At 40.5% G+C, this 72,089-nt stretch overlaps 1 non-coding gene across 1 annotated transcript; it reads left to right on the forward strand.

The window, feature by feature from the left end:
• Positions 1-30,174: 30,174 nt before the first annotated feature.
• LOC136314820 (U6 spliceosomal RNA) lies at positions 30,175-30,276 on the forward strand. Its single transcript, XR_010727400.1, has one exon. It is a non-coding gene; the product is annotated as a U6 spliceosomal RNA (small nuclear RNA).
• The last annotated feature ends 41,813 nt before the right edge of the window (positions 30,277-72,089 follow it).

Below are 72,089 nucleotides of genomic sequence, written 5' to 3' on the forward strand. Positions count from 1 at the left end.
TTGACCCCTGGAGCTCCAGAACAAATTGCATTTTATCTGGATCATACAGCCCTTTCTCAGGTGACAATCTCAGATCATAGTGGTTCTTCTGTTGACATTTCTGGCAATATTTCTTGAAAGGTGGTCCAAAAACATCACTGTCATCTGAGGAACACATTAATCATGCAAATTCCAGGAACCTCCTCATTCAGACCTACTGGCCAGATTCAGCCAGTGCCCAGGTCATTCTTAAGCACACCACAGAATTTTCACTAAGCCCATCACTAATTTTTGGGTGGGCTCCATTGGCCAATTGCTCAGGACATTTTCCAACAGTCCAGCTGCGGTCTAGGTATTGTCTTACAAACACTCTGTAGACAGTTCATATGACTGTATGAAATGAATGAAACTAAACTCTGCAGGAAGTCTATACAGTTAGGCTTGTAATGAACTCAGATGGCATTCATCCAGTGGACCAGGCAGTGTGGTGTCAGGGTGCCCCTGTGTCTCTGTGTCATGCACTGAGCTGGATAACTAACTTTATGAGCACTGTCTACTCCGGCTTCATGACCTGCAAGATCCCTGTTATGCGTGCATTACATAGATGAATAGAATAAAGTCTGAGAGGCCGGGTACTTTATTTGTTCAGGATCAGAGAGCTGGGAAATCAGCACCCTTTGACCCAAAAGTCTATACTTGCTCCCCCATTGACCCTCCATTCCCAACCTAATAGTACCAAAAGAAAGAAACATTTATGACTTGTGCAATATTATTGTTGACATGGTCCCTTAAAGAACCTTCTTAATGTTTGAGCAGAGGGCATTTAGGGAAGATAATATTATTTTACACTTTTGTTTTTGGCTCATTCACAGATTCCTGAGTGACATATTTAAGATGCAACTGACACCTCTACAGTGTGATGGGCAATTTATTTGCCATTCCCTGGCTCAGGACTCTTAACCATCCAGGTGAATGGACTGTGAGATTTAACTGGAGCTTGAGGAGTTCAGTGCCAGGTCCAAAAACACAGCCCACAATGGTGCACAAGACTGGAAACTTTCCTACCTAACTCCAGTCTATCTACAAGATTATATTTAATGCCTTTACATGGCAGCAGGAAAAAAAAAACACTTAATGATTAACTTTGCATAGCAGTAGACAAGAGATTAAACTTCTGTGTCATAGGAGAGAGTATAAGCCCTGGAAACAAGACTTTAATTAATTCATCTCCTGATAGCCCAGGCCAGTATTTTGAGCAAGCTGATAAGGCAAAGTTACCACCTACATAGGCTTTTCCATTCAGCTTCACACACTATGATGAAAAACTCTAAGCAAGCAAAGACCCACAGAAACAGCTCATATCTTTATTTAGAAACTTCTATTCCACTGTTGGGAAAATGTTCCTAATCAAGACAGCCAAAGGCTCAGTGAAGATGAAGCTGTCAAAGAAAAAGAGGAATCACACAAGGAAGAGAGATGCAGGTCCCAGTTCCACAGGCTCTCATTCCTTCCTGTAGAGGCATGAGGGCTCTCCCCCAGGAGAACCTGCCTCATCAAATCTACAAAGCAGAGCAATCTCAGCTGAGCCCGGGGTCATGAATGCCACATAAAGGTGCTGGGGGACTGGAGAACCTATCAGTATTTCCTGATGATGTTAAGCATGTGAACTTTGTTCCATCTAAAAAGAACTTTGTTCTTTTCCTGTTCTCCTGGAAATAGAAAGGTTGCCAGATGAATGCCAGGAGGTGTGATCACTACACAAAAAGCAGAAAACAAATAATACCTAGTGTTTCATTTATCTGAAGTAATAGCCATGTTACATTATAGTAAATGGGCTTCGCTAGTCTCCATTCTGGCAGGGCCAAATTGGAACTAAGAAGGAGTTGCAATGAAGAATTTGTACAGCTATTTCTGGAGACAAAAGTGAGCCAATAGCAGCAAAGATCATGTTGAGACAAATGGTCCACTCTGGAATGGCGTACCATAATGTCACTACAATTATATGGGTTAGAGGTTACAGCTCACCGTAGATGGCCATAAGATATTCACTAATAATCACACATTTTGTTCTACCAACAGATAACAGCAGCCCACAAATGAGATGAGCTCCCTCTGTGTACACATTACACGAAATCAATATTTCATTACAACAGGCCCTGCGTGTGCCATTGGTGGTTGGTTCTGATGAGGAGGCAGGGACAAAGTTGCTGTGCTAGATGGTGAGATGAGTTCAAAGACGTAGCACACAATGGCAAGGTAGTACCCATTCTAATGACCATGTCTGAGCAGAGATTTACATGAACCACCGTTTGGACACCAGACTTGAGTTGGAGAACAGAACAGAGACATGAAAACTTATGTCATGAGGGGAAAAGCAGCTTCTGCCTGGGATGGCAGTTGCTAGAATGCTACTACACATCACATTTCTTTGTGGACACACAAACCCCATTATACAGTCCCAGGAAGAAGTGGACACACCCAAGGAGTGCCCCAGGGAGAAGCTGTGTGGCCAAAGGGAAAGAACAGAGAATGGAGAATCAGGGGACCTGGGATGCATCCTAGCTCTCCTACACCTAGCAATCTGCAAAATACCTTGCAGTTCAAGCTACTTGTCTTAAAAAGGGAATGACATTGTTCTGTCTAAGCCAGAGGGCTACTACTGTGAAGACTGAGAAAAATCAGACAGGCAGAAAGTACTTTGTAAACACTGAACCTTCAGATGATTGTAAGAGATTATTATTTTTTAGAAAGTGAAAGGCCTAGGTATGCAGTGTGATGAATAATCAAGAAGTAATGGCTTCGTTTATTAAATGCCCAGTGTAAAGTTAGGTGGGGTCACACTGCAACTTACACACTACAAAAGAATAGAGATAAAGGAACGTGGAGGAGACATTCCCACTAGAACCAGAGATACAAGCAAGGGACTCTAGAAAATTGTTCCATAATTCATCTATGCCATGCTCACAGAACTCCACACTAGAGAGCATTCTATTTGAAAGTATGCTCATCCAAGAATTTTCCTACTGCCCTTCCTTTTTTAAATTTTAGTTCATTTATGTAACTACCTCTTTAAAGAAAATGTGTTATTTTTCTATTCAAAAGTCTACAGGTTTATTTGTTTATAACCATTCCTTGAGAAAAATTAATGTCGTGGGTATAGCACTGGGAACTGTTTTTAGAAATTTGCATTAAAAGATATGGTCAGGGAAAAAATTAGAGAAAACAGAAGGAGGGTTTTCAGGGGCTCCTTTACAAAGTAGCTTCAAGTCTTGCCTTCTAAGGAGGAAGTGGACTGTTTGTAGATAAGACCCAAGTGCTGCAGTAGGCCCAGCCTCGCCACCTCACAGCCAGTGTCTTCCGGACTGCGTGGATGCCTGGGAGTATACTTGCCTCATCTGGTAAGTGGCAAGTGTGCACACGAGGAACTCAAAGGTGTGTTGCTGGTGGCCTAATTTCTTATAAGTGGTGTAGTGTTTTTACTACCAGCCCTTTGGTGATGCCTACATTAGTACAAAGCCTTCCTGGAAATTAGCCATAGAAACATCTCTTGATGAGACCAAGGTTTAACTGCTTAACATATCACTCACCCTGCAACAAAAGCAGAGAAAATCATTTCAAAACTGAAAAAAATGGCTGGACACTAGAAGGGAAAAAACCTCTTTATTCAATTCACAAAAGTTGTCCCATGTGAAAGCAAGACACTGAGCCAGACAGGAGTGTCCAGCTGGACTAAGACCAGGATGTCTAGAGGTGAGTCAAAAGAGACGCGTCCTTGCTTTCCTGGGCTCCTCCTATATTTGCTAAATAGGATACATGTGACAATGGGTGTGTGACTGGTTTAAATCAAAGGCTGTGTCGGGGCATTCCAGAAGGTGTAAACATTGGAGCCTATATCAAGTTACAGAGCCACCACATTGCATGCAGATTTGATTGATGTGAACTTAATACAACACTGTGTCATAAAATATGTGCAAAATTTAAAGTAATGCAACTCCAACCCCCAAAATTAAAAGTTTATCAACAGTCACATACTTTGACCTCAGAGCTGAAGGAAGCATGTCAATGTAGCTGAGTTTATTCCAGGGCTGCATGGAGACACCCCCTCCCTTCATCTACTGTTGAAATTAGTCTCAAAGAGTTGAATTTTGAATGATGCAAGGACTCCAGGAATGTGTTGCTCAAATAAAGTATGACCTCTGTGTACTGTGTATGTTTTTCATTTATCATTTAAGAACTCAAAATCCAGACAGATATTTAAAGCTGAAGGAATGCTGGGAACCAGCAACATAGAACAGATTGTTCTAGAATGAAGAAAATGAAGACTTTGATTTAAAAAGTATGGCCTAAGCCCAGTAGAAAGTAAACTTAATCTCAAATTAAATTTCATGACAGTCATTTTATCTATAGAATATCTCAAGGACACACATTCCTAAAGTGACACTGGTCTTAGTACAGCAGTCCCCTCTTACCCACAGAGGCTCCATTCTACAACCCCAGTGGTGCCTGGAACCTTGGATAGTACTGAACTGTATATATATCATATTATTTCCTATACATACATACCTGCCTGTTATCAAGTTAAGTTACAAATTAGGCACAGTGAGAGATAATAACAATAACTAGTAATAAAATAGGAGAATTATAACTATATATATATGTACTGTAATACAATTTGTGTGAAAGTGGTTTTTCTTTCTCAATATCTTATTGACCTGTACTCATCTTTTCACTTATGGGAAGCACTTTACACCTACTCTATGGCATGTCTGAATTGCCAGCATCACTACACATGCACTTGGGACATTATTAAGTAAAATAAGAGTTCCTTGAGCAGAAGCACTGCAATACTGTGTCAGTTGATCTGATAACCATCTGACAGGCGGGTAGCATATACCCTGTGGATAGCCTGGACAAAGGGATAGCTCAGGTCTCAGGCAGTGGGTAGTATGTACCCTGTGGATAGCCTGGACAAAGGGATAGCTCAGGTCTCAGGCAGCGGGTAGTATATACCCTGTGGATAGCCTGGACAAAGGGATAGCTCAGGTCTCAGGCAGCGGGTAGTATGTACCCTGTGGATAGCCTGGACAAAGGGATAGCTCAGGTCTCAGGCAGCGGGTAGTATATACCCTGTGGATAGCCTGGACAAAGGGATAGCTCAGGTCTCAGGCAGCGGGTAGTATATACCCTGTGGATAGCCTGGACAAAGGGATAGCTCAGGTCTCAGGCAGCAGGTAGTATATACCCTGTGGATAGCCTGGACAAAGGGATAGCTCAGGTCTCAGGCAGGATGGGGAGAGAGAGTGCAAGATTACGTCATGCTATTCACAACAGTGCACAATTCAAAACTTATGAATATTTTTTTTATTTCTGGAAGTTTTTGATTTAATATTCTCAGACTGTGATTTACCTCAGGTAACTGAAACCCCTGAAGGCAAACTCAAATAAGAGGGGACTGTGTTAACTGGGACATATGCAGGATCTTGGCTTCCTGCAATTACCAACAGAGGGTTCTCAAACTCAAAGAAACATTCAGAAAATTCTTTCCAGTTTTAGAAAGAGCTTTTACATACACTAATGTATGCTGTTCTTGTTGTCTTAGCTTTGTGAGCTAGTCAACATAAGAGGAAAAGGTCACATAGAGGATAAGAAAGTTGCAAAAAGTCAGAAAACGAAGCAATATGAAATTCAGGTCTTCATACGCCCACACCAGGAGCTCATTCTATCACACCAAGCTGTGCTCCTATCTGGAGACTAAGAAGAAATAGTCACGCAGGGTCAGATGTCCCACTAGACTCTATGCAGTGGTCCAGGGATAGGTTTGGGGAAGCCAAACACAGTGAGCAAACAGTCCAGGCTGTGAGGGTTTATTTCTAGTACTCATTATCTTGTACAATTATTGAAAATAATATGCTAATTTTTGTATGAACTAAATGAGGATTTAAGATTGTTGTTATGAAATGAACAAGAAGTTTAGCTTAATCTGATGTCTATTTACTATGCGACACATTGGTTTATTGTTGTTAGAGTTTTTTCCTACCAAAAAATCAAAGTAATTACATTTATGTGGTAATTGGACTGTTAAGTTTCTTTTTTTGAGATGGCACATTGTTCCAAATGACCACAGACTTGATAACACACCAGGAGTGCCCTTTCGATACGTACTGAGCAGCAGCAACAACAATAATAAAAAATAGATGAAAATATTTCCTCTGGCTTTGCAAAAGTTAAGCAGTTACCTAGAAGTTGGGAATCAAAAAAACCCACAAGATTTCTGTCAAACTTAAATTGACTTCATCACCTTTGCCCACTCTCTTGATGGTGTGCTTTCTCCCGTGATTCCAGTAATTCCGAAGCAATTATATTTCCAAGAAAAGAAAAGCAATAAGCAAAGTAAATTCATAAAGCAGGGCTTGAATGCATTTCTGTCATCTTTGGTTTAATGTCTGATCCTGGAAGATGTACCCCAAGAAGCAGGGAGATCATTTGTAATCTTTGTTATGATGACAGCGACAAATGCTGTAGAATGCCCTTCCATGACTGAAGATGCTTGCTGAATTCTTTGAAATTTTCCAAAAAATATTGCATTGGGTATCAATATATGCACAGTATATGCACAGCATATCCCTTTCCAGTTTATGACCATGTTTCTCCCTAGTGGGCTGTAGGCTAGAAAATGGGCTGAAGTATTTCAATTCCAATGGAGGTGATCATATTGACAGCTGCTTTCCCAAGTTATTAAGGTTTTTCCTGAACTTGAATGGATTTATGTGTTTTTGTTGACACTGAACATTTCTGAATATATAATTAATGAGTTTAGATTAGAGGAGAGTGGAAGGGAGGAAAGAAGGAAAAGAAGAAGGTAGGAGGAAGGGAGAAAAGAAATTTCTTCTCTTTCAATTTATGACACACAAGCTAGTCAGTTGTCTCTATACCTACTGTCACTGGAAAAATGACAATTACAAACAGACTTCCTCCTCCTTCAGCCCCTGACATATTCTGTGCCTGGATTTACATCAGCTTTTTTTTTTTTTCTTTCCAGGAGCTCAAGCTTATGTTAATATGATCCCACAAAGAGCATCGTTAGGAAAGTGAATGCACACGGTAGACTTAATCACACAGCCCAGTGGAGATCGATTTTAAACTTTGGGTTGGGGAATTACCTATGCTTCTTTTTCCTCTCATTAATGCAGACATTAAAAAATTAACAATATCTACAAAATTCACTTTTTTAAAAGAGGCATGCAGACTTAATTAAGAATTTAGCTGTGAATGCTACTGTAAAAGAATTACTATTGTGTCTAATGTGAAAGGTTTGAATTTTTCCCCTGCCTAGTTTATTCATTATTTAGCTAAAATTATGATAATCATGTATTATATGCCAGATTACACAAAAGAATGGTATAAATGTAAATTTTAAAGAATTATCGTATGCTCCAGCTTTTTATTCTATCAAACTAAGGAAAAGTATAGGTCATAAATATTGATGAGGTTTTAACATCATTTACATTTGCCAACTAACTGGAGACGATTTTGAAAATATAGTTCTGTATTCAAGTTACCTAGATACCACCAGCAAGTCCAGCAACAGAGTAGATCTTCACTGTTTCCCAAACGCCACTGGGCCCTGAGCACAAGGAGCAGCCCCGCAGCCCTGCCGTCTCCAGGGGCTTCCCGCCCTCCCTTGCCCTTTGGGAGCCCTCGTGTGTGGTCCCCCCCCCCCCCCCCCCCCCCCCCCCCCCGCCATTCGCTGCCCTACCTCTGGGAAGAACTCATCACGGGGCAGAGAGGGTCTGTTGCTGATGGTGGACTGCGGATGCGGGATACAATGGCCATGTTGCCTCCCTGCGGTATCCTATAAAATAGAATCAGTGTTAAGAACGAGATCTTGTCTCGTGTTTTTGTTCATCCCCATTCTAGTGGAGTGAGACTTACTCCTCACACCTCTACTTACTAGTTACCTGCAGTAACAACCTGCAGTAACAACCCTTTCACCTCCAGTCTATTCTCCATACCCCAGGAGTAATATCCTTTATTAAAGTGTATTTATGTCAAACTCAAACTACTACCCTTGGGACAGTCCTTAGCCTAGCCTGAGAGGCCTTGCATGGCACCCAGTCTCACGCTCAGGTCTCACTTCTACCGCGCCCCACCCCACCAGCACAGGCCATGCTGTTCTCAGAACATGGTCAGCATGTTGCCTGTGCAGCACTCCCTCTGCTTAGCACATTCTCCAGGGTTTTCTAAGCTTCAGTCTCTGCTCATATGCCTTTACTTTAGAAAAACTTTTCCTCATTACCTCATCAAAAATCGTCTCTGCCGCACTCTACCTGCTTGCTGGCTGCATTTTTCTTCACATTGTGTATTTATTTGTTTGTTGCCTATCTAACCTCTTAAAATGCAGATTCCATTAGTGAAAGCACTGATCTCCTTCACCTCTCTACCCTAGGGCTCAGAACAGTGCCTCTGCAGAGTAGATACTGTCTCCCTTATGCAGAAGGAATAGATAGCTTCCCGCATGCCAACGTGCCTGCTCTAATTACCCTTCTGGAAATCACCTCCCCTGGGTTTCCCAGGACTGAGTTTTCCCCATCAACTAAGTTCCATGCTACACTACTGGTTGTCTGCACCTGCATGATCAAATGAGCAGCCATACGTCCATGTGGCTACTGAGAGCACTTGAAATGTGGCTAGTCCTAACTGAGATGTTATAAGTACAAAATACAAGTCAGATTTTGAAAACTTAGTATGAAGAATGTAAACTATCTCATGGAGATTTTTTTGTAGACTGCATGTTAAAATGACATTTAAGCTATATTAAGCTAAATAAAAAAGTTTTAAAATGTGTTTCAACTGTTTCTTTTTACTTTTTTAAGTGTGGGAACTAGAACATTTAAGGTGATATATAGGGCTCTCACATTGGCAGCCTGCCTTATATTTCGGTTGGCGAGCACAGCTCTAGACAAGACTCTTCTCTAGTTAGGCCAAGCCAGGCAAAGCCGAAAGGGCACAGGCTTTAGGTCAGAGAGGTAGGCTGGAATTCTGGCCTTTCTGGGGTGAGGCACATGGCCATGAGCAGGATGTTTCAATTCTCTGAGGCTCAGCTGCTCATCTGTTCAGTGTGTGTAGTGGAAGTTACTTCGAAGGGCAGTTATAAGAAGTAATAATGAGTCATGAAAAGGCCTTATGGGTCCCAAGGCATTCAGAACATGCTGCTCCTTCTCCTCCCACTAACTGCAGAGTCCTGCCATCTAGACATCATGCCTGCACAGTCTATTCCCCAAGCCCTACCTCTTACCTACAGCTAAAGGGCCAGACTGTTCTGTGCTATGGCGAGGATAAAGCATTTATGTGGTCTTTTCACAAACATACTGGAATACCAATGCTGTGAAAACTTGTGCTCAGGTCTAGAAGCAGAGGGGAAAACATTTTAAAAACAAACCCATAAAAAGTGAGAAAAAGAGGCTCTACAGTGCTCTTGCTCACAGGTGTACACTGCCCACCCTACTCTGAGCCCCGACTGGAGGCTCTTCTGCAGATGCCCTGGCTCTCTCTGCAGGCAGGGCCTACTCCTCCTGAACTGTGGCATGGCTCTCAAGGGCTGTACCTCACAAATTGCTGGAGAGCTAAATATATAAACTAACAGAAAAAGCCAGGGTTTCCTGGACTCCTACCTGGAGGTGCAGGTATAAAACCCAGGAGTCTGAGTCTTCAAAAACTCCAGAGGAGATGTTGAAGTATACAACCAGAATTTACAATTCCAGGAAGGGTGTGCTCACAAAGCAGGCAGTAGCATATGCATGACCTTCTACAAAATGAGCTCCCTTGAGCGAGTCACAGAGCCTTCACAACCTTCATATTCCTCATCTATATGACACCTATTAACAGTGCAACTATTATAATGAAGTGACATAATGTATAGGAAACCCTTACATACCCAAATGGACCTCCTGCATGGCAGCCATTTCAGTATTGTTGTTAAGAAAATAAAGAGGGAGCAATGGTACCAATAGAAACAAGAGGTCTACCATCATTGCCTCTTTTCTCTGGCATTTGTTACTTTCCTCTAAATTTCAAGCCATCCATTTTTTGTTAGTTATTCAATAGCATTTAGGACAGGTGTTTTAAGTGCTGACCTAGCTGGACATTTCCTATTGGTACAGCAAAGCAATTACCACTAAAATCTAATTGAAATGTCAATATTATTTTAGTTAAGACTAACAAAGACATCCCTCCTGCTGACAATGGTTCTCTCTTTTTTATGCTGTGCTTATATTTTCTTTTAATTTGCATTGATTTGAGAGGGGGGGGGAAGGAAGGGAGAGAGAGAGAGAGAAGCATCAACTCGTTGTTACACTTAGTTATTCCAGTTAGTTACATATTAATTGATTGCTTCTTGTTTGTGCCCTGATCAGGGATGGAACCCATGACCTCTAGTGTGCAGGCTGACACCTGAGCCACCAGCCAGGGTCCATGTTGTGCTGATTTTTAACTTTGAAGTTAAAATGTGACTCCCACTCCCCCCAAAAACCCACATGAACCTTCCAAATAAGCCCACCATGGGCTGGAAATGAATTTCTCAACTATGCTAGAAGAGAAAAGGACTGAAGAGTTAGTCAGAAGCTACCTGGAATGGTTAATTTAGGATTTGTTTATGTAGTAGATAGCTGAAGTGTTTCTAATTTCCTTGAAGATTTCAGATAGGAGTTTCAACATGTCTAGCATTTTGCTTCAGCTTGAGAGTGAGCAGAGGCCCAGCTTCTCTCTCAGCTCTTGATTCTGGGGCTTGGCCAGAAACCCACTGAGCTTACAAGAGAAGAGAAAAAAAATACAGGATGTTTCTGAGATGCATGCTGAGACCCTTCTTAGCTCTCAGAAATTTCAGAAGAGTTCCCAGAGAAATCAAATGGGTTCTCCATCTAATTCGTCTTTTATGAATTTAAATCACAGAGAAATTTCTTAACCACATTGGATAGCAATTTCTTGAAATGTCTTCTCTCTCTGTTCTCCCATGAATTTCTTCCACACAGTGTAGGTGTAAAAAAAAAATCAATAATTTTTCTTCTTTCTTAAGTCCATTGTCTAGTTAATTATTGGGTAACAGGTTGGCCTGGTAAATAAACAAATATAAAACTAGTATTCATCACAAAAAATATATACTTAACAAATCACAACAGTACTGCTTTTCCTGGGATGCTAACACAGATAACACATGTGACATAAGAAACAAATCAATATTTGTTGGAGGAAAGAGGGGGGGGGAGGAGAGGGGCATAAAGAAAACCAGATAGAAGGTGACGGAAGACAATTTGACTTTTGGGTGAGGGGTATGCAACATAATTAAATGTCAAAATAATCTGGAGATGTTTTCTTTGAACATATGTACCCTGATTTATCAATGTCACCCCATTAAAATTAATAAAAAGTAAAGTTAAAAAAAGAAACAAATCAATATTATAATCACTAAAGCAGCCATTCAAATAATTCTTCCAGACCACAAATATCCTATATTCTGATGGTGACATGTGCCTGTCAGAAGATTTTTAATGCCAACCAAACCTCTCTGTACAGCAAGCAGCGTGAGGCAACTTGACTGCAGGTCCACCACCCGGACAGTGACAATGGTCCACACTTTAAATAATGATGGGGCGCTGCCGCCTCCTGAATGTTCCCTTCTGTCTGAAGCTGGTCTCCCCATTCAGACTTACTGGACTAGTTTTCATTAACGTTCTTGCTATTTCATTAAATTCTTTCTTTTGCTGTTTTATTTTCTTCTATTTGCTATGGCTTTAAGGTGGGGTAGAGGTTGAGAGTTTCTAGAACTTCAATTGTTTGACTTAAGTTATGTTTTGTAGTGGTAAGAGTCCACTTTGGCAGCAGGCCCAAAGAGCTGAGGTGCCTTCTCAGTCCAGATAAGGAAAGCCCATCTGGATTTCATGAATAAGAGTACAATATCTATAGGTCCACTCCTTTGACCACTCAAGAACAATTATAATGGACTTTAAATATTGGGCCCCTTTTTAGCACTCTGACTTTCACTTAAAAGCTTAAGCAGCTAAAATTGATTCAATAAAAAGTGTTTAATATTTAAAAGAGTAATATTTTTTAGGCCTTAAAGGACAGCGTGCTATCAATATGATAAGCCAAATAGATATAGAATTTAACAACATATCAGTGTAGGCAATCACATTGAAAAGAAAACTATGCATATTCTAATGTCACTTTTTAAAATAATTTCATTTGGATTGAGATATTATTGTGATATTTAAGAGAAAAGGTGATTCTTTTTTTAATTGATTTTAATTTGTTGTGTTCACATAGTTACAAGTGTATCTTCAAATATATCTCCCTCCCTCCCTCGTGTTCTCCTTGAGACCCCCTTTGCCCTCCTCCCCCACCACCTTACCCCCTTTCCCTCCATGATACTATCTCTCTGTGATATGTGTATATACTTTCCTAAAGTCTTTCCTTTCTTTGATGCCCTCCTCTCATCCTCTTTCCTTCTGTCTCCTTTCCCTCTGGACTCTTTGACCCCTTCTCTGCCTCTCTTTCATTCCTCAGTTCATATTGTTCATTGGATTCCTCATATGAGTGAGGTAATATGATATTTATCTTTCTCTGCCTGGCTTATTTCACTTAGCATTATAGACTCCAGGTCCATCCATGTTGTTGCAACGTGTAAGATTTCCTTCTTTTTCACAGCTGCATAGGATTCCATTGTGTATATTTTAATACATTCATCCACTGATGGACACTTGGGCTGTTTCCAGATTTTGGCTATTGTAAACAATGCTGCCATAAACATACAGGATGCACTTCTTCTTTTGAATCAGTGATTTTGTATGTTTAGGATATATTCCTAGAGGTGAGATAGCTGGGTCAAAAGGCAGTTCCATTTTTAATTTTTTGAGGAATCTCCATATTGTTTTCCCCAGTGGCTGCATCAGTCTGCATTCCCACCAGCAGTGCAAGAGGGTTCCCTTTTCTCCGCACACTCACCAGCACTTATTCTGTGTGGTTTCATTAATGAGCCCATTCTGACAGTTGTGAGGTGGTATTTCATTGTGGTTTTAATTTTCTTTTCTCTAATGATTAGTGATGTTGAACATTTTTTTATATGTTCAATGGCCATCTGTATGTCCTCTTTGGAGAAGTGTCTATTCAGTTCTTTTGCCCAATTTTTCATTGGATTGCTTACTTTCCTGGTGTTGAGTTTTACAAGTTCTTTGTAGATTGTGGTTATTAACCCCTTATCAGACGTGTTGGCGAATATGTTCTCCCATTGTGTGGGCTGTCTTTTTATTTCGTTCATGGTGTCTTTTGCTGTGCAAAAGCTTTTTAGTTTGATAGAGTCCTATTTGTTCATCCTGTCCTTTATTTCACTTGCCCGTGGAGTTAAATCAGCAAATATATTGCTGTGAGAGATATTGGAGAGTTACTGCCTATGTTTTCTTCCAAGATGCTTATGGATTCACAACTTACATGAAGTCTTTTATCCATTGAGTTTATTTTTGTGAAGGGTGTAAGTTGGTAGTCTAGATTCGAGTTTTTTGCATATATTTGTCCAAATTTCCCAGCACCATTTGTTAAAAAGACTGCCTTTACTTCATTGTATGCTCTTACCTCCTTTGTCAAATATCAATTGACCATAAAGGTGTGGGTTTATTTCTAGGTTCTCTGTTCTGTTCCATTGATCTGTATCCCTATTCTTATGCCAGTGTCTAGCTGTTTTGAGTACAATGGCTTTGAAGTATAACTTGATATTAGGAAGTGTGATACCCCTCTCTTTATTTTTCTTTTTCAAGATTGCTGAGGCTATTCGTGTTCTTTTTAGGTTCCATATAAATTTTTGCCCTTTGAGACCCATCAACACATTTGGCAATTACCATTGCCATAAAGATTCCTGGATAATAGACCGCAATACTACCTGAATACCCACAAGGCAACAAATTTTAATTTGTTAGATAATTTCTAGGATCCTCCTTGCTTGGTATTCATCATATAAATAACTGAATCAACATTATGTTTGTGCTGTACTTCACATTGGACAGCATGCTTTTAAAATTCAATAGATACTACTTAACATTCAGGCAATGTCATAGAAGAATATTCAGTCTATATTGATAAAAAAAGAGAGAAAATGAGTCTCAAAGGGGTTTTAAAGACTATAAATCTTTTTTTTTTTTTTTTTTTACAGAGACAGAGAGAGTCAGAGAGAGGGATAGACAGGGACAGACAGGGACAGACAGATAGGAACGGAGAGATGAAAAGCATCAATCATTAGTTTTTCATTGTGCATTGCAACACCTTAGTTGTTCATTGATTGCTTTCTCATATGTGCCTTAACCGCAGGCCTTCAGAAGACCGAGTAACCCCTTGTTTGAGCCAGTGACCTTGGGTCCAAGCTGGTGAACCTTGTTCAAACCAGATGAGCTGGAACTCAAGCTGGCGACCTCGAGGTCTCAAACCTGGGTCCTCTACATCCCAGTCTGATGCTTTATCCACTGCACCACCACCTGGTCAGGTGGCTATAAATCTTATTAGAAGGATCTGGAAGGATATGAACTAAGCTATTACTAGTGATTGTCTCTGTTCAGGACTTAATAGGTTTGTTTTTTTCTTTTCTGATATTTTTTTTAATTTAAAGATCACATAAGGTTCTTAAAATGGAAAATAATAAGTTATTTATGAATTTTAGTCACCCACAAACTTATATATTAATACATATATCTCATTTTATCATTAGAACCAAGAAATATATCCTCTTCTTTGGCAGCAAGGTAAGGAAGATGGTGTTAGGAACTCACTGTACAGGTGGGGAGACAAAGATGAAGTGATTTGCTCCTCGCTCCTGAGGGGAAGAGGACAGTGAAAGCTGGGCCTCGTGTTGTTTCCAAAACTTCTCCATATGCTGATGTGATTACAATTTTTTAAGAGAGTTGTTTTTCATTGCAACTATAGGCACACGTTTATTACAACTTTCTACCAATATGGGAACATTAGATAAAATATGACATACCTTTCTATTAGTTCTGATACAGTGAGGATGGGAGACATCTCTGACCAATCACAGCACTCCATCATACTGGTGTAAGACATAACTTTTGACACAACTTCTCAACCTACTTCTCCATATAGCCACTTACTGGTTGGAGTTGGCACAAGAGAAGAATTAGCCACATGCACCAGACAGACCATGAGGGCATTCCTGGCAGGAACTTGCTATCCCAGTGCCTCAAATAGTGCATTAGCAGCAATTATATATACCTGCATCAGTTCAACTACTGCCTTCAAATTCATTCATCCAGCTACCTGAATGTGTTAGACACTGTGAGGAAAGGAGGTAGGAGTAAGCATAAATCTTGGCGTCAAGGGGTTATACCCTAGCAGGCATCCCCAAACTATGGCCCGCGGGCCGCATGCAGCCCCCTGAGGCCATTTATCTGGCCCCCCACCGCACTTCCGGAAGGGCCACCTCTTTCATTGGTGGTCAGTGAGAGGAGCACTGTATGTGGCGGCCCTCCAACGGTCTGAGGGACAGTGAACTGGCCTTCTGTGTAAAAAGTTTGGGGACCCCTGCATGGCAGAGGAGAGAATACTGAGCACCATATTCTTTTGCTCAGAGAAAGGCAGAGGAATTTGGAGAAGACTGAGATGGCCTCCAGCTAGAGGGTACACAAATTTGAGCTGGGTGCCAAGGTAAGGGGTTGGGGTTTATTTTTCTGGCAATGTTGAGTTAATGATGGTCTGAGACGACAGGCACCAGGATGAAAGCTGCACAAAGGAATACATCTGGCAGTGTCACAAAGAGGCACCCAAGTGGAAACAGACCCGGGAGTCAAAGGACATTGCAGAAGGAGAACAGCAGCTCCTGAGCCCAGCTTTGAAGATGCCAGTGTCTCTTTCAGACAGCACAGCTGAAGGAGAAACAAATACCTCTGACCATGGCGAGTACCCGCGTCTCTTTCCTGGGTTCAGACTCTGCGTTCACCTGACCTGGAGGGAGCTAGCTGCCACTTAAGGGAAGATGAAATGCGGACAGCTCGGTGATGGAAACCGGGGCACATGTGCGCTTGCTTCCTGAGCCGCAGGACAAATACATCAAGAATTTTCTCGGCTTTACCTGAACTGGAGCCCAATTTATCTGCCAGCTAGCTTAGGGCTTCACCATCCTTACAGAAGAGGAAAAGAAGAAGGAGGAAGAGGAGAAACAGGAGGAGGAGGGAAGACAGGGCAAGGTGCAAGAGTACTCCACTCCGGAGAGCTTGAGAAGAGAGGACAGAGTCCAGAGAACTCGCAACTAGCATTCATTGAACACTTTCTGTAGGTTAGCACTCCATAAATTCTCTCTCATTTAATTCTCAAACCACATCGTGAGGATCATACTATCATACCTACATTACAAATAAAGAAACTCAAACCCAGAATCATGCAACGGACCGAACCAGCTGAGAATTTCCCATGAGCAAAGAAAAGAAGTCATTTGCCCAAGATACTAAATCCAAGTGGCAAGTAGGTGAGCAGGGTCTTAGGTCTGCTCGCCTCCTCAGGCCCTGTTTTTCTACTGCACAACTCAGCCTGTCAATGCCAAACACCTGCACTCGCTAGGATCCAGGTTATGATCAGGAGCAGGGGCAGGGGCGGTCATTATTCCTCATTAACTTGTTTTACTCACTCCCTTCGCTTCTCTGTATTGATTTGGATTTTTGGCCTTTCTGAACAACGTGTTTATTTCCAAAGAATTTTCCAGCACAGCATCAAAATGACTTGTCAATCTTCACTCTGGTATCGGGGGGGCCTGACGTACTGTGCAGCCCTGCTCTCCCCTGAAAGGTCTTTTCAAGCTGCTGATGCTTACCTTTCTTGTCTAGATTTCTGACACAGTGTGACAGCTGTGTGCGCCACTCTGTTTCTTTTCTGTGTTTTACTTTCCACTCCACCAAACTAAATTTCGTGCATCCATTTCTCGGCGTGCTTAGTAAAGCCCTCCGCGGAAGCTCTGGCCGCACGGCTCGCCATTGTTACTTAGTGTTTGTCTCCTCCATTCTGGGTATGGTGAAGGAGGTACCACCATTGATAAAATATTAACGCCGCTTCCCACGACACTGTGGAAGGCAGAGGACAATGGGCAGGGGAATGGTAATGCTAGCTAGGGAAATAAATTCTTCAGGGAATGAGCCAACTTCAGACCCAGAAGCCCAGACAACAGGCATCAACCATCTATACAGATGATATTGTGCTTTTGTTGTTTCTGTGGTTAATTCAATTCCATCCTAGTAGCCTCTTACATTGGGAATCACAGTGCTCCCTGCCTGGCAACTCTCACATTTGCTGGAGCTAGGAAGATAATTCTCTGTAAAGTCTGCAGTGGGAACATTCCAATAAAATGCTATCAGCTCAAAATAAAAAAGCATTTCATGCTTATACACAGGATGCCCTGTTAGTGGCTGGGTTCTTCAATCCCATAATGCAGTAAGGGCCACAGAGACCTAAGTCTTTTTGTTTTTCTCCAAAATGGAATTATCTTCATTGATTTCTTTACTGATTTATTAAAGTAATCATCTCCATTGTAACAGTTTCAGAATTATATACATCTTCTCCACTTCATAAAATAAGTTCAGTTACCACTGGGATAAATACCCTTAGTAATATGTTATGAATATAAAGTGTATTTTTATGCCAAGCCCTGTAATTTGCTTTCTTTTTTGACTCTATATCAAGGTTATATCTCCATGTCAAAATAATGGTTTTTCACTTAGAGATAACAGAGTCTTTAATTCCACTTTTCTTCCTCTTTATCCATCAAAAACCACTTTTAAAAATGAAACTGGAAGGAAATTATATCCTTATAATAATGATAGAGGTAAATGTACAAAATTCCAAACCACAAACCACAAACTCTGCGATATGACTTGAAATCATTTTCACATTCTGGCCCAGAATGTGAAAAGTCAATGAGGGCCACACATAACCTTGGGAGAAATTAGGCTGGCCGGAAAATTCCCTCAGTGTGCTGATAGCCCAGGGGTGAGGTGTCCATGTAAAAATTCACTGATGGAAACAATGAGGTTGAGGGGCATAGGCAGGCCACAGATGTGGAGACAGTCCCTGAACAGTCTCATTCTTCTCCACAGCAGGAAGACTAAGCAGGTAGAGCTCAAGAGAGATCATGATGCTTTTATTGTTTACAACCAGGCTTATGGACAAGGTGATTTGATGACCTGGTATGCCCACTTTGTGACTACTATTTAAATTCAATTGTAAATAGCACCTCCTTTCATTATGGAGCGAATGATCATTTGAGCAATAAATTCCATGGTCTCTCTACTTATTATTAAAAGAGACTTCCAGAGATGATGCGGGGTAAACAGAGGAGAAACGACATTAGCAACTGGATTACAAACAAAGGATTTTGTACTCTGAGCCACTGAAAATGCTGAAACCCAAAGGGAGATGTTATTGCTGGGCAGCGAAAACAGTAGTGAAACCCAAATTAAAGCAACCTCAATTACCCATCTTCACTTACTATTATGCATTCTTATGTATTCTTATGGCTCAACTACTTCTGGTGAATACACTGACAAGTTTCCCAGGGGCTTGGCCACTGAGTGCTGAGAATTTAACTGGTGTTATTTCCCCAATCCCATAGTTCTCTTCCATCTCGTCTCTCTCTCTGGGTAGTTGGAGCTTTCTCACAGCATGGCTGTCTTAAGGCAGTTGGACTTCTTCTGTGGTAGCTTATATTGGAGGGTACACAAATAGAAGCTGCCCCAAATTGACACAGTATCACTTCCAGTGCATTTTACTGGTTAAGATAAGTGACACAGCCAGCCAACTCATGGAGAAAACACTACACTAGGGCACAAATACCAGAAGGCGTGGCTCATTATGGGATCCTAAGTAATTGTCACAGTGAGCCCTCTGACCCCTAGTGAATTGTCACATTCTCCTAATCCCCCAACTCATGCCAAATACACCCCCTCACCCCCAAGAACCACCAGAATATTATTCATTACAGTATCAGATTTAAATTTAAAGTCCAAGATATTGTCATTTAAGTCAGTTCCAGATGTGAATGAAGCTCCTCAGGTGTAGCTGTTGATCTGAAGATGTGTGAACTAAAGAGACAAGTTTCTAAATCCTCACACATATATATCCCATAGTTAATGGTGACTTAATTCTTATTTAAAAGATTCTCAGAATTTCTAGCCATCAAATTAAAATTCACTCCACTAGACAAGATAAATACCCACAAAATTTCTCTCTGCTTTAAGACTGAGTCAGTGTTGTAAGATTCTTAAGAGTTAGAAATCCTATTGTCTAGGTAAGAGAGTCTACAAGTCACACTCCTAAAAATACTGTCTTTATTTTTTCCTGAAGAACAAAGGCCTACAAGGTAATAGCTTTTGTTTTTCTAATGTCTTATCAAAGCATTGCATAGAGTCTTGACCACCAAGCCACATTTCGCAGTCTATAGTTTCTATTAATCCTGAGGCCACTTGTATTTTGAGAAACTTTTGCTGGCTAAGAATATTAGAATAAAAAATGTTTTATTTTCTAACTGAGCAAGTTCTGGGTTAAATATACTTCTCTAATTCTGTTATAAAATAAAATGGTTCATACGTAAATAAAAATATCAGTGAGCACTTTTAAAATTCTGTTTGAAAATACCTTTAGACAAATACATAAGTTAATTCAGTGTATTTTCTATTTTTCAATTTATTATAGGTAATAGTCTAATCCACAATTTTCAACTACTGTGCTGTAAGAATTTTTAAAACATGCAATACAGGAGATCCTCAGGTTATGACAGTCATGGCATATAATGTTTCGAGTTTATGATGCTCATGCCCATAAAAACTTAAAAAAATTGAGACGAGCGTTTCAGCTTAGGCCATTACTGTCATATTTATGGACTACGTGGGTGAACTAGTTTGGTTGCATGATAGAAGAGTACGCAGTAACGTGGCATATGAGTGAGGGAGTTGGTGTCCTCCAGTGCACTTACCTACGCCATATTGGACTGTTAAAAGTGCAAGTATTCTATTTGTGTTGCTTAGTTTGGTGATTTTTTGGCCCTTATTATGGTTTCTTAGCAAAAGTAAGAGTCTTCAAATGGTAATACTTTGAAGAAGCAGAAAGCCATCACAATAGATGTCACAGAGCTACTGACAGCACATGGAGAGGAGCTGTCTGCTGAGGACCTTACTCAGCGGGAGAAACAGCTGATTGAAGAGGAAGAGATAGAAACCCCAGAACCCAAGAGATTTACTACCAAGGATTTGGTAGAAGTTTTCTCTATGGTAGAGGATGGGTTGGCAAAATTCCAGGCTGAGGACCCCAGCGATGACAGATTCTGTAAGGTCTACAGAGCTGTTATGGATGCCTTACAATGCTATAGGCAGATTTAGGAAGATAAGAAGTCATCAACCTTCCAGACTAGCCTGGAACAATTCTTTAAGAGGGTAGAGAGGCCTGCAACAGATCCTGTACCCTCTACACCAGCAGCTTCTCGAGACGAAACACCTGTTGTGCAGGGAGAATCATCCCCAGCGCCTCCAGCATGTTCCTTAGACAATCCTGATTCACCTGACTCAGTGTCTCCAGCACCTTCTGCAGGTTCTCCTGCCTCCCCAGCTTCTTCCTCCCAATAGATCACTCTCTCCCACCTTGCAATGCCCCTTCCAGTGTGCAAGCCAACCACAGGAATAAAGGTAAGAGATTTTTCTTTACACTCACTTTTTGTCATTTTTTTCTGTTACTACAGTATAGTATACAGTACAGTATATTTATGTCCTTTTCCTTTTTCTGTGGCTTAGTTGTGTTTTTAGGTTCTAGATTATGATTTTACAACTGTTTTAAGATAGTTAAGTGGTAGGCTGTGTTTTGACTTACACCAAAATTCAGGTTACAGCAATGTCATAGGAATGGAACTGTGTCATAAACTGGGGACCCCCTGTACCTGACTATTTAGTCAGATACACTGATCTCTTTTCCCTTAGATTGTCAATTGTCAAATTAAGAAAATGACAACAGTCAATACAATAGCTGTCCAGTGTGGATGAATCAGAATTACACCTTATTTTGTAAAATTAGTAAAAAATATAATTTTTTTCTTTTTTTTTGTGATAGAGACATAAAGAGGGACAGATAGGGACTGACAACCAGGAAGGGAGAGAGATGAGAAGCATCAATTCTTCGTTGCAGCCCCTTATTTCTTCATTGATTGCTTTCTCATATGTGTCTTGATTGGGGGGCTACAGCAGAAAGAGTGACCCCTTGCTCAAGCCAGTGACCTTGGGGTCATGTCTATGATCCCACGCTCAAGCTGGCTAACCCATGCACAAGCAGGAGACTTTGGGGTTTTGAACTTGAATCCTCTGCATCCTAGTGTGACACTCCATCCATGGTGCCACCACCTGGTCAGGCAAAAAAGTAAAATATTTTTTGATGTGCCACAGAATTTTAGTAATTAGTTTATGTGTGCCATGAGATGAAAATGGTTGAAAATTGCTGGTAAAATCAGTTGTTCTGCTAAAGGAAACTGTGGGGCCCCTTTTATGAAGCTTCCAGTAGTTTCCTTTCTTCCTTTGAAGTCTCTACTGACAGTCTCATGAGTCCTTCTGTTCTCTGCTTACTGCCAGGTTCCAATAAGAAGTCTTTGAAATTCCAAGAAGACAATTCCCAATGGGCAAGAATTTTTTCCTGAAATAAATATTTGAATCGATGGCCAGAAAAACACACTATAACTTAGGAAACCATAATACAAAAGAAAATATAGCAAGAAATATCCTCATATAGCTACCAAACTTTAAAGATATACAGAATTTGGCCCTGGCCAGTTGGCTCAGTGATAGAGCATTGGCCTGGCATGTGGATGTCCTGGGTTCAATTCCAGACCAGGGCACACAGGAGAAATGCTCATCTCCTTCTCCACCCTTCCCCCTCTTCTTTCTCTTTATCTCTCTCTTCTCTTCCTGCAGCCATGGCTCCATTGGAGCAAAGTTGGCCCAGGCACTGAGGATGGCACCATGGCCTCATCTCAGAGACTAAAATGGCTCTGGTTGCAATGGAGCAACGCCTCAGATGGGCAGAGCATTGCCCCTAGTGGGCATGCCGGGTGGATCCCAGTCGGGTGCATGTGGGAGTCTGTCTCTCTGCCTCCCTGCTTCTCACCTCAGAAAAATACAAAAAAAAAGATATACAAAAATTAGTCTATGTACATATAAGACAACATATAGGACAACAAGTATACAAAGGGGAAATACTAGACTTGCTTCAGAATTTTTCATAATAATTTTAGGTAACTGGCCTGACCTGTGGTGGTGCAGTGGATAAAGCATCGACCTGGAAATGCTGAGGTCGCCAGTTCGAAACCCTGGGCTTGCCTGGTCAAGGCACATATGGGAGTTGATGCTTCCAGCTCCTCCCCCCTGTCTCTCTCTCTCCTCTCTGTCTCTCTCTGTCTCTCTCTCTCCTCTCTAAAAAATGAATAAATAAAAAAAATAAAATAATTTTAGGTAATAAAAAACAATAAAGCAATATGTGGAAAGTTTATACCCAGCCAAGATTAATGCAAATACAAGGATAAAGGCAGAAACTCATATGCCTTAAGAACTCAGAATACTCCCTGTGACCTTTATTTAAGAAAAAAGATTGATGATACATCCAGTCAAATAAATTATAACTTAAAATGAAGAACTCAAGGCTCTGGCCATTTAGCTCATTTGGTTAACAGCGTCGTCCAGAAACAACAAGTTTGCGGGTTCAATTCCGTGTCAGGGCACACATGGTAAGCAACCAAAAAATGCACGACTGAGCAGAACAATAAATGCTTCCTTTCCTCCTCCCCTCTCTCTCCCTTCTACTCTCTCTCTAAAAATCAATAAAAACTAAGCCCTGGCCAGATAGCTAGGTTGTTTGGAGCATTGTCCTGGACCTAGAGGTTGCTGGGTTCAATTCCCCACTCAGGGTACAAAAAAATAAAAATATTGTAAAACAGAAAAAAATAGACATATTGTGATAAAATACCAGTGAAAATTAAGTCCAATTCAACATTGTATTAAGACACACCAATGTCATGACCTATGGTTATAGAGCAGAAAGCAAATGTTACACACTTTCATAATGTACAAGTAAAAATATAAACGATCAGTGTAGGAGCAAGATGGAAAGAAGTAAAGTATCTCCCAACTTCCTCACTTTTCAAAGTAGAGATTCTATAAATGCTAAGTGTGATATTTGTAATTAAGAATTACTTCAAACTCTTCAGGGTTTTTTTTATATTTTTAAAACATAGAGTATCATTTTAAAATTGTAGCTCTTCTTATCTGAGGTTATATAACTTTGATTTTTCATCTGTTAAATTCAACTTTATACACCATGATAAAATGAGATTTAGCTCAGGGATGCAAGGGTAATTCAACATCCAAAAATCAGTCTCTGTGACTCAAAATGAAGGTAACATCATGTCATCTCAATAGATGCAGAAAAAGCATTTGAAAAAACTAAACATTCATTTATGATAAACACTCAACAAAGTGAGTATAGAGAAATATACTTCCATATAATAAAGGCTAGATATAATAAGTCCACAACTAACATCACACTCAATAGTGAAAAGCTGAAAGATTTTCATCTAACATCAGGAAAAGATAAAGATTCCTACGTACATCACAGTTATTCCACATAATATCAGAAGTCCAAGCAGAGCAATTAGAGGAAAAATAAAATAAAATAAAGGCACCCAATTTGAGAAAAAAGAAATAAAATTGTCACTATTTACAGATGAGATGATACCATATAGAGAAGTCTCTGACAACTCCTCCAAAAAAAACCTAAAACTAATAAACCAATTCAGTAATGTTACAATATACAAAATCAATATATAAAAAATCAGTTGCATTTTTATACACTAATACAAACTATCAGAAAGAGAAATTAAGAATAAAAACTTACTTACAATTGCATCAAAAAGAATAAAATACCAAGGTGAAATATCTGTGCACTGAAAATTATACAACATTAATAAAAGAAATTTAAAAAGACACAAATAAATGGAAAGATATTTCATGCTTATGGATTTAAATAATTAATATTATTTAAATGTCCATACAATCCAAAACAATCTACAGATGAAATTCAATCCCCATCAAAATTGCAACAGCATTTTTTAACAGAAATAGGACAAACAATCCTAAAATTTGTATGGAACCACAAAACCCACACAGCCAACATAATCTTGAGGAATCAAAGTAGAAGCATTACTATAGATTCTAGAAAAATGTAAAGGATAAGAGAATATTATAAACAAATTCAGCTATTTAGATAAGATGGACAAAATCTTCAAAATACACAAATTACCAATGCTAAAACAAGAAGAAATTAAAACTTGAATAACCCTAAATCTATAAAGGAAATTCAATTCATAAAGCTGTCATGCACAGTAAAGGCCTAAATGGTTTCATTGATAAATTCTAATAAACATTTAAGAAAAAAATATTCAATCTTATACAATAATTTCCAGAAAATAGGCCAGGAGAAAAAAATCCCTAATTCATTTACTGAAGACAGCATTATTATACCAAAACTAGATAAAAACATTACAAGAAAAAAAAAACTACACACCAATATTTCTTGTGAACATACGCACAAAAATCCTTACAGAACTATCAGCCATTAAAATGCACCAATATATAAAATAATAAAATTTTATGATCAAGTAGAATTTACCCAGGAATGAAAAACTGGTTCAACATTTGAAAACCAGTTGATGTAACTCACCATATGAACAGACTGAAGAAGTAAAATTATTCAATGACATCAATACATGCATGAAACATTTGACAAAATTCAACACACATTCATGATAAAGCATCTCACTCAGCACATTTGGAGTAAAAGTAAATATCCTCAAGCTAATAAAGGGCATACAAAATAAAATAGCAAAAATACTCGATAGCTAATATCATGTTTAATAATGAAAATTTGAATGCCTTATCCCTAACACCAGGGGAAGTATATTTGCTCCCACCACTTCTATTTAAAGGCTAAGAAAAAAGAAGAAAGAAAGAAAAAGCTCCCAGATTGAAAAGAAAGAAGAAGAACTATTTTATTAACAGATGACATGAAAACAACAACAACAACAAAAAAAAAAAACACGTAGAAAATACTAAGGAACATACTAAAGAAATTACAAACAGAAGCACTAAAGTATGAAAACTAGTAAGTTTAGCAAATATGCTAGTTATCAATGTACTTTCTCTCAGTTGCAAGTCTACCTGCCTTTTCCCTGAGTGGTGATAATGGAGCTGGACCTGTAGACATTTGATATCAGCTCATGTGATGTCAGTCTGTCGATAGAGAAAGCCAGAGGAGCACTGCAAGGAATAGCAGAAGCTTCTCATTCTAGTTCTGTTCCCTCTTCTACACCCTGTGCAGCACTGAATGCAGAAGATTTCATGGCAGGTACTCTCCAAGAAGTGTCTCTGGTATTCCAGCAAATGACTTCCTGTGGACCAGCTCCAGCCAACCAGCACCTCAGCGTACACCTGCATCACCCAGTAAATTGCAGTCAACCCCTCCAACCAACCAGGTTTAAATCTCAGCCTTGGGACATGGCCTTTCATACATCAGTCCTAATCATTGTATTTGCTATTCCTAAATTGTTTAAAGTTTCTTCCACTCTTTATAATAGTTAACCCCCAATACTATTTTATGATATTTTATAAAATAAATAAAAACTATTTATTAAAATTTCTTGTTTCAATTATTACAGTGGTTTCTATTTCCTGGCTGGATACTAACTGGTACAACAACAGTGCTTAATACAAAGTCAACACACAAAGATCAGTTTTGGCCCTGGCCGGTTGGCTCAGCGGTAGAGCGTCGGCCTAGCGTGCGGAGGACCCGGGTTCGATTCCCGGCCAAGGCACACAGGAGAAGCGCCCATTTGCTTCTCCACCCCTCCGCCGCGCTTTCCTCTCTGTCTCTCTCTTCCCCTCCCGCAGCCAAGGCTCCATTGGAGCAAAGATGGCCCAGGCGCTGGGGATGGCTCTGTGGCCTCTGCCCCAGGCGCTAGAGTGGCTCTGGTCGCAACATGGCGACGCCCAGGATGGGCAGAGCATCGCCCCCTGGGGGGCAGAGCATCGCCCCTGGTGGGCGTGCCGGGTGGATCCTGGTCGGGCGCATGCGGGAGTCTGTCTGACTGTCTCTCCCTGTTTCCAGCTTCAGAAAAATGAAAAAAAAATAAAAAAATAAAAAAAAAAAAAGATCAGTTTTGTCTCTAAATTCTAGCAACGAATAATTAGAAATTGGAATTTTAAAAACAATACAATTTATAATAAAAATTTTAAATCATGAAGTGCTTAAGGATAAATTTAATAACATGTGTAAGACATACCAACTGAAACCTATAAAACATTATCTGTTATGTACATATACATTATATATTATGTAATATATACAATAAGCAGTAAAATGAACTAGTGTAGCACCAATTTTGTGTATTGTAATTGCCTGTCACCAGCACCCTAGAGCCCGGAGGCCTCCTTATGTCTACTGCAGTCAGCCTTCTCACTTCCCATCAAGTTAAATACTAGGCTGATTTTCAAGGTGATTATTTCCTTGACTTAATTTATGACTTAACTTTCTGTGCAAGCAAACCTAAACAATATCATTTAATTATGCCCGCTTTTTGGACCTTACAGTAATGGAATAATATACTATGTATTTTTTTTTTTTTTGCTCTTTGCTTCTTTTGCTTTAAAATTATATTTGTTACAATTAATCCAAACTGTGTCCCAAAGTTATAATTTGTTCATTTTTTTCTAGTATAATATTCTATTTTATAAGTATATTTGAACTTATTTATTGACCCTACTGTTGACTGGTATGTGAGTTGTTGCCAGTTTCTGGCTGTTACAGATATGCTCATTTAAACACTCTCAGACATGTATCCTGCATATATATATATATATGCATGAATTTATTTAGGAAATATTCCTAACTCTGGAATTCCTGTTCATAGTGTATGTATGTCTTTAACTTTATTACATAATGCCAAACTGTTTTCTTCAATTTGCACTAATTCACAATCACAACTCTCAGTGTATAAGCATTCAAGTTGTGCTATAAACTGTCTAATACTTTGTCAAACTGTTTATTTTTATTTAATCTGATTGGTGTACAGAGGTACCGCACTGTGGTTTAAATTTTAATTTCTTTGATTACTAGCTAGGCTGGGCACCTTTCTATATGTTTAGTAGCCATGTAGATATCCCCTTTTGAGAAGTCTGTTCAAAGCACTCATATTTATATTAAGATGCCTGTTTTTTTTCTTGTGGGTTATCTCTGAGTGGTAGGAAATTCCGTGATTTGATTTTTCTTTTTATTTTGCTATTTTCTAAACTGCTTAAGTAATAAAAAATCTAAAATAATAAAAACACACACAAACTTGCTTTAGTTGGCATGTTATTTCATTTTAAAAATGTACCTTAAACTACTTAACCACTTTCCTAATGATGGAAATTAAGGCTATTTCCAACTTACAAGCATATGAACAACAAAGCAGTAAATAGGGTTGCACAAAGGCACAAGTGTTAGAGGAGAGGGCTGGGTGTTGAATGGCAGGAGGGATGACACTGCTGAGTGCCTAGAACAAACTCATTTCTTCATTCCCACAATGAGCATGCTTTCCTGTGAGTCATGTCTGCATGCTGGTTCAGGTAGGTGAGAGAAAAGGTAAAAAGGGAACAAGACAAAAAGAAGAAAAACAGAAGATGATAGAAGATTGAAGGGAGTCTACTTTTGTTTCTAAATTTTTATTACAAAAAATTCAAATAGAAAAATTGAAAGGGGTACAAATAACACACGTATAGCAATCACAAACCTCAACAACTGTTAACTTTTTGCAGCATTTGCTTCTTACTTGCTGCTTTATCAGAACCATCTTAAAATCTGTGGCAGGCATCTTGATGCTTCATCTTCTGATGTTTCCACCTGTATCTTTTACAAATGAGGACCTTCTCCTATATGTTCTCATACAATACAATACAACAGAGCATTACCCCCAAGAAAATTAAACAGTAAGTTTCTAGTGTTGTCTATTACCCAGATCACAGTGTTTGTGCAGAATACACTTCTTCATGGATTGGATGGGCGTAGGGAAGCAGGGGAGGAGCCTATTAAAGACCTGGATTGTTGCTATCTCACCTCTCCCCACCCCTCAGCACAATCTGAGGGCACAAAATATCAGCAGCAGGTAAGAGCCAAGTTTTTATTCTTATTTTTTTATTTTTAATTAAGTGAAAGTCAGGGAGGCAGAGTGACAGACTCTTGCATGCACTCCACCAGGATCCACCCAGCAAGCCCCCTACTGGGCAATGTTCCCCCCATCTGGGGCCTCTGCTCTATTGCTTGGCAACCAAGCTATTTTAGTCCTGAGGCAAGGCCACAGAGCCATCCTCAGCATCAGGGGACAAGTTGCTTGACACATTCGAGCCATGGCTGTGGGAGGAGGAAGACAGAGAGAGAGAGAAGGGGGAAGGGTGGAAAAGCAGATGGTTGCTTCTCCTGTGTGCCCTGACTGGGAATCAATCCCAGGGCTTCCACAGACTGGGCTGACACTCTACCGCTGAGCCAACTGACCAGGGCCTATTCCTATTTTTTAAAGACTTTTTTTCTGAGAAGCAAAGAAATATATACTCATGATAGAAAATATAGATAGAACAGGGAAACAAAAAGCAACAGGGGGAAAAACTAGCCACAAAGTCATCCATTTTTCTTTTTAAGAGTCTCACCAAGACAGAAACAAACATGTGAATGTTCACAAAACAGATTTTGTCCTCAGACTAAATCTCATTCATGCTTGGTTCTTCCACTAGTCTGCTCTGGCAGGTGGACATGTTGGGCATGCTTGGATCCCACCCCAGACTTAATCACATTTCAGCATGATAGTTTGTTATCCTGGAAACCTGCCTTCACATGGAAGGAGAGTTAGGATGACGACTGCATAGAGGTACCAAAGCCATTTCATAACTCTGCCTACTTCTAAAACTTTTTCTCCTCCAAATGCAAGTTACAGATGAACTGTCTTGACAGCTTCGTTCCACTGGAATAATCAGAGAGCTCTCAGAGATTTCTAAGAAGGAGGGAAACCATTTCCTGGTAGGAAGACAGCATTAGAGACTGCAGTTAGAACTGGAAGCATAAATAACTTCCAAATCACTGAGTCAGGCAGCTGGCATGTACCACGACCGCTTGGCAGATGGTGTCCAAGGGCCCAGCATACATTCTCTTTGTGACATTAGGAAGACTTGGCAGCCAGTAAGACCACAGCCAAAGCTTCAAAGAGTAGCTCTAGACTGTTCACAAGGAGGAAAAGCAACACGCCTCCTTACCACTTCTGTCATGGTAAATCAGGGTTCTCACCCCTCCAACTCCTACCCTGTCCCCTCCCCACCCCAATATCTAACTGCTGCCTGCTTTTCCCTCACTACAAGTTCTGGGATTTGGTCTTAGGCTGCAGAGACAGAAGAGAAACCACTTTCTTATAAACTCTCCCTCAGGTCTAGATGCCTTCTGGTCCCAAGATTGCTTTCAACCTTTTTTAAAGGTGAAACTCAAAACACAAAGATGTGAACAGGCACATCTCTGACAGACAGTCCTTTTTCTTGCCCCAGACCCCTAGGGAGGGCTCAATCTTCTATAGGTAACCAAACTGTTTTCATTACTGAGATTGGTTTTCAGAGTCCTGCTTCACCTTGCACACAGCTGGTATCTTCCATGATACTGGTCCCAGCCTCAACTGTAGCATCGGCAGTTTGGATTTCAGCATGGAGACCTAATCCTAACAATCACAATGATAAAAGCAGCTCACTCTAGTGGAAGTCTTTATAGTTCTCAGTGGCACTCTGCTTCTGGGGTCAATGAGTGCAAAAGGGGCAAAGACACTGTACAGGGGTTGTTACTTTTAGTTGATGATACAATTTGTACAAAACTACATATATCTGTAAATATTGTCACAAAAATGAATCTGACTTCCCCACCCATCCCCCACCATTACTGGGAGCAGTGGCAAGCTCAGAGGGAAATGGAGAGGAAAAACTAAATATGCTTAAATCTCACTTAACACTAAATTTAATCAAAAATTAAACAATCTTTTTAGTTCTTTCTTCATAAAAATGCTCAAGCTTATGCTTGCTTCAGAAGCACACATACTAAAATTGGAATGGTACAGAGGGGGTCAGCATAATCCTTTGCAAGGATAACCCACAGATTCGTGAAGCAGTCCATATTTTTTTTAAAAATAATAATAAAAGTGCTCAGCCTCTCAGAGACTCCTCTCCCCCATCTGTCCCTCTAAGCAGGTATCCAAGTATGTTGGTGAGAAGGTTTGGAGTCTTATGTGACATCAGGCAGTGCAGCAAGCTGCTGTCCTCAGGTCTCCAGGGACAGCTCCTCTCTCCTGGTCATTGTGTTCATGTTAACACTCAGCTAGGTTTAGAACAAGCCCACAGCCACTCCCCAGCTGTGTCAGTCCCTCCTCACTCTTACTGGCTGCAGTCCCAAATCTCTGCAATGACTTTCCGGCACAGCCATGTGGCAGAAAGCTCCACATCAGGTCCAAGGTTCACTTTCAGGCCCACTTTGCAGGACCAAGTGCAGCTGGAGAAGCCACACCCAGAAACTCCTGCTCCTAACTGTAAGGTATTTTTCCCCACTGAGGAAGAAGGAAGGGGCGTAGCCACGAAGGGTGGAACAGCAAAAGCTTTATTGAGTACAGAGCACTTCCTGCTCAACTAGGTTCCCTGGTCCTGGGGACAGAGGCCAGGGAAGTCGCATAGGGTGACCCACGTGGGGGATATTTAAAGGGTCCCTACAGTGGTCGAGCTAATATGACGTGGTGAAATCTCACCGGCTGATGGACAGTTGCTTTTTTTCAAAGGGCTCCTGGGGAAGTTTCTTTTGGTGCATATGGATGTGGGCGGTTCTAGCCGAGGTGTCAGGTCTGGTGTCTCATGTGACCTTTCCCCTTGCCCACCACCCTACACTAACCACCTGTTCAACTTACCCAGATGGATTCTGGGACGGTCCAAGATGAGTTCCTTGTTCAGATTCCTCAATGACAAAAGCAATATACCCCATACCTCAATTAAACTCTCTCTTATATGATATAATGGCCTCCTTCCCTCCCTGAAGCCAAGGGTGGGGAAATCCAGACATCTCCTCTCACCCTTCCTCTCCACTCATTCCTCTCTCTTTCTTCCATTTGCAGGCCAGACAGGGTGGGCTGTTGGCCTTATACTCCCCCTTCATCCTGATACCCTACAGCCAGCCTGGCGGCCAGAGCAGAAATGCGACTTGCTCCACTGTAGGTGGCTATGCTATATACAGGATCCTCCACTCCTCTCCTGCCCTTGTTACTCCAAAAAAGGCAATAAGTATTTCAGATATTATTGCAAGGAAAGGCTGCCAATTGTCTTGCTATCTAATCTGCTTTTGCATCTCATAGGCTAAGGATTATCTCCTTCTTTGTCTCTGAAGATCTCCTTTCTTAACAAATCCTAATCTTCTTCCTCATTCCCAGAGGCTAAGGCAGGCAGATGACTAACTAGGCAAAGACCAAATTCTCAGAAAGGCAAAAACAAAAGCAAATTAATAGTTTCGATTAAAGTAATCAATTTACACCAAGCACCCCTTTCATTGGATTACACTGAGGTCTAGCTGTGTTACCTCTCTTTCTCTTGTATTCATGATATTCGATTTTCTCTTCCTTAATGGCATCTGAGGGTGGTTTTGTTGATAGTATTAATGAGATTTAATAAAGAATAAAAAGTTAAAAAATAAAAAATCGAAAAGAGTTGTTTTTTTTTAAAAAAATTAATAATGAAATAAAGAAAAATAAAATAAAATAAAAATTTTTTAAAAAGGAAATTATTCCCCCCCCTCCTTTTTTCTTCTCCTCTCCTCTCCCCTCTTTCTTGAGAAAATCTTGTGGTGAACTGTGAATTATAACAAACAATGCCTGTAATTGAGGGCCTGAATTAGGGAAAAGTAATAAAGGGGCAAAAAGAGAAAAAAAGAAAAAGAAAAAAGGGGGTATGGACCCACAAAAAGCCAATAAGGAAAAAATTTGGGTCAAGAATAAAATGATTTGCTTTTAGGTGTTGGTTGACTAAGAGTTGTGATGAGAGGAATAAGAAGAAAACGGAAAAATGGGGGAACAAATTAAAAGATTACTATTGTATTTAGTGGAACAAGAACTAGATAAAATGGAGAGCCAGGGATGGGAGCACTGCTAGTGAGTTAAAAAGGTGAAGTAAAAAAAAAACCCAAAATGCCACAAACATAAGTTTGAGTCCCAGATAAGATAATTTGTTTGTTATTCAGGTTTGAATGAGAGGAGATGTAAAGGAGAAAGGAAGAAACTAATATAGAGGGAGAAAAGAAAGAGAGAGAGAGAAAAAAAAAGAGGGAACCACTAAAAGAAGAAAAAAGAAAAAAGAGGAGAGAGAGAGAGAGAGAGAGAGTTAAGGGTTTTGGAGTGCAACCCTCATTGAGAGAAAGGAAGAGGAGAGAAAAGATAATGGGAGATGTAACACTTATGGGTAGTGTAGTTCAAGGAGAGGAGAGAGTAAGACCGGCAGAGCGTTAATCGGCCAAATTGGAGGAGGAAAAAAAATATCAAGAATGAAGATAAGAGAAACAAATGAACAAATATAATAAAATGGGATAGGTTATAAAGTCTGCAGATTATTCTTGATTTTGAGAGGTTATCTTCTTGCTTTTTCTTTTCTCTCCCTCTTCCTGGTCAGTGACTCTGTACCCCGGGTTCTGCCCCTTTGGCACACTCAGGTAGAGGTTTGCAGTTGATAAGTCTCTATGGCGATGTCATGTATTGTGCTTCAGTCTCGTTGGCAGTTGAGGCTCATTAGCATTTATAGGCTTGGCCAGTGAGAGAGTCCGTGTTCCTGGAGTTTTTCTCCTAGTCTTTCCTTCCTCAATTAGTAGCCTGATAATCCAGCTATGGGGTTGCTGCTGCCTCTGCCTGGATAGTAAGAGGCTCAAAGAGCTGGCAACTCCCCACTCTATTCCCACTCAGCACAGGACTCTGGGTAAGGCTCAGTCAGTCAGAGCTGCTAGCATAATCAGGCGGGGTTTCCGCCCACTCAAAGACCTCTGGCTCTGCCACTCTGTCCGGTAACACAGGCAGGCGCCCACTTCCAGGGCGCTTGGAGGAAACTCTCACTCACTATCTGCATGCGCAGACCAGGATATCCAGCCAGCAGTCTCACGCTCTGAGTGAAACCCCCAACCGCATGGAATAGTTCCAGTGTTGGAATTGGCTCTCGCTCCGTCCCCGTGCGCGGCTTTTGCAAGGCGCTGGGGCGGCCCGAGATTCCGCTTTGGCCCACACAAAGGCCCCCGACTCTGCCCCTCTGTGCGATAACACGGGCACGCACTGCCGAGGCACTCAGAGGAATCTCTCGTTATCTGCGCATGCAGACCAGGATATCAGGCTGGCCGCATTTCCGTCTGAGTGAAACCCTCACCAGCACGGAAAAGTTCCACCGTTGGAATTAGTTCTCGCTCCCTCCCGTGCGCGGCTTTCCCAGGGCGCTGGGGCTGCCCAGAGATTCCGCTTTCAGTGGGCACCCACTCCCGGGGCTTTGGAAGAAATTTCTCATGCGCCAACCAGGAGATCGGGTAATATGGCTGCCCCGCTTGTCTTTCTTTGTTTGGGTTTGGCGTGAGTGTTAGCTTGTATTGCCCGGGTTGCCACAGGATCAGTTTTTCCTCGGCTTGGATATCTGTGCCACAGCCTGGTTTGGCTGTTTGTGCCGCGGCCTGGATCTATTCACCCCCTTTGCCCGCCTCAGTTTCTATATTCACGGATCCCAGAGAAAGCCGCCCTGTTTAGGTTAGTGAGGAAGGCAGAGCATTTCTTACTCCCTATTTCCTTCGGGGTTTGGTTATATATTTAGCCAATTTTTCGCTCGACCATACCTTTGGGTGTATTGCAAAACATCTGGAGGCTCCAAGGATAGGTTTTTCTGTTTCTGGTTGAAGATCTTGTTGAGTTTGGGGGGAGATTTAATGGTATCACTTCCTACCTCGCCATTACTCTGACGTCATCTTACACTGAGGTCTAAATAAAAGATTGCATGTAAATTGCTTGGAAAAATATCTGTTGAATAAGTATGTAATAAAATGTATTATTTATCACCTATTATGTCATCCAACCCACTGAAACATATGAGGCAGTTTGAGCAGGTGGTACTATCTCCATTTTACAAATTATGGTAATGTGGCTCAAAGCTACTGCTATTTTCTCTAAGTCACATGAAGATTGACTAGAGAGGCCAAGTTAGGATTTCATGACCATTTCTGTCTTCATAGTTTTAACATTCCTTTCTTAGTCAAATTCTATCCCTTATACAAAATCAACTGGAACTCTAAGATCAAAAGTCAGGATGCTTTTTTTTGTTATGGGTGAATAATAAACATTTTAGGTATGGAGGGCCCAAAGGTCTCTGTCACAACTACTCAACTCTGCTGCTGCAGCCCAGAAGCAGCCGCAGACAACTCATGAACAAAGCTGTGACTGTGTTCTGATAAAGCTTTATGTACAAAATCATGCAGTGCACTGGATTTCACATTGGATTAGTTTGCCGACTTCTACTTCATATGAGCCCTAAAAGCCTGGCACATAGTGAAGAATTCAAAATGAGTTTGGATAAACAAATGAATAAAACGAATATTTGTTCAACTTTTAATTCTTTTAGCCTAGAGGTCTCCACAAACTAATCTACCATTGAATTACATGTGTCTTTGCGTTATTCCATTTCATTTCATATGACTCTTTTTTTCCACATGCAAAATAATATCAAATGTAAGTCTTATGAATTTGCAGTCACATAGGCCTGGAATTGAGACCTAACTTTCCTATTTGAGCAAGTTAACCATAAACTTCTGTTTGTGGACTTGCAAAATGAGGAAGAAAATGCTAACTTGTAGTGGTCTGAGGTTCAGAAATCAAGTAGGTAGTGTCAAGTGAATGGAAGACAGGAGCTAGATGACGGGAACTACTTTACCAATTTCTTACCAGAAGTTTCTTGCTTTCAATCTTCCTCATTGCTTTCAAAGTGGATGGTAATTGGGAGTGGCAGTGATTTTGGTGTGACATGCAAGGAACAGAGGCTCAGACTGGGAGGCATGCCATGTGCTAAACTGGTTTAGTGACTGCTTCCTCTCCCCAGCTGTGTCCAACTTCTGAAGTTTAGCAAAGGGCCAGGGAAAGGTTTTACTCTTGGCCTGAGCTCATCACTCATAGCAGCTGCTCAATAAACTATTGACAGTAAAATGTTCAAGCCCCACATTTGAAATGTGCTCTTGAAGATTTTAATACCTCACTGTCTAAGTTAAACTCTTCACATGATATATAAAGGGAAGCATTATGCCTTCTTCCTGATGAACTCAAGTATGAAGTGCAGATAGGACCAGTGCAAGAGAAAAGAGGCCCTGCTATAGTCACAAGCCCAGGAGAGCCTGGGAGTTAGAAGACACAAAGTCTTCTAAAGATAGCACCACCTCTCACTTGCTATCCAACCTTCAGCAAGAGTCCCATCCCCTGTGCTGGACCTCAATATGTTCTCAGACCCAGTAACTTACATGCCATATTTATGGTATTCATCATGTTCATGCATTTCCATACTATTATTGCTTTCCTCTATTTCAACTAAATCAACAAATTTATTTTACTTAGCCTTGTTCATTATATAGCTACTATATAATAGCACTGGTATACTAATTATATTTGTCTTATTATACATTATAATAAATATAAATATACCTATTGAAATATAAATTTTAACTCCTTAAATGTTTGTATAACCTTGGTAATAAAGAGAAATAACTGGAAGATCCCAGAAAAGAAATCATACCACTCACCAGAAAGCCAGTCCTGACCCTTAAGCCCTGTTTCCTCACAGGGAAGACTCTGACCTTCAAGTGAGGTCAGTGGCTTCCCTCCAAAGAAGCCAACTCGTTTGGGGGGGGGTGTTGATTCTAGTCCCCTCACCTTAACCTTGAGCTTTCTGTTGTCTCTTAAATTGGGCCTTGTCTTTGGCCTTCACACACCCTCAGTAAGACGTTATCTGGCTGAATTACTAGGAGAAAAGTCAGTGGACTCTAAGCAACTTCAAGCTATTATTAAAGCAATATTTTTTATAGTATTACCAAGCCTAATGCTATGTTGAATCTGCAGTTATGGAGTTCATTCTAAAGCATTTGATTGTGCCCAGAAGAGAAATAGTCTTACAAGTAATTTTCTAAAGCATGCTTGAAAAGTGGGTAGTGCATGGCTCAGTAAATACAACAGCCTGGACAGTTATGAGCTATCAAACTAAGCTGAATTGACTTACTGATATAACCTGAAATGAATGAGTTCTAGCTGTGAGAAGCAATCTGGAAAGGTTAAGAGACTATTATTTTATGGATGTCTGTGCTTATCAATACGAAAAAAGACTGATGGTATCTGACATTTGAAAGGAGACTTCATGAACCACATGACTTTCAGTTTAATTTGTTCATGATTAACTATCTAGTACCATTAAAATTACTTAACTTTTTATATCACTATTCATTTACATAGTGGTTAGCTGTTCTTTTCAGTTAAGATATAACTGATAGTAAATTAGGGAAGAGGGTATATATTTTTCAGAAATCCCTTTATGTTCTTTTACTTGTCATGATCTCCTGTCACCCATTATATAACCTAAAAGTCTTGAACTGTTCCTCACTTTAAAGTATGTCCCAAACTCTAAAGGTGACTGAGCTGGATCTCTGAGTGTCTTCCTAAGGAGGTCACTTCCCTGCAGCCACATACTTTACAAAAAATAGCTCAACTTCTTAGTAAAAGACATGGGGTCATGTGTCAATCATGTTGCCTCTAACTTATCTGAGTTCTGCATCATCCATGCCAATTTATAAATCATTTGAGTGCAAGAGAGTTAAATGTAAAAATGTATTCACATGATCTCATTCTATCCTCACAGTAGTGCTATTGTAGGAGGCAGTTAGACAGACGTGAGCAGAGCAAGAACTATAGGATAGGTGCAGAAGGTCCCAGAGCAGAAAGCCCCAGCTGCCTAGAGAAGTGAAAAACTGGGAAAACCATCTTGCCACCAGGGTAACCTTTCCTCTACTAGCATATTGCTGGTCATAAGAGTTAGACCCCCTGATTTCATGTCACTGGTCATGTGGTTTAGAGCCTACCCTGACCTTTCCTCCCCTGGCATGTTGCTAGTCATCCAGGTTAGACCCCCTTAGCAGGGAAGTGAACAAAGGAGCCAGAAATTAGCCCCCAGGACAATGAGGTTCTGACCTGCATTAAATACATCTAGGCCTCAGTTGTGTTTCAGCTTCAGGTGCAGAAAAGCACCCAGACAAACTATGCCACAGCTGACCTCAGGACCAACTATGTTGATTAATGACCTCCTGCCCTGGTGCTGGCCAATCCATGGAGACCATGACCCTAAAAGGACACACCTGGAAAGCTGGTGAATATTCTATTGAGATCTTCCCTTCGGACTTCCCCTAAAGTCTCCATCTTTAAAAACTCTTAGACAGAAAAACCCAACATTCTCTTTCTCCAAGGAGCACTCTGCCCATGAACTCCACCCCCACCTCTAAGGTGAATTTGCCTTACCTCTCTTTCTCCTAAGCTCTAAGGGGCTCCACAAGACTTGCAACCAGGGGAGCAATGAGCAGTGGCAGCTCATCCTGGACTGAGCCCCTGAATTTATCTCCAAAGCCCCCTTTTCTGACTTTCCAATGAACCAAAGCAGGCCCTCTTAGGCTCTCTCCTCTTGCTTCTTTTATCCTAGGCCCTTGTTTCACTGTCCCAAGCTCTGCAACTAATTGGAGCACTCATTCTCTCAAGTGAGTGCCCACTCAGTCCCTTCCGAATGTATTTCCTGCTAGCCAATAAATCCTTGCTTTACTTGCTATACTTTGTCTCATGTCTGCTTTCCTTCAAGAAGACAAGAATCAAGATCTCATCATTTTATTGGTAACACTATGAGAAAGGTCCTAACAACATCTTCCTCTAACACAAGGGTCTCAAACTCGCGGCCCGCGGGCCGCATGCAGCCCGCCGAACAATTTTGTGCGGCCCGCAGACTAATCCACGAAGTTCAAAATATTTTGGATAAAATTAAGTAAGCCCATGGATTAGTCTGCGGGCCGCACAAAATTGTTCGGCGGGCCGCTAATTTGAGATCCCTGCTCTAACAGTTGAGGTTCAGGGAGGTTTAATGATTTTTTCTGTAATCACACACCACTGTGGTCCAGGATTTGGTCCAAGGTTATCTGACTCCATCAACAAAAGGTATTAACTGGGCTAAACCACACTGACTTGGATAGTCATTTAACATTTCCTTAGTTCCATGAGATTTCCAAAAGAGGCAGACTTTAGTCAGTCTCATATACCAACAATAGTGACCAAACTGAAACATGCCCTTCGGTGGGGTACACAGGAACTTTGTAAGGTATTTGACATGAAGAGTTTAAGGAAATAAGTTTTTAGATCCTCAACTCACAACCAAGATTAATCTAAGTAGGCTCCTGAGACTAGGGGTTTCTTTTCCCAACCTCTCCTTTTACAATCTAGACAGAGATCTCCAAACCTTCTCAAAGGAAAGCTTCTTTACTTCTCTCTAAGTGAGGCTGTTCTTGAGCAAGGGAGAGGCCCTGCCCCTCTGACTCCCAAGTTCCTTGCTGAAGAACCTGTTCTCTGAAGAGGAGCCATGGAGTAGCAACCAGCTTCATCTTGGAGAACTGAACTACCTGTTCATGTAGAGGTGAAACTATGCCAAAATACTGTATGATGGAGTCAACATCACTATTTTTGTCTTTAGCAGTTCAGTGTTATATCATTTGAGTTTAGGTCATAAAGACAAATGCATCTGTTGTACCAATTTTATTTTCTGGCCAGAGTGGTGATTTCTTACAATTTAGTGTATATCATATTCCTTTATAAATTTATTCATTGAACTAGAAATACCTGCATCAGTATTGGTGCTATTCTCTTATAAAATAAGCCTCTTTAGTTTGGTTTTTCCAGGATTAAAATACCAACAGGTGAGAAGATTCCAAGATGGTAATGGAGTAGGTGGAGGTTCCAACTGCCATTTCTCAGGACCAAATTGGATTACCACTTCATTTAAGAGCAATCATCTTGAAAAACCAACTTTGGACTAAACAAAGAGGAGTCTTTAACCAAGGATCACCGAAGAAGCCACACCCAGACTGGTAGGAAAGGTGGAGATGCAGAAAGGGCTGTCCCACTCCCAGGAGCGAGCTGCACCGGAGGATCTGGAGGGACTCTCACTGTGGGGAGGGTTGCCCAGAGAGGTATGGGTCCTAAATCCCAAGGGAGGTGACCCAGCCTAGATCCCCAGAGCCTGGGAGAGGCACCCACATAGCATCTGGCAGTAAAAAGAGCTGAGGTTTCTGTCTGCAAGAAAGAGACAGGAAATCTTGGAGACACAGGCTCCATCTTAAAAGGCCTGCACAGAAAATCTTGTTCACAACCACTTACCCGGAGCTCTGGTGGAGAGAGAGCTGAGAAGACTAGAGTTGCATGAGGACAGTGTGAAGCTGGTGGCCTAGAGAGAGACAATATAGGGGATGGCCACCGGAAGCCCTGTGCTGAGTCATTCTCCAAAACTACAGTCACCATCTTTCTTGGGAGGAGCAGTCCCCTCAGAGTGGCATCAGCCTGGGGAAAAGCAACTGCCCCATCCTTGGTGGTCTTTCCTGCTCCTCTATTATAGAAAACATAGAAAAATAAGTTGTGGAAATATTAAGAGGAAAACTTATATCATAAATAGTTGAAATAAATACAAAATAAAATTAAAAATATTTATGTGCCAGGTGAACAGCCAAACAGGAGTGCAAAGAAATAATAAGAGTAAACCTTGGCAATAGCCAGATGTTTATGTGACTTGTGATAACCATATGGCGAGAGGTGCTACATGTGAAGTTTTTTCAGAAGGGGCTCCTAAACCACAGTCAGTCAGTCATCCAGACTCCAACATTGAACATGGACTGTCCCCATGCTGCTCTGACCAAGAACAGCTGAAAGAAGCACACCAATGGGGTCCCAACAAGCTGTATTCAGGCACACCATAGGATCTGTAAGTAATAAACTGTCTGTGTGATTCTTGCTACTAACTTGTGTGTTGGTCATGTCTTTCTTCTGGTGGTGACTGGTCTCGGTACCAATAAGTAGAATCCTGATAGCCACCTCAAGAGTAGTATTAAAGAGGCTGTCAGCCTTGCTGTTAGGCAGGAGTGTCCCACTACACAGGGAAGTCAAATCGGGGATGCCTGGTCAACATAGAGCTCAGGCTTCATTGGGACACCCTCCCTATGGAGAATGGGCTATTCTGAGAAGTCAACCAGGAAGCAGAGGGTGCTTCAGTGATTCAGTTTTCTGGCATTGAGATTGGAAATTTCCCCCGCACACTCCCAAGTCTATAACTGGTGCTTCCACCTCAGGGGAGACTCAGTAGAAATTGTCTAGATTGTGGGCAGCCCACACCTCTGGATATCCAGCACCCAGGTACATCTTTGGTGGTCTTTCCTGCTCCTCTGGCCACCCTGGGTCCCAGAGACCACACCCACTAATCCTGGGGACACACCCTACTAAGGTCTGTGAAAAAAGTCTGGATAGACTGATACCTGGGGCCAAGGAGAGGGAGCTACACCCACCACCCTTCACAATCCCTGAATTGCCTCAGGCTCTACACTCTACCAGAGATTTTTTTCAGTGGCCGAGCCTAACAAGCAGCCAGCAAACAGAAGCTGCAAGAGGTGGAGCCCAGGAAACCTCAGCCATCTGCAGACCTTTCTCCAGGTTCAGTGTGGATAAAAGTCAGCCTAGGTGTGCACCTTGGTATTTCCATGTGCACCTGGGCCCAGCAGAGGCAGCCACAAACTGTGTGTTGCTTGTAGCTCCAAGAAGGTTGCTGAGGGCCAGTTATGGGCAGTGTCCCCCACTGGCCTATGCCAGGTTCCCTCCAGGGAGGCCCAGGGCTGGCACATCCAGTGGCTAGCTGCAGAGGGTATTGGTTCAGGACCTAACAACCCTTGCTAGAGTGATCCTCCTCCTAAGGGAGAGTTCACACCAGGCTTAGCTGAGGTGAGTTTTACTCTCTGTGATCAGCACAGGCACAGCAGCTCATGTGCATTGGATAGGGTGGAGCTACACAGTCAGCTGGCCTGGGTGCTGGATATCCTGCCCTGCTGGGCTAGATTCCACAGAGGGAAGGGAGAGAGGCTTGGGGCACAAACATTTAAAGTATGGGTCCCCAAGGGCCTATTGTTGGTCTGCTCAAGGGGCTCAACCACTTTTGGGGGGAGCACAGTCATCCCCAGTGGAGGACTCTCTCAGTCCACCTCCCTGAGAACAGAGGCTTACAAGCTGAAAGAACTTCTGCAGAGGGAACTGTCAACCCCACCTCATCTGAACCTGCTGCTCACCTCACTGGGAGAAAGAATTGGAGTATACAGTAGTGTCTGAGGAATTCGGTTCTGGATTAGGGCCTACTTTACTCATACTGAGTTCCTGACCAAGAGATCCCTGAAATAGGGGGTCCTACTAACATGGTGTTGGACAAATAAGTTTGTAAAATGTGTTTTTTAGGTTTTCTCACTTATATTTTTCATTGGCTTGGGCAGTGCTATGTGTATGGAGTCTGTGAAAGGCTGGGATGCTTGCCCTTGGGCTAGATAAAGTGGAGGGTCGAATAGTGATTTAGAGCATAAGATAAACATAAGCACAGAAGCAGAGCAGCAAAATGAAAAAAGGTTCAAAAGACTGAAGAAACTCTAAGAGACCTGTGTGACAACATGAAGAGAAACAACATTCGCATCATAGGGGTTCTTGGAAAATGAACAAGGGATAGAGAACCTGTTTGAAGAAATCATTGCTGAAAATTTTCCTAAATTGATGAAGGAAAAAGTCGCACAAATAAATACAGGAAATGCAGAGAGTCCCATTAAAGATGAGCCCAAGGAGGTCTACACCAAGACACATAATAATTAAAATGCCAAAGTTAAGATACAAAGAAAGAACACTAAAAGCTGCAAGAGAAAAGTAGTTAATTACCTACAGAGGAGCCTCCATAATAATAACATCTCATTTCTCAACAGGAACACTTGAGGCCAGAAGAGATTGGCAAGAAATATTCAAAGTGATGCAAAACAAGAACCTACAACCAAGACTACTTTATCCAGCAGGCTATCATTTAAAACTGAAGAAGGAATAAAAAGCTTCCCAGACAAAAAACTCAAGGAATCCATTACAACCAAACCAGTACTGCAAGAAATATTAAGGGGCCTGCTGTAAAAATACCAAAGGAAAAAAGAAATCAAGAGAAAGATGCTTGTAACTTTAAAAAATAAAATAGTAATAAATAAGTACATATCAATAGTAACCTTAAGTGTAAATGGATTAAATGTTCCAATCAAAAGACATAGGGTAGCTGCATGGATAAGAAAAACAGTACTTGAATACATGCTGTCTACAAGAGTCCCACATCAGAACAAAAGATACACATACATTGAAAATGAAGAGAAGAATAAAAGTATTTCATGCAAATGCAAATTAAAGTATAAAAAGCTGGTGCAGCAATACTTATATCTGACAAAATAGCCTTTAAAACAAAGGTTTTAGTAAGGGATAAAGAAGATCACTACATAATAGTAAAGAAAGCAATCCAACAGGAGTATATAACCACTGTAAGTATTTATGCACTTAATAAAGGAGCACCTAAATATATAAAGCAGATTTTGATTGACATAGAAGGAGAGGTAGACAGCAATACTATAATATTAGAGGATTTTAATACCCCACTTACATCAATGGATAGATTCTCCAAATAGAAAATTAACAAAACAAAAAAAAGCAGCCTTAAATGACACACTAGACCAACTGAATTTAACTGAGATCTTCAGAACCTTTCACCCAAAATATACATTCAGAATATACATTCTTTTCAAGTGCTCATGGTACATTTTCTAGGATATTCCCCATGTTAGGACACAAAACAAATCTCAATAAATTTAAGAAGATTAAAATCATATCAAGTGTCTTCTCTGATCACAAGGAATGAAACTAGAAATCAACTACAATAAAACAACTGGAAAACATTCAAATACTTGGCTAAATATACTTCTCACAAAAATTAGAGAATATTTCAAAGTGAATATGAAATGATAAAAAAAGAAGCATTTGAATTTTTTATGAAACAAAAACATCAGAAAAGCAAACAATGTCAGAGAAAGTTGTTCAATTATGCAAATGAGATATAAAACCAACTCTTATTTCATTGCTGAAAATGCACTATACAAAAGGCTGAAAGTACTGGAGTATCTGCACATTCTCTGATCCCCTAAATTCTTGTGAGTAGTGTAGCATGTTATTAAATAATGAATGGGTTAACAATGAGATCAAGTAAAAAATAAAAAATTTCCTTGTAACAAAATAAAATGAACATACAACAACTTAAAATATATGGAGCAGAGCAAAAGCAGTTTTGAAAGGAAAATTCATAGCATTACAGGCATACCTTAAGAAGCAAGAAAAGGCTAAAATTAACAACCTACATAAAATAACTAGAAAAAGAAAAACAAATAAAGTCCAGAGTAAGTAGACAGAAGGAAATAATAAATATCAGAATGGAAATAAATGAGATAGAGGCTAAAAAAAATACAAAAGATCAATAAAACCAAGAATTGGTTCTTTGAAACATTAAACAAAATGAACAGAATTTTAACCAGACTCATCAAGAAAAATGAGAGAGAACCCAATTAAATAAAATTAGAAATGAAAGTGGAGAAGCAACAACTGACACCACAAAAATGCAAAGGATTGTAAGAAAATACTATGAAGATCTATATGCCAAAAAATTGGACAACCTAGGTGAAATGGATAAATTCTTAGAAACATACAATCTTCCAAAACTCAATCTGGAAGAATCAGAAAACCTAAACAGATCAATCACAACAAATGAAATTGAAACAGTTACCAAAAAACTCCCAGCAAACAAAGGTCCTGGACCAGATGGCTTCACAGGTGAATTTTATCAAACATTCAAAAAAGAACTAACACCTATCCTTCTCAAGATATTCTAAAAAATTCAAGAGGAGGGAAGACTTCCTAGCTCATTTTAGAAGGTGAGCATAACCTAATTCCAAAACCACATAAAGACACTACAAAAAAAAGAAAACTATAGGCCAATATCCACAATGAACATAGATGCTAAAATTGTCAACAAAACATTAGTAACCTGATCTAGCAATACATTAAAAAGATCATACATCATGATCAATTGAGATTTATTCTGGGGAGGCAAGGCTGGTATAATATTTGCAAATCAATAAATGTGATTCATCACATAAACAAAATGAAGGATAAAAATCACGATTATATCAAGAGATGCAGAAAAAAAACATTTTCTGTATCTAATGGATAAAAATCCAGCACTCATTTATGATCAAAACTTGAAGCAAAATGGGAATTCAGAAAACATACCTCAACATAATAAAGGCCATTTATTCCAAAATCAACATCCAACATCATATACAATTTAAAAAATTAAAATTAATTCCCCTTAAGATCAGGAACAAGGCAGGGGTGCCAGATTTCACCAATCTTATTCAACACAGTAGTGGAAGTCTAGCCACAGCAATCAGACAAGAAGAAGTAAAAGAAATTGGAAAAGAAGAAGCAAAACTCTCATTATTTGCTGATGATATGATACTGTACATAGAAAACCTTAAAGTCTCAGTCAAAAAACTACTAGACCTGATAAATGAATTTGACAAGGTGGAAGGATATAAAATTAATATTCAAGAATTAGTGGCATTTTTATACAGCAAAAATAAACTGTCAGAAAGAGAAATTAAGGAAACAATCCCCTTCACTATTGAAACAAACAAACAAAAAGTACCTAGGAATAAATTTAACCAAGAAGGTAAAAGTCTTGTACTCAGAAAATTATAAGACACTGAAAAAGGAAATCAAAGAAGATACAAATAAGTGGAAATATATATTGTGTTCATGGATAGAAAAAATAATCATAATTAAAATGTCTTTACTACCCAAAGCAATCTATAGATTCAATAAAATTCCTAGTATAATACCAATGGCATACTTCACAGATCTAGAGCAAATATTCCAAAAATTTATATGAAACCAATAAAAAAAATTCAGATCACCTTATTAATCTTGAAAATGAAGAACAAAGTGAGAGGTATCATACTTCCTGATATCAAGTTATATTATAAGGCCATTGTAATCAAAACAGCTTGGTACAGGCATAAGAGCAGGCATACAGATCAATGAAACAAAAGAGAACCCAGAAATAAACCCACACCTTTATGGTCAATTGATATTTGACAAAAAAGGCAAGAGTATACAATGGAGTAAAGACAGTCTCTTTAATAAATGGTATTGAGAAAATTGGACAGCTACCTGCAAAAAAATGAAACTAAAGCACCAACTTACACCCTTCACAAAAATAAACTCAAAATGGATAAAAGACTTAAATGTAAGTTGCAAAACCATAAAAATCTTGGAAGAAAACATAGGCCATAAACTCTCTGATATTTCTCATAGTAATATTTTTGCTGATATAGCTCCACAGGCAAGTGAAATAAAAGACAAAATAAACAAATGGAACTATATCAAACTAAAAGCCTTTGCAGAGCCAAAGACAATTAACAAAATAAAAAAAGAACCCACACAATGGGAGAACATGTTCATCAATACATCTGATAAGGGGTTAATAACCAAAATTTATAAAGAACTTCTCAAACTCAACACCAGGGAGATAAACAATCCTGTTAAAAAATGGGCAAAATATAGTCTTAGGAATATATCCTAAGAATCCTAAAACACTGATTCAAAAGAAGATGTCATCCCCATGTTTATTGCAGCATTGTTTACAATAGCCAAGATCTGGTAACAGTGCAAGTGTCCATCAGTGGATGAGTGGATTAAAAAGCTGTGGTACATATACACACTAGAATACTACACAGTCGTGAAAAAGAAGGAAATCTTGTCTTTTGCGGTGGCATGGATGAACTTGGAGATTATTATGCTAGATGAAATAAGCCAGGAAGAGAAGGACAAATATCATATGGTCTTAATTATATGTGGAATCTAATGAACAAAGTGAACTGAGGAATGAAATAGAGGCAGAGGCAGGGTCACAGGGAGCAGAGGGACTGTTGTCATAGGGAAGGCAGATAAGGGGATGGGAACAGAGAGGTGAAGGGATTAGTACAATTATATATACATAACACATAGATACAGATAACAGGACAACAAATCCCAAAGAGAAGGGGGGAGGGAGTTAGGAGGAGAGGGCAAAGGTGGAGTAGTGGAGGACAATGGGGTACTGAGGGAGTTATATTGAGTAGGACACTTGAATCTATGTTAACACATAAATTAAAATTAATAAAAAATTAAATAAAAAATGGGCAATGGAACTGAATAGACACTTCTCCAAAGAGGAATACAGATGACCAATAGACATGGGAAAAAATGTTCAACGTCACTAATTATCAGAGAAATGTAAATTAAAACCACAATGAAAGATCACCTCACACCTGTCAGAATGGTGCTCATTAACAAACCAACAAACAACAAGTGCTGGAGAGGGTGTAGAGGAAAGGGAACCCTCCTGCACTGCTGGTGGGAATGTGGACTTGTGCAGCCACATGGAAATAGTATGATGCTTTTTCAAAAAATTAAAAATGGAACTGCCTTTTGACCCAGCTATCTCACTTTTAGGAATATATCCTAAGAAACGCAAAATACTGATTCAAAAGAATATATGCACCCCATGCTTATTGCAGCTTTGTTTACAATAGCCAAGATCTAGAAACAACCCAAGTGTCCATCAGTGGATGATGGATTAAAAAGCAGTGATACAAATACACAGTGGAATACTACACAGCCATGAAAAGGAAGGAAATCTTACCTTTTGTGATGGCATGGATGGACCTGGCAATTATTATGCTAAGTGAAATAAGCCAGGCAGAGAAAGACAAATATCATATGATCTCACTTATATGTGGAATCTAATGAACATGGTGAACTGAGGAACAGAATAGAGGCTGATGCAGGGTCATGGGGAGCAGAGAAAAGGGGAATAAGGGGACAGGATAAGAGAAGGTAAAGGGATTAGTGAAGCCATATATACACACACATAGATACAGATAACAGGACAGCAAATCCCAGAGGAAAAGAAGGAGAAAATCAGGGAAAAGAGGGCACAGGGAGTGTAATGGGGAGCATGTTTTTGGGGAGTGATGATGTTATATTGAGTGGGACACTTGAATCCATGTTAACACAAATTTAAAAATTTAATTTAAAAATAATTTTAAAAATACCAACAGGCCACACAAAGCTAATTTAAGCAGTTTATTTTCATTCTGCAGGCAGCTGATTGATTTTCTATCACTTTCTCCAATTAGGAACTTAAATTTCTTACTTTGGAATCATTATTTAAATAATATTTATAAAAGGGTGGGGTTTTTTTTTGTCCCTTGTCTTTCATCTTTTCACCTTAAGTGATGGTGAAAATGGACAATTCGAGTATATAATATTGTTCACTTTTTTAGTTTTGGTATTTTTCACAAATTTTCAACTATTTCCTCACACAGAAAAGAAAACTAAGGTATATATAAGACCATTTTCTATCAGTCATTTAGGCAACACATATACTATTAGCCCAAACTAAGTAATTATTGCCCAGGTTAATACCACTGACTTCCTGTAGAATGAATCAATCAGTCATAGCAAATTAAAATTGCAGATCCCCAATTACAGCAATCCAGTTGATTAACAGCCACCACTAATTTATGGTTAAGTTTTAAGTTTGGTCCTTGTGCAAAGACTGAAGCAGCAGCTCTCACCTGCTGAAGCATCTTATTAGGTCAAGGTGAGCGCTTTGTAAGTGAGCTAGCCACATTGAGCTCTTGCTTGAGTGTGTGCTGGTGGGAGAGCTCTAGAGCATGCTGTGGTCTTACAGGCATTCTCTGCCAGCTGGAACCATGTACCCTCGTGGAGGGCCCTAAACAAGAACAGCAGAAATCACTTCTCACCACGGGGAGGCCTGAGTTCTCCCAGGGCTAGGTTTGGTTTGGTAAGATTGCTCTTCTTTGAGTTTTTTTTGTTTGCCATCTTAGTAAAGAGAATAGAAAAGAGCTGATAAACTAGGATGTTGAGCTGGGGATGCAAGAGCTTCTTCTCTACATAGCCTGCCTTTACTAGATTCTGTCTGTTGGGAGACATTAGGGGCCAAACAGGCTGGATTTTGAGTTTTGACTCTGCTACTTACTAGCTGAGTGACACTGTAAAAGTTACTTACCCTCTAAGCTTCAGTTTGCTCATATGGAAAATTATGATAATAACAGCACCCGTCCCTTAAGTTTGCTATGAAGAATAAATGCAATCATACACATAAAGGGCTTAGAACAGTGCCTGGCATGGTGTAAGAATTCATAAAAGGAGTAGCCATTATGTTATGTTGTTTCCACATATGTCTCTAGGCCACCATCCTGATCTGGAATGGTACATTCCAATGCTTTGTCTTCATTTGTCTGGAACCCCTCAGAAACCACAAACCACACATTTCCCTTGTGACCTGGAATGCTCACAGAGGCCTGCCAGTCTCCTTATTACACACATTTTACCTTTTTCCCTAACCAAACTTTGTTACCCCTACTCATGAGGCCAACAATGTGCGTATTTATACATTCCACAAAGCATTGCTGAACACCAGGGTGGGTGTTCAGACCAATGGTAAACAAAGCAAACAGAGCTTCTATTCTTTTGGAAATTACAGTCTAGCAGGAAACAGAACAATCAACAGCAACAATGGTTGAGTCAGAAGATAGCAGCTGCTATAGGAACATGAAGTGGGGCCCCTACCCTAGTTTTGGGAGGAATGGCTGAGAGTCAAGGGAGTTTAGCTTTGTCATCTTTCATCACAAAGTCTTTCACCCCCAATACCAGGCAGCCTTCTCCAATGCACAAGCCTCTGATCACCAAAGGGACCATGTGAGCAAGTGGAAGATGTAGTTGGCAGCATCCCTTGGACACAAAGCATAGGATATGGATATGGTTAAATCGAAAAAGTCAACCATTATTCCTTAGGTATGAGCAAATTACATATTCAACTTTACAGCTCAAATATGAGTCCTCATAGGAATACCCTGAGTGATCTTATAATTTCTAATACATAATTTTAATCTATTTAGACTTTTAATACAGTATTTCCATAAATAATGGAAGATAGGGACTTTTTTCTTCCCAGATAGTTAATATTCCCACACCAATTGCTGAATAATCAGCGCATCTCTTCCATATTCATCTTAAATGCCAACTTTCTCATACACAGTATTTCCATTTATTTATTGGTATATGTCTGGAAGCTCTGTCCTGGACCATTTGCCAATGCCACACTTTTTCTAATTGCTATAGTTCTAGAATGTGTTTTCATACATAATAGCAGAAGTTCCCTCTTTGTTCTTTACATTTTTCTTGGATGTTTGTTGAGATCCATATTAAGTGTCTTTATAAAAAAGCTGAATCTCAAAGTCTATTGTTTTATACTTCTCTTTGAGGAGCCACTGAGCCACTTCACCCGCAGGTGTTATAAAGTACCAAAAGCTACAGAATTAATATTAATATTTTGGGAGGCTTGAGAAACATTTTGTTGATTTGGATTAAGATGTGCAGAGAAATTTGAGAATAGTCTCTGTACTGTGTGATTGGCATAACCAGGATGGCCATTGGCATTGTATTGTAAATGCAAAAGGGAGGAAAACATGGATTCCCAGACATTCCACCACGCCTGTGGGGAAAAGGGTGAATGGCTAGCCAGGTGCAGGGAGAGAAAAGCCAAAATAAACCTTTTCTCATAGCAATGAGCCATTTGCGGGCATTTGTCTCCAATGAAACTACCTCTCCTATGTGAATGCATGTGGTTAACACGTGTGACTCAGGACAGAGAGATAGCAGATGAACATTAGATAATATAGGAATGCCTTTTAATATGTAAAGAGACATCTTTCTACCATTGTGTTGGCTTGTAAACTTTGTTTTCCCCAAAAGGATGTATGGCTTGCAAATTGAACGTGGTCCTATCATGTTAAAGGACATATGACTATAACCAATAGTGGTAAGGGGCTCCTAACTGCAATTTTTGCTTCTATACTTCCCACTTACAAAACTTTAAAAACTAGGTAGAACAAAGGGTCAGCGCGCGCTTTCCTTCAGACTTCTGTCGAAGTAGCCGCCGCTTGGCCAAGCTAGACAATAATGCTTTGATGTGTAACCGACGGACCTTGTTCGTGTCTTTCATGTTTCGGGTCCCTCCAAATTAGGCTTAACACTCTTAATATCAAATTCTAATTTATTGTGCTTTTCATCTTAGATTATGTCTGTTTATATAATATAAAATGGTGTTGTGAAAATACTAGTTTAGTAATCAGAGGATCTAGATTTGTGATCAGGCCCTGCCAATGGCCAGCTATATGACCTGGGGGACATTATTTTCTCAGCTTCTGTTCCTACATTTATAAGATGGAGATAATAACAATGTGTCTCACAAAGTATTGTTTGGATTATATAAGAAAAGGCAATAAAGATTTCAGCAAACATCCTGGCACAGACTCACAGAGATACTTACTGGAAGCTGTGGGTGTGAAAAACAGGCTGTGACTTAAAATGCAATGTAATGTTTGGGATCATTATTTGAGAAATTGGTTCAAATATTTCACAACTGAATAAAAGCTTGTCTTGGAACTTGTAGTCTTTGTATTCTTTAGTTTTCAGGCAATAGAAAATTTGATGACCTCATCTTTTTGTGTGGCTTCTATTTTTCACATGTTTGAGTAATAGTATTTTAAAGATATTTAACATGTTTGAGACATGTTTGAGATGCATGTCTAAATCTGTGGCTTTTAGCAACAAGCTGAAAAGGAAACCCCCAAATTTCAAACAGCATATCTGCCAGACTCAGGTGGGCTGTGTTTTTACCTGGGTGTCATGTGAGATTAAGACAACATGCAATACAACATGAGAGGGTAAACCAAGGAGGCTCGAGTCTGCAGCTCAGGAAAATTACCTTATTAAATGATTATCAAGAAACCAATCATCTTGGTCTATAAATAATTCCACATACAGTATGTGGTTGTCACTTTGTGTTTGCTACTGCTCAACCAAAAGAAAAGGAAAAAATAAAAGTGTGAAAATAAGTCCATAAATATCTCCAAAGAAATTACTACAGATTTAATTAACTGAGCAATTGAGTCTGACTTCTTTAAATTTTTATCTGAAATATGAAGGGTTTCTCCAGAGCTTTACTCTTATTAGAATGAGGCAGGGCTGAGCGGAGGGTAGGGGGGAGATGAGGTAAAAACAAAATAAAATGAAAATCTTCTCCAGTTTTTCTGAGAATCAAAAGCCCCCACCAGTCTCAGCAGAGCTATCAAAAGCCCCTCGCCCTTCACCTATGGTTCCCCATCTGCCAACATGGCTTCTTACTCTGCAAAACTAACTGGCTTCTCTCCTTTTCCTGCCATTTTGGCTTCTCTCCTCCCTCCTTCTCCTTCTCTCCTTTCTTTTGAAACTTTTCTGGTGCCAAAACCTCTCCTCCAGTAAATATTAGCATAACAGTGGTCCTTCCCAAGCAGGAAGGTAATTAGCAATTTCACAGATCACATACCTGGTGCTGCCCAGTGCCATTTTTAACAATAAAAGTGAGCAAACTCAAAGATCGTATTTTACAAACTCATTTGCCAAACATTTCACCCCTTTTGCTCACTTTGCAATCCATACCACAGGCATTCCTGTGCAAGGAATTAGGCACATCACACAAACAATTACAGCAACAGCACAAGTTATAAAATTTCAACAATTACAAAGGTACCCAAAAAGCTTCCTGGTGCAGGAAGGCATCCACCAGAGCCGCCCTCCCCATCATCAGGATCTCTCACATTATTCAAAAGCCGCATGTCCGTCCAGCAAGGGAGCTGGTTGTTCCCTCTGGTCACAGTCCAAGAGTCAGTCCACGCACATGGGGCTTCAGGCTTCCCCCCTCATGCCTGCCATCTTGGCAGCTCTTAAGATACTGTTCTAAGGAGAAGCCCGTGGCAATGGTGGCCAACATTTCCACCTCTGCTTCAGAAAACATGCTGCCATCCATCCTATGTCCCATAATCGCAAACCTATCAGGGGCTTAGTAGGTACTCTTTGCTGCTGGGCTTTTACCTTCTGGAGTCTGTGGATAGCAACTTCAGCCCAAGTCTCCTCATCCTCAGAAGAGAAGCTGGAAATGCCTGATCCTGCCAACTCAGAGCCACTCTGCTGGCATGGCTCTATCTTAGGCTCCTGCAGTTGCTGGCTCTCTGCAATTTCCAGTGCAAATTACAACTCATGAACCTGTAATTCCTTCTCCAGACTGCTCCATTTCCAGGTGCAACTCACAAACCTGGTGGGCTTCCTCCTCCAGGGCTTACTCCAGTTCCAGGACCTGCATCTCTTTCTCCAATGGCCATTCCAACTCTTTCTGCTGCTCAGTTTGCAGGCCTTGGGCAGCCTCTTCTATAGCCCTCTTAGTTTATTCTCACAGGGCTGTAAAAAGCAGCCAGCCCATGGTCCCCAAAAGGACAGCCATGGGGAACCAGTCCTCTACTCCACTCCTCAAGGGTCAAGGGTGGTGGCGGCTCCATACCAATCTGATCAAAATCCTGCTGCATACTAGGCCAATGTATGGCCAGTAGTCGCAGCCATCGCTGCCATGCAGGTTCAGGTTCCCATTAGATTCAAGCAGATGGTAAAGAAACAGTGGAGCCAAAAAATGGTGGGCCATTCCTTTATTGTGTCTCACCAAGACAGGCAAGTCACAAGAAAAGCCAAGGGAAAAGCAGAAACCTGTTTTTCCATGGAGGGAAAGGGAGCAGGGAGGAAAAAGAAATCCTCCTGCACCTCTCAGTGGTGGGGGAAGAATCTCTCTTCCAGCAAAACATTAGCAAGACAACAGCCCTTTCCAAGCAGGAAGGTAATTAGCAGTTTCACAGATCACATACCTGGTGCTGCCCAGTGCCATTTTTAACAATAAAAGTGAGCAAACTCAAAAATCATATTTTACAAATTCATTTGTCCAGCAACTAGAAAACTGCATTCTAATGGGCCTATTTTTTCTAAGAAATAGGACAATTTTGAGTAAACAATTTATTAAACAAACATCATGAAAAAGCACTAAGCACTGTGGGAAATAACATGGTGCCTAAGACACAGTGCCCACCTTCCAAGGGCCTGAAGTTTAGAAAGAGATACAGGGGTGTGGCTGCATGTGGGTCACAAGGTCCATAGGGCTATCCCCTGGAAGAGTTGTGGGTTCCCTGGAGAGAAGAGGACAGAGATGGGGCGGGGATCTTCAATCATCAGGCCACATTACAGAGGTGGATCCTCATTCAAACACACCTTTCTGCCACCTTTTGCTCCACACAGAAGCAAGCTGGGCTATCCATGCCCAACAACAAGCAACAGGTGGGGGTGTAAGAGGCCTGTCTTCTCTTCTTTGGCTGCAGGGTGGGTATGTGAACTTGGAGTTGGCTCTGTAGGTTCAGGTCCTTTCCCTCTCCCTCCCTTTCTATACTTTTCCTTTCTAATTATTCTTTTTCTTCCCTTCTTCCTTTTTTACTTTCTTTTCTTTGTCTCCCTTTCTTCCTCACTTATTCTTCTCTCTTGCTCTGATGCCTACACACTCCCTTGCTGTCTTTCTGTCTCTGTCTATCTCTCTCCAACACACCCAGAAAACATGCTACACAATAAAAGCCATGCTCAATATTCACATTGGGGAGGAAGAGTAAGAGGCCCACAGTAGACTTTTGCCTACAATGTCACCACAGCCTTACACTGGGGTGGATGGGATTTCAAGGAGCCAGCACAGAATAATACGACAGATGCAGCATTTTGCTTCCCAGGTGTCTAGTAAGCTGCGTTGGTCTGCTCCATCCGAACAGGGGCTCAGGGAATGGGGGAGCCTGAATTTCATACAGGCTGATCAAACATGAGGAAACATCTTGGGAGCTGAGGTTTGAGCTGGGCTTTGACCACAGCACAAGCAATTTTCTATTTTGGAAAGTGTGGACCTGAAATGAACTAGGAAAGGCTCCTTTCTTCACCCTGTCTCTGCCCTCCTGGAGCAGCCAGACTTTTACATCTAAGGCACCTTTAATCCCGGTGCTACTTGAAATCACTCTTTAAGTTCCTCATTTTTGAGTCTTGTATTTATGTCAGGCAAGAGGACTCAGAAACAGTACCAGGAACATAGTTATTCCCAGAGGACTTGGGTTAACATTGCTATAGTGATACTCAACATTATAACAAAATCTGGATAATTCACAAAGAGATACCTATTACCTGGTTCCACTAATCCTCAGAACACTTCTAAATTGAATTTTTATGAACATCTGCTTTAAGTATCTTGGTGATGTCTGCGTCATCAGTCTCAGGCCTCTGGGAAATGGTATATTTCTTTGGGGCTTATGATCATAGTTTAGTAGAGTTGGCAAGAGATGGCATCATTAGCTTGTCAAAGCATTTGGTGACTGAGTGTATGTGATCAGGAAAAAGGGCATTTGCAGAGTTCTATCCATATGGTAGGCACTAGTTTTATGTTCCATCCTTACAAAATTCCTTGGAGCCAGATACTGCTACTGGTACCCCTTTACAGGCCAGGAAACAGGGGACAAAACAGGGAATTGATTTGTGCCTTCCATCGCTCACTCAATCAATTGGCATAAGGCACAATGTCAGGTAGGTTCCTGAGGACAGAGATCTTTGCTTCTTTCTCCTGCTGTTGCTCTAGCACCTGCACAGTGGCTGGCACATAGTAAATGCTCAGTAAATCTGTGGATGAATAAAGTGGCAAGACTATGATAGAAATCCAGCAGTCTGGCTTCTGTGTCTGTGCCCTTGTGTTGAAGGGGATCAGAATATGCCACTCAAAAATATGACACTTAGGCATGATGATTATTTTGCATGAAAGGTAATTAAGAAATAACATTCAGAAAGCTCCCTCTTCCCATATAAAAACAAGACATACATTTCCCTTTTGAAGGTGTGCCCCTTCCTCTCTCCATACCAGCAGGAGACAATTCTTATTACTGGAGACAGCATCAACTTGAATCGCAATAAACAAATCTTACTGAATTATTATCTTTCATTAGCCCCCCCAAAATTTACTTTCCCACAGTTTACTGCCTCTAGAAGCCCATGCTTTTCCTTTGTCTTGTAAATTCCCACAAATGATGACCCTTTGTTAAAATGGCATATAAGCTCTCAGGTCTATCTGCTTCTTTGCTTTTCACTTCCTTTTCTGGGAGACCCATGTAAACACATACAAATTAAAATATTAACATCAAGTAAAAGTTGTAAGCACTTTATCCTGTTAATCTATGTTGTCAGTTTAATGTACATAGCCCGAGAGTAAACCTAAGATGATAGGGGAGAAGGTTTGTCTCTCCCCTTAGGGCACAATACTATTTCTTTATTCTCTCTTATGCTCTGCATTTCCCCTTCTCTGGAGCCAGTGGTCCTCACACCTTAGCCTCTCTCAGAACCTCTCAGGTGCTTCTTACAGTACAGATTGCTGGGCCTCATCCCAGGGTTTACTATCAGTAGGTTTGGGGTTGGGCCTGATAATTTACATTTCTAACAAGCTTCCTGGTTCTATTGATGCTGCTGATCTGGGGATCACACATGGAGCACCTCTGCCCTAGGCCCTACAATCCCTTTGAACCCCCACATTTTAATACAAACATCCTTTTCCACCACAAGAAGAAAAACTTCTCCTAGTCACATTGTGGAAGAAATAAAAGAATAACTGAAAATTTCCCCCTTTCTACTTCAGCAGAAGTAAACCCCACAAAAGAAGGAGATATTGCAACAGTAATAGAGAAGACCTCAAATTAACAATTAGAAAACCCGAAGTCAGGTCCTAGCTCCTGCTTGCTCTAGCAGCCTGGCCCTAGGCAAGCCTGTTGATCTTTCTGCTCCTCATGCCATAAAAGGAGCATGTGGATAACCTGTGCTTTTTCTATACCCCAGGGCTCTTGTGAGAAGTAAGGAATAAAACAAGGATAGCACTTTGTATACTCTGAAGGACTGTAGAATCAGTGCCTGTTATTCAGTCAGCTCATGAAGTCACAGTGTTGGTCTTGAAAGTAGAATTAACTCTGGTGGGTGATGGGTGAGTTCACAAAGAAGCTGGGCTCTCTTTATATACTGCATGACTGAAACAAAATGAAACAGCAAGATGTTTCAAAGTAGAACATGAAAATTAAAGCTATATAATTCCAGATGAAATATACTTCATTATCACAGGCTAAACCTAAAATAAATAGGGCAGAAATACAACTATCTGTTCCCATAAAGAACAGAGAAGAGATTCGGGGAACAATCCCTGTGTAACTTTAAATGCTTCCTCTATCTTTTTACTGCAGAGCCAAGAAGGGCAGAAAATTATGACAAACTAATTATTATGATGGATGGGGAGCCAGTCCCTTACATTAGCTACACTGCTGGAGCAAAGAGCAGCCTGCGGCTCGCATACCTCAGCAGGCAAGACACTCTAGACCAATGGTAGTCAGCCTGGTGCCTACCGCCCACTAGTGGGCATTCCAGCTTTCATGGTGGGTGGTAGTGGAGCAACCAAAGTATAAATAAAAAGATTTAACTATAGTAAGTTGTTTTATTCAGGAACCACTGCACCACTTAACCCGCAGGTGTTGTAAGGTACCAAAAACTACAGAATTAATATTAATATTTTAAGAGGCTTGAAGAACATTTTATTGATTTGGGTTAAGGTGTGCAGAGAAATTGTGAGAATAGTCTCTGTACTGTGTGATTAGCATAACCAGGATGGCCATTGGCATTGTATTGTAAATGCAAAGGGGAGGAAAACATGGATTCCCAGACATTCCACCACACCTGTGGGAAAAGGGGTGAATGGCTAGCCAGGTGCAGGGAGAGAAAAGCCAAAATAAACCTTTTCTCATAGCAATGAGCCATTTGCGGGCATTTGTCCCCATGGAAACTACCTCTCCTATGTAAATGCATGTGGTTAATAAGTGTGACTCTGGACAGAGAAATGGAGGATAAACACTGGAAAATATAGGAATGCCTTTTAATATGTAAAGAGACATCTTTCTACCATTGTGTTGACTTATAAATTTTGTTTTTTCCAAAATGATGTATGGTTTGCAAATTGAACGTGGTCCTATCATGTTAAAGGACATATGACTATAACCAATAGTGGTAAGGGGCTCCTAATTGCAATTTTTGCTTCTGTACTTCCCACTTACAAAACTATAAAAACTAACTAGAACAAAGGGCCAGCGCACTCTCCCTCAGACTTCTGTCGGAGTTGCCGCCACTTGGCCAAGCTAGACAATAACGCTTTGGTGTGTAATCGATGGACTTTGTTTGTGTCTTCAATATTTTGGGTTCCTCCGGATTAGGCTTAACATTATAAAGATTTATACTGCCAAATTTAGCAAAAATCCAACATAAAGTACTTGGTAAGTAATTATTATTATATGTTTTAACTCGCTGTAACTCTGCTTTATAAATTTTATAAAGTAAAGTTACTTCCATACTTTATAAATCACCATTACTATGGAACCGGTGGGTGGTTAGAAAATTTTACTACTAACAGAGATACAAAAGTGGGTGGTAGGTATAAAAAGGTTGACTACCCCTGCTCTAAACAATAATGGGTTGTACAGATTAACATTATGTTAAACAGGAAAATTATTCTTTTTCATTTCCTAGTTCTTTCCCATGAACCTGGTCCTGCCTTCCATTTTTCTGTTTCTTATTTCTCAAGGCATTAACTGTGTATATCAGGCAGGATCCTCTCCTGCTAATTAAAGGTGATGTTGTGCTTGCTTGTCCTGCAGTTTCCAGCAGCAGGGGTCAAGGGGCTAGAGATTGATGGAATCACTGCAGGGGAACTGTTCTTTCCAAAATCAGGACGAGGTCCTGAGGGTCAGGGGTACAAAGCAAACAAGCCCTGCACAAACAAATTCTGCTTTCCTTTTTTTCTTTTTTTAAAGTGCTTTTTTTGAGAATTTTAACAGTACAGGTACATTGAGCAATCTGGTGTGAGGGTGATGAGCTGAGAATTAGAAGGTGGTTTTTGTTTTTTTTTACTTCAGCTGGGATCAATTCCAAATGGCATCATATCATTGAGCAGCCATTCAGTTTACAAAGTAATAAATCCACTCATTCATTTATTCATTCATTCATTCAGGTAGTCAGTCAGTTTACCATAACCAGTATCTATTAAGTACCTATTGTAAGGTATTTTTCCCCATCGAGGAAGAAGCAAGGAACCAGAGCCACAAAGTGTGGAACAGCAAAAACTTTATTGAGTACTGTGTATCCCGCCCAACGATGTTCCTTGGTCCCAAGGATAGAGGCCAGGGAAGTCGCATGGGGTGACCCATGTGGGGGATATTTAAAGGGTCCCATCAAGGGTGGTCAAGCTAATATGATGTGGTGAAATCTCACTGGCTGACTGAAAGTTGCTCTTTTCCAAGGGAATCCTGGGAAGTATCTATTGGCGTGCATGAGTGTAGGCGGTTCTAGCCAAAGTTCCCAGGTCTAGTTTCTCACGTGACCTTCCCCCCCATTGTCCACACCTTACATTCCAACCTTTTGTGTTAAATGGGGGTGCTCCTATTAGTCTGGCTTCTTCCTGCTGGTTAGAGGCATCATGAGGATGGTGAAATCGGAAGGTAGTGGCTTTGAGGGGAGTCGTGAGGAACATCTGTTCCAACTGCCAGTGGTCCAGCATGGGGGCAAGCTTGAGGCAAGAGACATGGTTAGAAATGAAGGCAGCATTGATTATGGGGGAGCCTTTGGTAGTGAGGAAGATGTTGTCAGCTGGATAGTGGCTTTGAGACTTTATAGAGTGTTCCAACGTAGGAGGGGAACAGGGTATGATGACAAAACTAAGAAAGAGTGCTAAAAGGGGATTCTATCCAAACTGCATGTAAGAGGTGGTGTGTGAGGGGAAAAGGGGTCCCATCACTCCCATAACCGAGACCTGAGGGAACTAGAAGTCCAGAGTGTGATGGCAAAAACAGAGAAGGCAGCTCCCATGTCCATAAGAAATGAAATGGACTTACCATTCCTGCAGCATACCCTGGGTTTGGTGAGGATGCTGGGGGTCTCCGACTCCCGTGTCAGTTGTCCATGAGGTCTAGGAGTTTGAGTGGTGGGCCCGCCTGGCTGACCTGGCCTCCCATTTGGGTGACTTCTCCTCCACGTACAGGCGCTGAGGATGAGCCTATTGCCCAAAAGGGGCAATCGCTCTGCCAGTGACTGGGCCACTTGCAGTCAGGGCAGGGCTCAGTAGGCGGCCACGGACAGGGGCCCTGCCGGGACCAATGATCTTCTTTGCCACATTTACAGCAAGCTCCTAGTAGGATTCCTCCTTGTGACCTGGACTTGGGTTGGGCACCTCCTGTGCCTTGCCACTGTTGCTCTGCCAGCCTCAGGGCTACCACAAGAGCCTGGGTTTGGAGCGTTACCTTCTGCTTCATGCAGGCCTGGGGTGTAGCCTTGGCCTTTTTCTACTAGCCGTAACCATTAAAAACTTTAAATGCCATGTTCACAGGTTTCAGATAGGGGTTTGGGGGTAGAGAATAAGAGGAGGGGGGCTCCTAGGGAGCCCGGCACCCAGATCCAGCCAGAAACGCCAAAACCAGAGGCAGGACAGGGCCAGGCCTTCCTGCAAGAAGATCAGGTTGGGCCATGGGGTCAGTGCAAACCAGCATGAGGGTCCATGTCAGGTTGAGACTGGCCTGATGGAGGAGGGGTTTAAAAACACAGTGAAGAAGGGAGGGGCCCCTGGCCAGCAAGGGGAGGAGAAAGAGAATGGTATTTGCAGGTGAATAAGAATCAGGATCAAGCAAAGGGAGGGGAGGGGGTTCTTGGAGGGAAAAGACCTGAGTGGAAGAGGTCCACAGAGGGACCAGAGAGGGGTCCTGGGATAGGGGGGCCCCAGGGGTCAGGCAGGAAGGGGAGAGAGTTGGAGGTTGGGGGAAGGAGGAAAGATCAGGAGTGGAGGATTTAGGTGAGGTTTCTCAGGCCAAAAAGGGCCTGTGCTGTGTAGCAGGCAACACAGAGATTAGGACGGGAGCATGAATAACTAGAAGCCCTGAATGTAAGGGATCTCCAACCAGTTCCCAGTTCTTTTGGCGATAGTTAAATTGGTGAGGGTGCTAAAACTGACAGTCCCTTCAGGAGGCTACCTGGTTCTATTATACAGTGGGTTCTGCGTCCTGGCCACAGTGGAGAAGAAGAACAGTTTCCTCTTCTTTAGGGAAGGAAAAATTTTGGATAAAGCAACTCCAGGAGTGGTTTTGGATCAGGTTTAGATTCCTGTATCCCCACGGCCACCCTCAGATCTTGATGTGGTCAGAGTTGAGCATTGGCATCCCGCAACTCAAGCTGGCCACTGGACAGTTAAATAAAGTGGGAGTGACTGGAATGTCTCCACGGGCACACACGCACTTGGAACAGAAAAGAGGTTCCTGATGCAGCTGCAGTTTCGGACAGGGAGTCTCGGTGGAAAGAACTGAGGGGAGGCTGGAGGCAGGGGACTTGCTGCACCATGTGCCGAAGTGGGTGGAAATTCAGAGATCCTGGTTCTTTCTTGGAGGGGAAGTGGAGAGGAGAAGTCCTTGTGAACTTCTGACTCCTCCTGGGTTTTGGCACCAAATGTAAGGTATTTTTCCCCACTGAGGAAGAAGCAAGTGGCCGGACCCACAAAGTGTGGAACAGCAAAGGCTTTATTGTGTACCATGCATCCCGCTTGATGATGTTCCATGGTCCTGAGGACAGAGGCCAGGGAATTCTCATGGGGTGACCCACGTGGGAGATATTTAAAGGGTCTCTAGGGTGGTGGAGCTAATATGACGTGGTGAAATCTCACTGGCTGGCACACGGTCGCTCTTTTCCCAAGGACTCCTGGGAAGTTTCTTTTGGCGCGCATGAGTGTGGGTGGCTCCAGCCAAAGTTCCCGGGTCTGGTTCCTCATGTGACCTTCCCCCAATGGCCACACCTTACACCTATCATGTGCTAGGCACTGAGGACACAATAGTTAACAATATTGAAATGAGTTCTACTATGCTAAAAGGGGAGATAAAACAAAAATAGGAAAGTATGCTGAAGGTTGCAACTTTTAACTAGGTGCTATAAAGCAGTGGTCCCCAACCCCTGGGCCCTGGACAAGTACCGTTCCGTGGGCCATTTGGTACCGGTCCGCAGAGAAAGAATAAATAACTTACATTATTTCCATTTTATTTATATTTAAGTCTGAACTATGTTTTTTTTAAAAAAAATGACCAGATTGCCTCTGTTATATCCGTCTAAGACTCACTTTTGACGCTTGTATCGGTCACGTGATACATTTATCTGTCCCACCCTAAAGGCCGGTCTGTGAAAATATTTTCTGACATTAAACCAGTCCGTGGCCCAAAAAAGGTTGGGGACCACTGCTATAAAGGGAAGAAACAAGGAGCTGAGATGGAGATTGATGGAGAGGACTACCTTAGGGAGAGCACTCCGGGAAAACTCTTCTGTGGAGGAGGGGAACTAACTGAGAAGGACTAAAATGAGCTAAGAATTCTAAGGGGAAGAGGGGAATGATTTAGGCAAGACAGCAGCATTTGCAAGGCATGGGTCATGGCATGTGTGGGGAAAATAGCTGTGTTAGGCTTGCTCACTGGCTTACAGGCTGCAAGCATTTTGCCTGATTAGTGTGTGGGCACATGGCTATGCCACGTAAGGATAGTCCATGTAAGGCTATGGGTGCTTGTTCTCAGGGCAAATTGCAGATGGCAGATTGCCCGCCATCGTGAGGGGTCATTTTGCTGCTTGTTTGCCTGAGAAGTGGTTTTCCCCTCTCCTGTTTGCCCATCCACCCTTGTGATAATCTACTAAACGGGAATGGCCCTATGCTTTCTGGCTCTGCGGTTTCTCTACCATCTGCCTGAATCCAATGAGGACCTGCCTGGCTCTGGCTACTGGCATCACAGCATGCTTTTAAGACCTGAAGTTCAGTGCAGCTGCGGCTGAGTGAGCAACAGGAAGAGTGGCAAGATAAGACTGGCTTTGGCTAGTCCTTGTGGATTGTCCCAGGTGTAAGTCTGCACTTGTTCTAAGTATAAGGGGAACATGTGGGAAGTTTTTTTCAAAGGAGTAATGTAATCAATCTGATGGATGTTGTGGAGAATGATTAAAAGAGCACAGTGGCACCTGGAAGCCACTAGGGAGCAGTAGTTCAAGTAAGGGGTGGTGGTGATGGTAGTGAAAACAGAGGAAGCTGGGAAGAGGGAAGGTAGAACTTGGAGGTAGCCTTGATGAGATTCGCCAATGGATTGGGTAGAGGTGAGGGGTCGTGAAAGTGAATCATAAATGACCTGGTTGCTGGCTTGTGTAACTGGGTGAATGGCAACTCCTTTTACTGAGATTGGCTAGAAACTGATTTGGAGATGGTAAATCAAATCCTAGGATAGAATCTAACACTGTCTTTGAAATCCACAGAAATTCCCAGTGTTCTGACAATAAGTGCTGCATTCTCACAGACCTTAGGTCACTCGCAGACCACACTGCGTAGTTTGTTGGCTGGTCCTAGAAGAATGTTCCATTCTGACCCATGAGGTCCCTCACCAGCTGCAACTAAAGCAGCCACATTTCACAAAGATGATACCACAGTGGCAGAATGGTTTCAGCCCAACAGCCTGGCAGGAACATGGGAAACACACACAAAACGCTGCACTGTGTTTCTACTGCAGTAACTATATCAATGACAGTTTCTAATATTGGTGTCTCAATTTATAATTTACAATGTATTTTAAGAAAGGGCTTCTAAAACTTTAGTATACATACAAATTACCTGGGCATTTTATTAAAACAAAGATTCTGATTCAGTAGGTCCAAGGTGGGGCTTAGAATTTTGCATTTCAAACAAGCTCCTGAGTGATGTTGAGGCTACCAGTATACAGATGACACTTTGAAAGCTGTAAGATATCTCATTTTCTTTGATCATACAGCAACATTCAGGGAAGTTTAATCATCTCTATTCTTTTTTTTTTAATAATTTTATCTTTAATGGGGCAACATCAATAAATCAGGATACATATATTCAAAGATTACAACTCCAGGTTATCTTGTCGTTCACTTATGTTGCATACCCATCACCCAAAGTCAGATTGTCCTCTGTCACCTTCTATCTAGTTTTCTTTGTGCCCCTCTCCCTCCCCCTTTCCCTCTTCCTCTCCCCCCTCCCCCTGTAACCACCACACTCTTATCAATGTATCTTAGTTTCACTTTTAAGTCCCACCTACCTATGGAATAATGCATTTCCTGGTTTTTTCTTTTTTTTTTTTATATATAATTTTATTTTTTTAATGGGGCGACATCAATAAATCAGGATACATATATTCAAAGATAACAAGTCCAGGTTATCTTGTCTTTCAATTATGTTGCATACCCATTACCCAAAGTCAGATTGTCCTCTGTCATCTTCTATCTAGTTTTCTTTGTGCCCCTCCCCCCTCCCCCTTTCCCTCTCCCTTTCCCCCCCTCCCCCTGTAACCACCACACTCTTATCAATGTCTCTTAGTTTCACTTTTATGTCCCACCTACGTATGGAATAATCCAGTTCCTGGTTTTTTCTGATTTACTTATTTCACTTCGTATGTTATCAAGATCCCACCATTTTGTTGTAAATGATCCGATGTCATCATTTCTTATGGCTGAGTAGTATTCCATAGTGTATATGTGCCACATCTTCTTTATCCAGTCATCTATTGATGGGATTTTTGGTTGCTTCCATGTCCCGGCCACTGTGAACAATGCTGCAATGAACATGGGGCTGCATGTGTCTTTATGTATCAATGTTTCTGAGTTTTGGGGGTATATACCCAGTAGAGAGATTTCTGGGTCATAAGGTAGTTCTATTTTCAGTTTTTTGAGGACCACCATACTTTCTTCCATAATGGTTGTACTACTTTACATTCCCACCAACAGTGGATGAGGGTTCCTTTTTGTCCACAGCCTCTCCAACATTTGCTATTACCTGTCTTGTTAATAATAGCTAATCTAACAGGTGTGAGGTGGTATCTCATTGCAGTTTTGATTTGCATTTCTCTAACAACTAAAGAAGATGAGCATCTTTTCATATATCTGTTGGCCATTTGTACTTCTACCTGGGAGAAGTGTCTGTTCATGTCCTCTTCCCATTTTTTTATTGGATTGTTTGTTTTTTTGTTGTTGAGTTTTATGAGTTCTTTGTATATTTTGGATATTAGGCCCTTATCTGAGCTGTTGTTTGAAAATATCATTTCCCATTTAGTTGGCTTTCTGTTTATTTTGTTATCAGTTTCTCTTGCTGAGCAAAAACTTCTTAGTCTGATGTAGTCCCATTCATTAATTTTTGCCTTTACTTCTCTTGCCTGTGGAGTCAAATTCATAAAATGCTCTTTAAAACCCAGGTCCATGAGTTGAGTACCTATGTCTTCTTCTATGTACTTAATTGTTTCAGGTCTTATGTTTAGATCTTTGATCCATTTTGAGTTAATTTTAGTACAGGGGGACAAACTGTAGTCCAGTTTCATTCTTTTGCATGTGGCTTTCCAGTTTTCCCAGCACCATTTATTGAAGAGGCTTTCTTTTCTCCATTGTGTGTTGTTGGTCCCCTTATCAAAAATTATTTGACTATATATATGCGGTTTTATTTCTGGGTTCTCTATTCTGTTCCATTGGTCTGAGTGTCTATTTTTCTGCCAATACCATGCTGTTTTGATTGTCGTGGCCCTATAATATACTTTGAAGTCAGGTATTGTAATGCACCCAGCTTCATTCTTTTTCTTTAGGATTGCTTTGGCTATTTGGGATTTTTTATAGTTCCATATAAATCTGATGATTTTTTGCTCCATTTCTTTAAAAAATGTCATTGGAATTTTGATGGGAATTGCATTAAATTTGTATATTGCTTTGAGTAATATGGTCATCTTGATTATATTTATTCTTCCTAACCAAGAACAAGGAATATTCTTCCATCTCATTATATCTTTTTCGATTTCCCTTAACAATGGTTTATAGATTTTATTATATAGGTCCTTTACATTCTTTGTTATGTTTATTCCTAGGTATTTTTTGTTGTTGTTGTTGCAATCGTGAAGGGGATTATTCTTCTGAGTTCGTTCTCAAATGTTTCATTGTTGGCATATAGAAAGGCTATTGACTTCTGTATGTTAATTGTGTATCCTGCAACCTTACTGTATTGGCTTATTGTTTCTAGTAGTCTTTTTGTGGATTCTTTGGGGTTTTCGATGTATAGGATCATATCATCTGCAAAAAGTGATACCTTTACTTCTTCTTTTCTGATATGGATGCCTTTTATTTCTTTGTCTGGTCTGATTGCTCTGGCTAGAACCTCTAGTACCACATTAAATAACAGTGGAGAGAGTGGACAACCCTGTCTTGTTCCTGATTTAAGGGGGAAAGCCTTCAGTTTTGTGCCATTTAATATGATGTGAGCTGATGGTTTATCATATATAGCCTTTATCATGTTGAGATATTTTCCTTCTATACCCATTTTGTTGAGAGTCTTAAACATAAAATTGTGTTGTATTTTATCGGAAGCCTTTTCTGCGTCTATTGATAAGATCATGTGGTTTTTGTTCTTTGTTTTGTTGATATGGTGTATTACGTTAACCGTTTTACGTATGTTGAACCATCCTTGAGATTCTGGGATAAATCCCACTTGATCATGATGTATTATCTTTTTAATATGTTGTTGTATTTGATTTGCTAGTATTTTGTTTAGTATTTTAGCATCTGTATTCATTAGAGATAATGGTCTGTAGTTTTCTTTTTTTGTGCAGTCCTTTCCTGGTTTTGGTATGAGGGTTATGTTGGCCTCATAAAATGTGTTTGGAAGTATTGCTTCTTCTTCTTCTTCAATTTTTTGGAAGACTTTCAGTAGAATAGGAACCAAGTCTTCTTTGAATGTTTGATAAAATTCGCTGGTATAGCCATCAGGGCCTGGACTTTTATTTTTGGAGAGGTTTTAATGGTTTTTTCTATTTCTTCTCTACTAATAGGCCTGTTTAGGCTGTCTGCTTCTTCTTGACTCAGGCTAGGAAGGTTGTATTGTTCCAGGAATTTATCCATTTCTTCTAGGTTGCTGAATTTAGTGGCATAAAGTTTTTCATAGTATTCTACAATAATTTTTTGTATATCTACTGTGTCTGTGGTGATTTCTCCTCTTTCATTTTGGATTTTGTTTATATGAGTTCTTTCTCTTTTTTCCTTGGTAAGTCTTGCCAAGGGTTTGTCAATTTTATTGATCTTTTCAAAGAACCAACTCCTTGTTCTATTAATTTTTTCTATAGTTTTTCTGTTCTCTATTTCATTTATTTCTGCTCTGATTTTTATTATCTCCTTTCTTTGGCTGGTTTTGGGTTGTCTTTGTCCTTCTTTTTCTAGTTCCTTAAGGTGTGAAGTTAAGTGGTTCACTTGGGCTGTCTCTTGTTTGTTCATATATGCCTGAAGTGATATGAGCTTTCCTCTTATCACTGCTTTTCCTGCATCTCATAGATTCTGATATGTCGTATTGTCATTTTCATTAGTCTGTATATATCTTTTGATCTCTGCACTTATTTCTTCTTTGACCCATTCATTTTTTAAAAGTATGTTGTTTAGTTTCCACATTTTTGTGGGATTTTTTTCCTCTTTTTTGCAGTTGAATTCTAGTTTCAAGGCTTTATGATCAGAAAATATCCTTGATACAACTTTGATTTTTCTGAATTTGCTGATGGTGTTTTTGTGGCCCAACATATGGTCAATTCTTGATAATGATTCATGTACACTGGAGAAAAATGTATATTCAGTCACTTTGGGATAAAATGTCCTATAGATGTCTATCATATCCAGATGCTCTAGTGTTTTGTTTAAGGCCACTATATCTTTGTTGATTCTCTTTTTGGATGACCAATCTAGAGCCTTCAGTGGTGTATTGAAGTCTCCAAGTATGATTGTATTTTTTCAGTTTTTGTTTTAAGGTCAATAAGTAGCTGTCTTATATATTTTGGTGCTCCTTGGTTTGGTATATATATATATTAAAAATTGTTATGTCTTCTTGATTCAGTGTCCCCTTAGCCATTATGAAATGGCCATTTTTGTCTCTGAGTACTTTTGCTGTCTTGTAGTATCTTTTAATGAGTATCTTGTAATGATACTCATTATCAGATATGAGTATTGCTACGCCTGCTTTTTTTTTTGGATGTTATTTGCTTGGAGCATTGTTTTCCAGCCTTTCACTTTGAATTTGTTTTTATCCTTGTTACTTAGATGAGTTTCCTGTAGGCAGCATACAGTTGGATTTTCTTCTTTAATCCATTCTGCTACTCTGTGCCTTTTTATTGGTGAGTTTAATCCGTTTACATTTAGTGTAATTATTGACACTTGTGAGTTCCCTATTGCCATTTTATATATTGCTTTCTGTTAGTTTTGTGTCTTGTTTGATCCTTCCCTTTTGTTTTTCTCTCTTTTGTTTTTATTTGGTTGTATTCCATTCATTTTTCCTCTGTTGCTATCTTTTTATCTCATGTGCTTCTGTGGTGGTTTTTTCAATGGTGGTTACCTTTAAGTAATGAAAAGGGTTCCTACCCTGTTCATTGTAGCGCACTATTTTGTGAGTACTTCTGCACTCCATTGTCCTTTGCTACTGTTAATCTCCATCCTCTCCCCCCCTTTCTTTTTGTTGTTGTCACAGTTTAAATTTGGTTTTATTGTGTTCTTCTTGGAGCTTTTACTTGTGGCTTTGGTTTTTTTTGTTGTTGTTGTTCTTTGTATCTGATTGGAGAACCCCCTTTAGTAATTCTTGGAGTGGGGTTTTTTTGATGATACAGTCCCTCATCTTTTCTATATCTGTGAATGTTTTTATTTCTCCTTCATATTTAAAGGATAGCTTTGATGGGTATAGTATTCATGGCTGGAAGTTCCTTTCTTTCAGGACTTTAAATATTGGGGTTCACTCTCTTTTAGCTTGTGGAGTTTCTGCTGAGAAATCTGATGATAATCTAATGGGCCTTCCTTTATATGTTGTATTCTTCTTTTCCCTGGCTGCCTTGACAATTTTTTCTTTGCCGTTGGTTTGTGCCAATTTCATTATGATATACCTTGGAGTAGGTTTGTTGGGGTTAAGACAACTCGGAGTTCTGTTTGCTTCTTGAATTTGTGGCTTTAGTTCTTTCCACAGGCTTGGGAAGTTCTCATCTATTATTTGTTTGAGTATGTTCTCCATTCCATTTTTCTCTCTTCTCCCTCTGATATACCTATTATTCTTATGTTATTCTTTTTGATGGAGTCAGATAATTCCTGTAGGGCTATCTCATTTTTTTTTTAATTTTTGAGTCTCTTTCTTCTTCTCTCTGTTGTGCCTCAAGTTGCTTGTCTTCTATTTCACTAACCCTCTCTTCTATCTGGCCTGTTCTATTAGCTAAGCTTGTTACCTCGTTTTTTCAGCTTGTGAATTGAGTTTTTCATCTCTGTTTGATTTGTTTTTATAATTTCAATTTCCTTGGAAATATATTCTTTGTGTTCATTGAGTTGTTTTCTGAGCTCCCTAAATTGCTTTTCTGTGTTTTCTTGAATATCTCGGAGGATTTTTAGGATTTCTATCTTAAATTATCTGTCATTTAGCTCCAAGGTTTCCAATATATTAAATTTTTTCTCCATAGATTTTTCCTCATCTAGCTGTGTTACCTCTCTTTCCTTTTATCTATGATATTCGATTTTCTCTTCCTTAATGGTATCTGAGGGTGGTTTTGTTGATAGTATTAATGAGATTTAATAAAGAATAAAAAGTTAAAAAAATAAAAAAGAGGTTTTTTAAAAAAAATTAATGAAATAAAGAAAAATTAAATAAAACTTTAAAAAAAAGAAAAGGAAATTATTTTCCCCCCTCCTTTTTTTTCTCTCCTCTCCTGTCCCCTCTTTCTTGATAAAATCTTGTGGTGAACTGTGAATTATATTGTACTAAATAGAATGAACAATGCCTGTAATGGAGTGTCTGATTTGGGGAGAAGTAATAAAGGGGCCAAAAAAAAAAGGGCGTATGGACCCACAAAAAGTAAATAAGAAAAAAGATTGGGTCAAGAATAAAATGATTTGCTTTTAGGTGTTGGTTGACTAAGAGTTATGATGAGAGGAATAAGAGGGAAACAGGAAAATGGGGAGACAAATTAAAAAATTACTATTGTATTTAATGGAAAAAGAACTAGATAAAATGGAGAGCCAGGGATGGGAGCACTGCTAGTGTGTTAAAAAGGTGAAGTAAAAACCCCCCAAAATGCCACAAACATAAGTTTGAATCCCAGATAAGATATTGTTCGTTATTGAGGTTTGAATGAGAGGAGACGTAAAGAAGAAAGGAAGAAACTAATATAGAGAGAGAAAAGAGAGAGAGAGAAAAAAAAAGAGGGAACCACTAAAAGAAAAAAAAAGAAAAAAGAGGAGAGAGAGAGAAAGAGAGAGTTAAGGGTTTTGGAGTGCAACCCTCATAGAGAGAAAGGACGAGGAAAGAAAAGATAATGGGAGATGTAACACTTATGGGTAATATAGTTCAAGGAGAGGAAAGAGTAAGACCGGCAGAGAGTTAAATGACCAAATTGGAGGAGGAATAAAAAATATCAAGAATGAAGATAAGAGAAACAAACAAACAAATATAATAAAATGGGATAGGCTATAAAGTCTGTGTATTATTCTTGATTTTGAGAGGTTATCTTCTTGCTTTTTCTTTTCTCTCCCTCTTCCTGGTCGGTGACTCTGTACCCCAGGTTCTGCCCCTTTGGCATGCTCAGGTAGAGTTTTGCAGTTGATAAGTCTCTGTGGCAATGTCGTGTATTGTGCTTCAGTCTCATTGGCAGTCGAGGCTCATTAGCATTTATAGGCTCCGCCAGTGAGAGAGTCCATGTTCCTGGAGCCTTTCTCCTAGTCTTTCCTTCCTCAATTAGTAGCCTGATAATCCAGCTATGGGGTTGCTGCTGCCTCTGCCTGGATAGTAAGAGGCTCAAAGAGCTGGCAACTCCCCACTCTATTCCCACTCAGCACAGGGCTCTGGGTAAGGCTCAGTCAGTCAGAGCTGCTAGCATAATCAGGCGGGGTTTCCGCCCACTCAAAGACCTCTGGCTTTGCCACTCTGTGGGATAACATGGGCTCGCACTGCCGAGGAACTTGGAGGAATCTCTCGCCTACTATCTGCGTGTGTAGATCAGGACACCAGGCCAGCAGTCTCACACTCTGTGTGAAACCCCCACCCACATGGAAAAGTTCCAGTGTTGGAATTGGCTCTTGCTCCTTCCCCGGTCGTGGCTTTTTCAAGGTGCTGGGGCGGTCTGAGATTCCACTTTTTGACCCACACAGAGGCCCATGACTCTGCCCCTCTGTGGGATAACACGGGCGGACACTGCCGAGGCACTTGGGGGAATCTCTCGCTCACTATCTGCACTCTCAGACCAGTATATCAGGCCAGCAGTCTCACCTGAGTGAAACCCCCACCCGCACGGAAAAGTTCCGGCATTGGAATTGGCTCTCGCTCCGTCCCCGTGCGTGGCTTTCCCAGGGTGCTGGGGTGGCCTGGAGATTCTGCTTTCGGCCCACACAGAGGCCTCTGACTCTGCCTCTCTCTGGGACAACACGAGCGCATACTCTCGGGGCTTTGGAAGGAATCTCTCACCCTCTATCTGTGTGCGCCAACCCGGAGTTCAGGGAAAATGGCTGCCCTGCTTGTCTTTCTTTGTCTGGGTTTGGTGCGAGTGTTAGCTTGTATTGCCTGGGTTGCCACAAGAACAGTTTTTCCTTGACCTGGATCTCTGTGCCACAACCTGGTTCGGCCATTTGTGCCGTGGCCTGGATCTATTCACCCCCTTTGCCCGCCTCAGTTTTTATATTCTCAGTTCCCAGTGAAAGCCACCCTGTTTAGGTTAGTGAGGAAGGCGGAGCATTTCTTACTCCCTATTTCCTTCAGGGTTTGATTATATATTTAGCCAATTTTTCACTTGACCATACCTTCGGGTGTATTGCAAAACATCTGGAGGCTCCAAGGATAGGTTTTTCTGTTTCTGGTTGAAGATCTTGTTGAGTTTTGGGGAAGATTTGTCGCTATCGCTTCCTACCATGCCATTACTCTGATGTCATCCTCATCTCTATTCTAATGATGAAAAACTGAAACTTGGAGAATTTTAAATTATACCTTGCCTAAACAAAGTATAGTCATTACGACCTAGGATATAAACCACAGTTCAACAATACCAGTTATAATTATAGAGTCTATGAGAATATGCAGATTTTGTCTTTATTTAATCAAGTTGTCAAGTTGTCATTTGAAAAATATGTTATATATATATATTTAAACCAGACATGATCAATATATTTTCATGGCAGTCAATTCAGAAAAATAACAATGTTTGAGCCTAACTATATTGAACAGATCTCTTTGCTTGTATGCAATTTTATTCACTTTTTAATTGAGGTATAATTTACATACATTAAAGTGCACAAATCTGAAGTGTTCAGTTTTATTCATTTTTAATTGAGGTATAATTTGCATACATTAAAATACATGGATTTCAGTGTAACCACCACCCAAAACAAGACAGAACATTTCCATCATCCCAGAAAGTTTTTTCATGTCACTTCCCAGTTAGTTCCTTAATTGCTATAAGCAGCGATAAATTTTTCCTGTTCTTGAACTTCATATAATTTAAATCACATAATATGTACTTCTTTCACTCAACATAACATTTTGACGTTCATAACCAGTATTTTTATCAAGAAATACTCTACCTCTCACTGTACAATATCTGCACTCTTTCTTCACCATGATTTTATGTTTCTCCCATAACTAGAAGTTTCCCATTTGGAACTAAAA

Source organism: Saccopteryx bilineata, chromosome 10 (genome assembly GCF_036850765.1).
Source record: "Saccopteryx bilineata isolate mSacBil1 chromosome 10, mSacBil1_pri_phased_curated, whole genome shotgun sequence".
NCBI classification, from domain to species: Eukaryota; Metazoa; Chordata; class Mammalia; order Chiroptera; family Emballonuridae; genus Saccopteryx; species Saccopteryx bilineata.